Genomic DNA, 72,089 nt, shown 5'->3' on the forward strand with positions numbered 1-72,089 from the left:
ATATGATGTCTGTGTAGCACATGTATGCAGTACACATGGAGTCTAGAAGAGTGCATTGGATACCCTGGAAATGGAGTTAAAGGTAGTTTAATGTGGGAGTTGCTGGGAGCTGGGAGCTAGGAAAAGAGGAGCAGTAAGTTCTCAAAACCACTGAGGCATCTCTCCAGCCTCCAGGCTCTTTTTAGTGTGTAAACTGAAGATATGCATTCTTGGGACATGTCCTCTTGTCCCTCTGATTACCCCATTACAAAGGGGAACTGGGAAGCGTTTGAACAAATCCATGCTATTATCCCCTGCCTGTTGCTGCAGACCTAGCATAACCACATCAGGCGAGTTCTGTCTGTGTATGATATTAACAAAGACCTCTGAGCACTGTCTCACCCATGAGCAGCGACGCACAACTCCCGAGTGCTTCTGGGGTCTGACGTTGTACAAATGACAAGGCGTTCAGGATTCTGAGCATGGGAGCTGGGTCCAGGGGACTGAGATGCCGGTGTCTGAGTCACAACAGTGAGATGGAGGGGCTGGTGGCATGAAAGAGCACAGCGTTGCTGCTGTTCCGTGTCCTGCGCAAACACCTGCAAGCTAACCTGGGCAAACCTCACAAGCACACGAAGAGCCCCAGACTCAGCACTGGGTTTTCCTTCTTTGTTTAATTGGATTATGGAAATTTAGACAGTGGAAGCCACTCCTCGAAGTGAGGGCATGTTGATCTTTTTCTAAAGGAAGTACAATTCCAACTGGGTCTTAATATTTTGTAAAAATTGAGATATAGTCTGATGTAACCCAGGCTAGCCTGTTCACACACTGTGTAGTGGAGGGTAACCTTGAACTCCTGACCTTGGAGCACCACACTGCATTTATATGGTGCTGGGGATGGAACACTAGGCAGACATTCTAATAACTGAAGAGGCATAATTTAAAATAACATTTTCTTTTCATTTATCATCTTAGGCTATTTTCACGAGAAGGGAGGAATCGTTAGCAACGTTTTACAGACTGGGACACTGGGACCCAGGGACTTATTGAGTAGATGGCAGCTGTGTGTGTGTGTGTGTGTGTGTGTGTGTGTGTGTGTATTTGCAGTGAGTACAGGTATCTGAGGAGGTCATAAGAGAGCGTCAGATCCCCTGGAACTGGAGTGGGGAATGGTTGTGAGCTGCCTGCTGTGTGTCCCTTCACAAGGGCAGAATATGCTCTTAGCTGCTGAGTCACTTCTCCCACTTCTGATGATACCTGTGGAGGTCACAGGGGTCGCAGAGCCACTGGCACTGGCATTGCAGATTGTTGTGAGCTGCTTGACATGGGCGCTGAGCCCAGAACCTAGCTAGGTCTTCTGTACACGCAGTAAGCTCAGGAGCTCATGCTAGTGCCATGAGGGTCTTTATCCATGGAGCCATCTTCTTTGTCCTTGGTACATTTTCCCTGAGTTCCTACTCAGGTGGGTGGGGTGGGGGTGGTGGATGGACAAAGGTTCTCACAGTTATGGAGCTCAGAGTACCCTCGGATAGAAAGGGACAGTTCACATGTATCCTATGATCTGGCACCATCTGCAAACTAACCTCTAGGCAGAAGAAAGCCAGAGATAGGGCCATGCACTGGAGATGGACAGAGGGAATGAGGGAGGAACCCTGCAAGGTGACAAATGACTGACCCCAGGAACTTTGACACGCTTTGGACTCATTTCCCCCTCATCCCCAGTTTATGAGGTCAAGGGCATATTTATGACTAGCACACGCATGCTGACTGGGTGTGGTTGGGAAGCACAGGGCTGCCAGCTCAGGGACATTCAGTCACAGCAGATTCCCAGTTGAGCTTTATTAATTTCCCCTCAACAGAGTTAGTGAGGCCACAGATCTCCATGTGGGTGGAGCCCAAAGACACCTGAGGACACACCGACGACCTTCTCGGGCCTCCAAGTCAGAGGCAATCCACACCTGCGTCTTCATTATGGTTGCAATTGTGAGAGCCCCAGGAGCTCTTCCTGCAGTCCCACAGATTGCTCTCTGTGCCCACACAAGCAACATCATCCAGCCAGATTTTCCCAGTGCCTAAGACAGAGAAGCAGGGGAGAGAAGGGAAGAGTGTTAGATAGACGTTCAGGGTGGCAGGCCAGTGCCCAGGACCTCCCAGATGGCGTGAGAGGCTATGCGAGCTCTTACAACACCTCATATAATATCTCTGGTTCCTCTCTGACCTTAACCACACAGCGAAAGCCTCATGCAAATATTTACTACTTAATCCACACAATGTGCGCACACACATAGCCTTCCATCGGTTCCTCATTAGCTCTGCTTCTCCCTGCTGTATCTATAGCTCCGCAGGACCTAACAGCCTCAGCCAGCCCCCTTCCCTCAGATAGGATTGAAGACAGACCACTGGACTGCAGCCAGCTGCACTCTAAGCTGACTGACTATTCAAAGAGTTTTACAGCCCAGCTAGGTTCTACTGCAAGGCAAGGTAGAAACCAGGGAAATGGCTCCGTGGCCAAGAATGCCTGTTGTAAAATCATGAGAACCTGAGTTCGGATCTCCAGGGCCCACAGCAAAGCCTGGTTTATGGGTTCGATGAGAGACCGTTGTCTCAAGGGAGCAGGCAGAGAGTGGCCTTGGCAAGACCTGCAGGCAGGCAGGTGCTTGGGGGTGGGGTAAAGCAGAGGACACCCAAGGAAAGGAGCAAGGGGAGATGGCCTCGTGCCGTATGGTCCAGTCAGCATCTTTCCCAGGGCAGGAGCAGTGCGCAGATAAACCAATTCTCGTGTCCCATGGCAACTTCCCCAAACTGACGTTAGTAAACCTTGATTTTATTTTTCTTTCTTCTCATTCTTTGTCTTTTATTTTTCTTGAGATAGGGCCCAACTATGTAGCTCAGGATGGCCTCAATGCTCTGTCATACAGGTTTAGCCTCCCAAGAGCGGGAGTAACAGGTGCCTGCCACCATGCCTAACTAACTCCCCATGCATTCCTTCAAAGATCTTCACAGGGGCTGGGAAGATGGCTCTGTGGGCAAAGTGCTTTCCACTCTAGCGGGAAGCCTTGAGCTCAGTTCCAGAATCCATGTCAAAAAACAAAACCAGGATATGGCACTGTGTGCCTGTGCTGTCAGTGCTTATGGGGTGGAGACAGAGCCCTGGAGCTCACTGACTGGGCAGCACAATTAAGGCAGTAGTTCCAGGCCATGGAGATACCCTGTGTCATGGAAACTGAGAAACATCTGAGGTGGTCCTCCATCCTCCACACACATGTGCACACCCACGCATGCTCACCCACATGAACAGGCACGGACAGGTACGTGCACGCACACATGCACGCACGCACACATGCACACACACACACACACACACACACGCACACATGCACACATACAGAGAGGTGAGGGTATATCTTCATGGCTAAGACTTCTGGCAGCTACTGATTTGGGTTTCCAGATGTGGAACATCTGCCTTTTCCATGGTTCCATCTTCTCCCTCTGCTCTCAATAGCCACACTTGTCCCCACTCCATAAATAATGCTGGGCACATGGCATCCTGACTCTAAGACCAGATAGTCAGTGACCCACAGCAGTGACCCGGAGTCTTTTATAGCCTTTGCTGTCACTCCTGGCAATGTGACAGTGTCCTTCAGACAGATGGCTTATCTGGAAAGAAGTTAGTCCAGATCCCAGAGTGGTGGAGCTGTACTCTACCTATTGCTAAGCTGCAGGACTTGCCAGTTCCTTGAACCAGTGGCGTTCTTTAGCCACAGCCATGGCACATCACTGCACCATAGGCTGTCACTGAACCACTTGGGTTCATGTAGGAAGAACGTCCCTGTCTGTGGAGTCACTTACCACCTCCAAAGCTTCCAAGTCCTCTCCCCCTGGAGTAACCGAGCATGCGGCAGAAGACAGTGGCATCATCATCATCCCAACTATCATCACAAATCGTCCCCCAGACATTGTTATAATAAACCTCAGCTCGGCCTCTGTTGGTGCCACCCACGATCCGGACCACTTGGATGGGTTCACCTGGACAAGAACACATGTGTGTAAGGTGAGCCAAGTACTGGCCGGCATCGATGTGCATTTTTCTGCTGCTCTTAGAAGTTCTACAGCTAGGAGGACAATCAGGACCGAGTCACCAGAGCTTCTGAGAACCCCCACTTCAGCACCAATGCTTTCTTGCTCTCCTGCGTACTGCCCTCCTGCATTCTACCTTAGAGGGAATGAGGCATGGGGTGGGGCGGCAATGCCTCTGAGCAATTATGTCTTGCCATGTGTGGTGCAAAGGAAAGAAAACATGGTAAAGGGAACAGGAGGGAGTAGAGGGGGAGACGAGGTAGTGAGGACGACGGAGAAATAACAAGAAAGGGAAGGAAAGAAGGGAGTGAGGAATGATGGAGGTAAATATGGGGAGGAGGGGGAGATGGACGGGGAGGAGGGGGAGATGGAAGGGGAGGAGGGAGGGATAGAGAGGGAAGGAGGGAGAGATGGAAGAGGAGGAGGGGGAGATGGAAAGGGAGGAGGGGGAGATAAAAGGGGAGGAGGGAGAGATGGAAGGGGAGGAGGGGGAGATGGAAAGGGAGGAGGAGGAGATGGAAGGGGAGGAGGGGGAGATGGAAGGGGAGGAGGGGAGATGGAAAGGGAGGAGGGGGAGATGGAAAGGGAGAAGGGAGAGATGGAAGGGGAGGAGGGGGAGATGGAAAGGGAGGAGGGAGAGATGGAAGGGGAGGAGGGGGAGATGGAAAGGGAGGAGGGAGAGATGGAAGGGGAGGAGGGAGAGATGGAGAGGGAAGGAGGGAGAGATGGAAGGGGGAGGGAGCAGAAAGGAAAGGGGTATGAACAAGGAGTGGGAAAGGCAGAAAAGATGGAGTGGAACATCAGGGTGGGGTGCTGCCTGGGCTTCTGGCCACAGGCTGCCTCAGGCTAGATGTGAAGAATGTTCTAGGGAAATAAACCCCCCCCCCAACACTCAACGCTGAATTGACTCTAAAAGATAAGTAAAAGACAATACTAAAAGCATTCATTACCTTTTTGACCCTTTTCTCCCTTTTGTCCTTGCTGGCCAGAAGACCCTGTCATGAAAACAAAACCCATGCACTTTGATTTAAGATCTTCTTCACCCCCTTTTCCCACATCAGAACACAGAGAGGGGTCAGTTTCTCTTCTCCAGCTCTGCCTGTGACCTGGGATCTCCGGGGATAGCTATCTATGCACCAGCAGTTGGGTAAGAGGAAGCAGACCTCCAGTGTATGGAAAGGATGGGGGTTAGGTTAGTGAGAGAGGCTCTGTGACCACAAGGCTTATGGAAAGACCTATTTGGTTGTGGTGCTGCCTGAGGTGGTTGGAGCAGAGATGGGAAGATTATACATCCCAGGGAAACTGGATTATGCTTTTCCAATATAATTCTTAGTATGTGGCTTGGTAAGTCAGTAAAGAAGCCACCAGAAACCTGGGTTCTGAAGACCCACAACCCGTAAGTCCATGTCAGCACCTACCTTTCATCCCAGGGTCTCCCTTCAGACCAGGTCGTCCAGGTTCTCCTTTGGGGCCCGCCAGTCCAGGGCTTCCAGTGTCTCCCTTTCTGCCTACAAGTCCTGAGAAGAGATAGTTAGCCATATAGATGCCCCACTCTGTTCCCTAGGAGGACACAAGGGCCTTTCTGATTAGTGGATGAGTGACCATGGACTATCAGATCCCCCAGTAATGGGCCGTGTGAGCATGTGGACAAGGCTTTGATCCAGCTGGGGGCTGTTCTGGTTATCTGGTCTCCCACTTTAATGCCATTGAGAAGGAACAGGAGGATATGGCTGGTAGAGTCCTTAGAAGATGAGATAATTATGTTTTAGTCTTTCTGTGATAATTTCTTAGAATGTTCTAGATCCCCATGTCTGATTAGTAAATTAAGACTATAAAAGAATATGTAGCTCGCATGGAAGAATAAACACTCCAGAAGTCTGCCTGCATTCTGCTTAAGCACTTGCTTTGGCATAGGTATTGTTTGAGCACGCCCTACTAAGGTTCTTGTGTTGGAAGCCTCAGACATATGTTAAGATGATAAGGTCATGGTGGGTAGTTCAGGCCATGTGGGGGGCGCTATCTGCAGAAGAGAGCCTGGGGTCCTGTTTCTCTGGCTTCCTGTCTTTCTGAGTTCTTACTGATAGGTGGTTCAGATGGATCGATGGGACAGTGTTCCCATCTTGCTGGCTGGTTGAGTAAACTTCAGTCTGCTTAAAGATTCAGTTACAGCACTAGGGGAGGGGTGGCAGAAGCAGGAAGAGTTCTATGAGTTTGAGATCAACTTGCTCTACATAGCAAGTTTATAGTCTAGCCAGGGCTACATAGTGAGACTCTATCTCAAACAAATAAACAAACAAACAAATAAACAAAAAATAGCCAACCAACCAACCAAAACCAAAACAAACAAACAAGACTGGATTCAGTTCTTATCTTTGCTCATTGGAGTTTCTGGTATTTGGGGCTGTGCCTCAATTATGACACCATCTACCACATGGCTTTCACCAAGGCCAGCACCTTGCTCCTGATCTTACACTTAATTTGTTTCTTTATAAAGTAGACTGCTTTGGATGTAATGGGAATAGTGACTGTGAAGGAGGAGGAGGAGGAGGAGGAAGAGGAGGAGGAGGAGGAGGAGGAAGAGAAGAAGAAGAAGAAGAAGAAGAAGAAGAAGAAGAAGAAGAAGAAGAAGAAGAAGAAGAAGAAGAAGAAGAAGAAGAAGAAGAAGAAGAAGAAGATACCCTAATGAGAAATAGCAGTAGGGAAGAGGAGGAACTTGGGGAGTCAGGAAGGGCAAGACAGAACAAAGCAGAGATAGGGAAGCCTTAACCCATATGGGGAGATGGGGGTCCACCTAGTTTCTTTGGTGGTGGTAGCACGGTCTGACACCACTGAGTGTGCTGCCCACCCTCCTCGGGCTCTGACCCATTTTCCATTTTAGGATACCAAGTCCATGCCCTTTAACCCAGATCTTCTAGGGAATGAAAAGAGGCTTGGGTGATAAACCTCAGTCTCTGCCTCAACTCTGAGGGTAAGGTCACAGTGGTCAGAGTCAATGAGGCTTAGTTCCACATACACAGGCCTCCCAGTCATCATCCTGAGAAATTAAAATGAAGCCAGCCCTTTACCTGGGACTCCCGATTCTCCTTTTGTGCCTTTCTGTCCTTGAAATCCTAAGATGGAAACACAGGAAAGGGGGAGAGGATAATAAAACTTAGATATTAGACACTTTTAATCTTAGACAGCTCTACCTTTGTCTGATTAATGCAGACGGAAGGGTACACCAGCTCCCTGTGATTGCTTCAAACCTCATGATGAGCTGGAAGGGGAGACAGGCTGCAGACAGATGAAGATATGGGCGTGTTTCCGTGAAATGGTGACAACGTGCTGGGTGAAGGTCTGAGGTACACAGATTCCAGATGCCCTGGCCAGCCTTCCCTGTCTAGACACCAGTGACCCGATTTGACCTTGAATCCAGCCCATGCCCTCATTGTTTCATGAGAATTTCAGAAGATAGATCAGAAGTATTTTATAAAGGAACATTTTAGTTCCAAAGACTGTGCGGTGGCTACCCAGATCTTTGGGGGTTATCACCCGTAGTAGATGGGTCAATAATAATTTGTGTTCGTGTGTAAGAGTGTAAAGGACAGGGAACAACACTCGTGTCCTTCTATAGGCACTGTCCATATTGTCCTTTGAGACATGGTCTCTCACCGGGGCCTAGAACTCTCAAAGTAGCCTAGGCTGGCTGGACAATGACCTCCAGGGATCTGTTTCTACCTCCCAAGCTCCAGGATTACAGGAACACAACATCATGCCTTGCTAAGGTTTTAGTGTGGATTCTGGGGAATCAAACTAAGGTCCTTGTGACAAGGCCAGTGTCTATTAACTGGCTGTTTGTTGGATTATTTAATGTATCTCCAGGGTGTGTAAAGGTCCACATGGCAAAGGAGTCATACATTCAGAAATGGAAAAACAAGAAAGCAACTATTAAGCCGGGCCGTGGTGGCACACGCCTGTAACCCCAGCACTTGGGAGGCAGAGGCAGGCAGATTTCTGAGTTTGAGGCCAGCCTGGTCTACACAGTGAGTTCCAGGACAGCCAGGGCTACACAGAGAAACCCTGTCTCAAAAAAACCAACCCCCCCCCCAAAAAAAAGAAAGAAAGAAAGAAAGAAACAAAGAAACAAAGAAAGAAAGAAAGCAACTATTAGCTGTTATTCCATTTGAGGTAAATGAGGGGTCCTTGCTCCTGCACCTCTGTCTGAGAGAGAGAGAGAGAGAGAGAGAGAGAGAGAAGGACAAAGGACAACTTTCAAGAGTCAGTTCTGTTTCCATCTTGTGGAGCCTGCGTATAAAACACAGGATGCCCGGCCTGGCTGCAAACTAAATTACCCATGAACCATCTCACAGGCCCCTCCCCTTCTTTCTTTCATTCCTTTGTGAATACCAACATTTCATAGACGACCCACTATCTCCAGCACCCTCCAGGCATCACCGTGATCTGTTCCTTTAGCATTTTAAGGGTTCATACTGGTTTTTTTCAGATCGGTCGGACTCCCTCAGACAGTTCTGCAACATGAGGGAGTGCAAGCTTATTGTGGGCTACTGAGAAAGAGTAGATGATGAAAGAGCTATTCGTAGCCGCCTGTGCCTGGCAGGCTTCACGTGGGTAGCACGGGTCAGTCTTACCACAGAAGACCCCCCCCCCCACCATGAGATCACCGGAAACCATGGAGAGCCATCACCTCCTTGCCTTGGCCCGAGCAGATTTCCTTCCTGACCTTCCCACCACTCTCTTCTCAGAGTTTCCAGACCTCACACAGTGCCAGCTAGGGCAGCAGAGGGGCCTCTTGAAGACCCTTCTTGGGGTAAGGAATGAGAGAAGTGTTGGTCAGCAGCAATCCCTGACTGACCATGACGGAGGGATTCAGCTCCTCACTAACTCAGGCTGGCCATTGAGCCCCAGGTATCTTCAGTCTCCTCCTTCCCGGTGTTGAGATCGCAAATGGGTGCCACCAAGCCCAGCTTGTTTTCACATGAGTTTTGGCAATTAGACTCAGACCCGCAAATGCTTTACCCACATAGCTGTCTGGGCAACCTAGCCCTGCCTTCTTTCAACATCCACTCCCTTGAGGATTCCTGCTGGTTTCCTGCTTCAGAGAGGAAGCACACTGAAGACCCTCAAGAGACACGAGGGGATCTATCCATGGTCCTAAAGGAGTTAACAGTACAACCTAGCTGTTCCCCAGAGTTCTGCTCCCATGGTTCCCCTAAGCTGTCTTTGTCCCATAGGTATGCCCTGCTTTCTTCTTCCTGAAGTCTCGCTTAGCTTGGTCTGAATGACCTCTTAGGGCTCTCCAGGCTCCCCCTGAATGACGTCATTGTTTAATTTCAGAATGTCCTTCCTGTGGTTTGTGTGGAGCTAGGAGGTAGTTCACTGGATGACAACAATTCCTGTGCAAGCATCAATACATGAGTAGGAATCCACAGAGACCATGTAAAAGCCAGACATGGCTGTGCATGGCTGTGCATGGCTGTGCATGGCTGTGAATGGCTGTGCATGGCTGTGCATGGCTGTGCATGGCTGCAACCCTGTAGCAAATTCTTGCTCAATAATTAACTCTGTCTCAAAAAATAAGGCAGGAATTGATATGGGGAGTTACCTGACAAGCTCCTCTGGTGGCATCTGCACTCTCTCTCTCTCTCTCTCTCTCTCTCTCTCTCTCTCTCTCTCTCTCACACACACACACACACACACACACACACAATTGCTTACACAGAAACATCTCAGCAGAGATGCTAATTAAGTGGGCTTGGGGTGGGGACCCAGGAACACATGTTTCTAACAATTTACTGGTCTAGGGCCCCACTAAGGCAGCCCTAAGTAAGGGCAACTTTGATTTCTCTTGGATTGCAGCCTTTGTTACTCCATATAACAAATTCAGGAAAGGCATATCTTTGGGATCAGACAGTGGGATGAACTCTCCGACTCACTGTGCATTAGCAGCCAGTGGCATAGAATTTAGCCTCTCTGAGCCTTTCCAATGTGCTGCAATGTTCATGTACATATGAGCACATATGTGTGTGTGAGTGCCCACATGAGGCCGAAGTTGATGTCAAATGTTTTCCTTAATGATCTTCTCCTTATCAAGGCAGAGTCTCTGACCAAACCCAGAGCTCACAAGTTCAGGCTAGTGTGCCTAACCAACATGCGCTGGTGATGTCCTTCTCTGTCTCCTGAGGGCTGGAACTTCAGGTGGCCTCTATGCTTTTACACGGATTATGGGGATCTGAACTGTGTAACATGCACTTCACAGATGGAGACATTTCCCAGCCCCATCTCTGCTTCCTGACTGCTAGGCATGGAAGATAAAACTCAAGTAGGGGTTGATAGATCAAGAGTGTGATGGCAAAGGTCGGAGCATAGGGCTTAGCCCAGAGGCCTATTTAACAGCAAACAGACCTCTCCTTGCTTATGATTAACACATAATAATGGAACCCAGGCCAAGCCAGTGAAATGTCATTCCTCTGTGTTCACCTGAATCAGCCAGTTGTTCTATTGAGAGATTCATGGTTTTATTTACCAAATGGGAAACCCATGGGTTGAAAACCTGGATAGCTTTATCAAAACTGGATAATTGCCATAGAAGCTGTGGCTTGGGGATTCCCAGCCTCCTGACAGTGAGGATACAAGGGACGCTATCTTCAAACATGAGGATGACATTTGGATCCCATCTGCCACCCACCCTCTGGATATCCATTCCAGTAACTACCAAATCTAATCTGTATGGCCACTTGTTAGCCCACAGAATTCTGGGAAGTCCCTTCCATGAGAAGTTCACATAAGGCAGCAGATGTTGCACCAAGGTTGGTTGATGAATCACCAACCTAAATGGTGATTATCATACATCATGAATTGAATACATAATCCACCATGTTTACATAGGGAGCCACACTTAATGGGTGACCCATAGTATTCAACTGATGGTATTTACCACCTGGATGATTAACAAGATGTACACACACAGACACCACATAAGGATGCTCACCAGCTATATGAAGATCAGTGAGCCACAGGGTTGTGTGTATGGCAATCTGCCCATCACTACAGTGCCCAATGCAGTGGCCTGAACTTTCTAGACCCGGTAAACACATGTAGAAGCTTGGATTCAGGTATCAGACAGATTAGCTCAAGGTCTTATCAAGTGACCCACACTGACAAAAGGCCACGTGACACAGACAAATCTGGCATGTTGTTTATAACCCAGACCACAAAATAGAATGACTCTGTGTTAGTCTATAGGACAGGATAGAGTAACTCTGTTAGTCTATATGATAAAATAGAATGACTGTGTTAATCTATGTGACAGAATCTGGGAAAGAGCATCTTTGAGATCTGACTTTGAACAACCCCTCAGATACACCCTGTATGGAGAAGCTACACTAGTTTAGGCTTGTAAACTAGTTTCCATGAGCTCCCTGGGTTGGACCAATGCTCCCATAAGAGAATGAAAAGGAAGAGTTTTTTCCCTCTGTCCTAATCCTAGGTGCTGAGGTCACCATAGGTAAACCCAACCAGGTCAAAGTTCCAGCTTTCCTCTGTGATGCTCCAGGTTTGGTCATGGCATTCAAGGCTCTCTGGGAACCATGACAGTAGAGAACAACCCAGGAAACTTGTGCTCAGGGGGTTATAATGGAAGAAACGCCTTTCCTTCATCAGGAGCCTCCAGGGCCAGAAGGTAGAAGAATCTCTGCCTTGTGTGGGATGCCTGCCGGGAGGCAATCCTCCTTCCTGTTTACCCACAGAATCCTGCATCCCCGCCTCCCACGCCCCTACACACTCTCTTACCTGTATCCCCCTTGCTTCCTTTCACACCTGCAGGCCCTGGATTCCCAGAAATCCCCGGGGGTCCTAGAAGACAGACACTCCATGGGCATAAGGGTTGGAATGAACAGATGCTGGGATACCATTCCCAGGGCAGGGATAAAGGAGCTCACCTATTGGCCCAGGAGGACCAGTGTGTCCAGGCTCACCCTTGGCACCTGCAGGTCCTGGTGCACCTGAAGGGCCTGGAACACCCTGCACACCAGGTCTTCCTGAAAGGTAAGTGGTGATGGCGGGGTTAGGGGGTCAGTGGTACAAAGACAGGCTTTCCATCCTCCGTAACATACACCTCCTAACACCAGCCCTCCATCATCTTTAGGATTCATTTACTTCCCTATAAAGGAGAGAGAAACAATGCTATAGCTCTATCTCCTCCATCACAGCTGTGGAATTCAAGATGGTGGACAGATTGAGAATGTGAGGCTGGGACCACGCAGCTCTGCATCTTAGCAGCCCAGGAGGGAGACATGTAAAGATGGTTTTCATTAGAGTCTGCCCCCTTCTACTAATTGACCATTTGTTTAAAGGAACGGTCAGGTTCCTAAATTCCTGGTTTGCTCTGGTTTAACACCATGAAGAAATGAAACCTGGCATGCTAGTACAGTATTGAGATCCCAGCATTTTTTTAGCTGGGGGCAGGAGAATCAGATGTTTAAAATCATCTTTAGATAAATAGTGAGGTTTAGACTAGCCTGGGCTATATGAGAAAAGAAAAAAGAAGGAGGAGGAGGAAGCAGAGGAGGAGGAAGAGGAGGAGGAGGACGACGAGAAGAAGGAGAAGGAGAAGGAGAAGGAGAAGGAGAAGGAGAAGGAGAAGGAGAAGGAGAAGGAGAAGAAGAAGGGATGGAGGGATGGAGGGAAGGAGATAATTGGCAACCTTCCCCACTTGAGTCTTCCTGGGGACCACAGCCAATCTGCCCAGATGCCCACAGCTCCTACCTTGATCACCTTTGGCTCCAGGAGATCCAGCCAAACCTGCAATGGATGGAACTCTGAGGAATGTTGTCAACTCTTACTGGCTTACTCAGCTACCAGAGAGAAGGGCAATGCCTTTGGGTCTGTGGCCCAGCAGTGCAACCTCTTACCTGGTAGACCTGGTTTTCCAGCATCACCTTTGTTTCCCTGGGCTCCAGGGAACCCCATGACCCCCGTGTCTCCCTTCATGCCCATGTCCCCTTTGTTTCCTGTAACAAACAAACAAACAAACAAACAAACAAACAAACAAACAAACGAAGGTTGGACCAGGGAGGAGAGTAAAACCGCCCTGCTTAGGCATTCCTGTCTCACCCAAATTCCAAAATAGAATGCCCTGTGCCCTCCGGGGAAGATCTAGTCACAGTCCCCCAGGAAGGAACCCCTTCCCCAGAGACGGGACACAGACTCACGACAGATTGGCCAGATAACCAGATACCAGCAATGGTTGGGTTTTCAGGACTCCAGTCAAAACTCTTACCAAGAGAAGAGTCATAGTCTGGGGTCATGCAGTACTTTGGGGGCTCATTTTACTGTCTACGTTATGAGGATTATCTTTCATAGCCTCTCAGACTGAGATCTGAATATTCTAGAAAGCATCTCCTGGATGCCGAGAATAGCAAAGGTCATTGGGAGAAAGAACAATGCAGCAATTCCTGTGCCCGCCGGCGGTGCAGACACGGGCTTCCCTGGCACCCAAGATTTCAAAATTTCCACTTGTCATCAGCATTCTGAACTCATCCAGCCAGTCTTCTCCTGAGTCCTCTGTCTGTTCCTCCTCCTTTCCTTTAGTACGTGGTGCATATCAATTGAGGGCAACCTCCTTCCTGAAGGGCAGGCCAGCTGGGGAGGGGGCTGTACAGAGTAGCTTGCTTGGTATTAGCTACTCCGAGAGACACTAAGGTTGCACTGTAGACTGGGTCTGGACACTCAGCTCTGTTCCCAGTGGGACCAACATGGGGTGAAGGTCTTAAAGAGGACAGTTACCCCAAAACAACCTTTTCTGCTTTCTACTAGAAAGCTGGCAGAAATTTTACCAAAAGGAATGTAGGGCTTTACTCTCTAATATTGAACTGTGCTGTTTTTTTTTTTAATATGTATACCTGTGTATGCTCAAGTGTGTGAGTGGACATTTATGTGTGGCATTCATGGACATGAGTTTGCACGTCAGAAGACCTCAGGTGTTGTTCCTCAGTTGCAACCCTGTTTGATTTTTGAGGTGAGGAACTTGCTTTGGAACTCAACAGACAGGCTCGCCAGCTAGTCCCAGGTATCTGCCTGTCCCTGACTCCCTGGCACTGGGATGACAAGCAAGTGTGAGCACTCCTGGCCTGTCCACATAGGTTCTGGGATCAACCTTATGTTCTTGTACTCCAGTACATCACCAAGTCAGCCATCTCTTCAGCCTTCTATTCTGTTATTATTTTTTTTTTTTGACAAGGGCCTGTTAGAGGACTTAGGTACCATGCCAGGTTCCTTCCAGTGAATTCAGAATGGGAACATGATTGATTAGTGAATGACTCTGAAGAGGACAGCAAGAGCAGGAACCAGCCCGCCTGGGTCTGAGTGAGTTAGGCTTGTTCAGGGCTTGGGAGGGGAGCTAGCCAACTCGACTTTTAAAGAATGAATGCTTCCTGGGACCTGGGGGATGGCTCTGTAGAAAAAGTGCCTGCTGAACAAGCCTGAGGTACCGAGTTCAAATCCTAGTACTCATACAGAAAAGCCAGGCATGGTGACACATGCTTGTAATCCTAGATCACGAAAGGACAAAGCAAGAGGATCCCTGGGGTTTGCTGGTCAGCCAGGGAGTGAGAGGCCCTTTCTCAAGAAGCAAGCCGCAATGAGATTATATTGTATGAAAAAAACTACTTTAAATAAAAATAAACCAGCAATGCATGTGCAATCGTGTGCCTGCATACACACCATATACCACACACACATTTAAAAGGGGAGGCTACTTCCTGACAGGACACCAAGTGCTAACAGAAGACTAAACTCCATGACACAAAGACCCTAGCAGGGAGCAGGATCTCATTCTGGTTCCTTCACCTTATGAGTTCAAACCCTTCATGAAAACCGTTCATGAGGAAGGCTCCCACTACTCAGAAATGAAAATGGATAGGTGACAGAGAAGCCAAATATTTTGCACTTTTAAAAAAATCTTTGTATAATATGCCTATCATAGTGTAACTCACAAACATGAATGGTTATGTGTCAACTGAAATTAATTAATTCATTTTCAAAGGAACTGGAGTATAGTTGAGGCTTCTCTTATATAGCTGGGCCCTGGTTTCAGCCAGAATAAATAGACTTTCTGTTCCCTCGGGTTTCACCATGAATGCCAACACCCAACACAACCCTTACCTGGAAGGCCTAGGTCTCCTTTGTCTCCCTTGGTGCCATGTTCCCCCTTGGGGCCAGTGAGACCTTTGTCACCTTTGCTGCCCTTCTCTCCTGGAAGTCCTGGAATACCTGTGATGAGAACAGAGGTGGGTGCCATTGTCCTAGTGAGGGCGGGCTCCTGGAGATAGAAGCAGCGTGTGAGGGAAGGGATCTCCAAGGAAGAACTAGGGCACACGTTCATTAGCTCATCTCTTTGGTGGTCTTGGTGAGCTCTTTAAGGACTTGTGGGGAAATGGAGAGTAGGAAGGCATTCACCCTCAGGAGCCAGGGCAGGGCTATAGAGAGGACTCATGGGGACAGCTGCCCCATGGACACTGGCAATGCATTGTTAGTCCCAGGAAAGGAAGCCCAAGTTACCAGCTGCTCCTGGCGTCCCCGGTGCACCCGTGAATCCCTGGAGGCCTGTGAGATGAGAAGAAGGACTTAGTCACTGTGGCTGCTTTCTTTCATTAGCTGACATTCTGGGGACCCCGAGGTACCCTATCATAAGATCCCTCTGCCCTACACACGAATGCACAAGCAAGCATGTGCGGCGGCGTCCCAGCCAGGCCCTGATGGAAGCAACTTTTTCCAAAGGCTTGGGCCAGTGCATAGCCGTGGAAGAAGGCTCTAGGACAAGGCAAGTGGGTTTGAACCATGGCTGCCTCTCCAAGCATGGTAGATGACCTTGGAAAAGACACCTCAGTATCCCTTGCCACAATGCTCTCATCTGTAAAATGGGACTGGTGAAGGCTGGGTCCTCTAGTGTTCCCATACCCAGGACATAAATGGAGTTGGCAGACAATGGCTCCCTCCTGGGACACCAGGCCACCTAGAGGGACATGCAAGTTATAGCCTGAAGGGCAAGCCATTCTTAGTGGGAAGAGGACCTGGGCAGTAGTGAGCACGAGGAGAAATGGGGAGATCCCAGAGGGTGGGTGAGGAAGGGAAGAGAGGCTGCCAGGCAAGCTGTGGAGACCTGAGCTCCAGCCTCTCCTGGGGATGCCAGTTGCTCTGGGCTTATGGTCTCCATCACAGATTCTTCACCCTCCTGTTAGGTTTGTGGGTTCCAGAAGTATAAGCAGAGTATTGGGGGGTTAGTAAGATCTCCCAGCTTTCTCCTGCCCTCTGCAGGTGCCTGTTGGAGCCACAAGAGACCTCAGACTGTGCCTCTAGGAATGGGCAGAGCCTGACCTTCCAGGTGGCCTGGTTGGCTGCCGTCTCTGGCATCTGGGGAACCTACTTTAAACCTCTCACTCTCTGAGTTGCAAGAGGGGAGACTAGATCCTTTTTGAGTGGCCTGCCTGCTGTGGGAGTGTGAGGCTGTTTGTGCACAGGCCGTGTGAGTGCACACGCATGAGGACGAGCATGCTGAGTGTAAGTGTGAGCACTGGAGCATGTGCAGGAGCCTATGTGTGTGCATGAGTGTGTGAGCACCTGAGAGCGAGGCTGCATGTGGGCATAGACATGTGCTCACGCACATGCATGAATACCTGAGTGTGTATCTCCATGATTATGTATTGTGGGCATGTATGCATGCCAAAATGTGTGTTCATACATGTATACAAGTACATGAGTATATGATGTAAGTGTTCATGTGTGTACACACGTGTCCATATACCTGAGTGTGTATCTCCATGATTATGTATTGTGGGCATGTATGCATGGCAAATTGTGTGTTCATACATGTATACAAGTACATGAGTATATGATGTAAGTATTCATGTGTGTACACACGTGTCCATATACCTGAGTGTGTATCTCCATGATTATGTATTGTGGGCATGTATTCATGCCAAAATGTGTGTTCATACATGTATACAAGTACATGAGTATATGATGTAAGTGTTCATGTGTGTACACACGTGTCCATATATGCACATGAGTGTGTGGTTCTGTGTGTGATGTTAGTGTAAGTAAGGATGCGTGTTTGTGAAGGCACCAGTGTTCATATGTGTGCATGAGTGAATGTGGGGCTGTGTCTGTGCATGTGCGTGTGTGTGTGTGTGTGTGTGTGTGTGTGTGTGTGTGTGAGAGAGAGAGAGAGAGAGAGAGAGAGAGAGAGAGAGAGAGAGGAGAGAGAGAGAGAGAGAGGAGAGAGAGAGAGAGGGAGAGAACGCGCTGAAGCAGTGGGTGAGGGTATGAGTATCTATGCATGCTCCTCACCACACTATAATCTTCCTTTCTGATTTTAAAGCCTTTTGGAAGAAGCTCTGCCTTGACAAAGACAATGGGTTCCCGGGGATCCTAGTAACTGTCTTCCTAATGGAACCAGTTCCTAGAAGCAGCTTCCTCTGCTCACCAGACCTCTTGTGGCTGCTGGGAAGGGCAAGGCCGCTGGTTTATTTACTTCCCCTTTTATCTAGACCAGCTGGCTCTGCTCCTGTCTACTAAAAAGGTCTTAGGAGTCTGCATCATTCCATTGATGCAGACCGAACCATGGGGTACTGGGGGAGCCCTGTAAAGACTGACGGTCACTCTCTTAGGCTTTGGAGAGAGAGAGAGAGAGAGAGAGAGAGAGACAGAGAGAGACAGAGAGAGACAGAGAGAAACAGAGACAGAGAGACACAGACAGAGACACAGACAGACACACACACACACATACACACACACACACACAGAGAGAGAGAGAGAGAGAGAGAGAGAGAGAGAGAGAGAGAGAGAGAGAGAGAGAGAGAGAGATGGGAGGGCAATGTATAAAACGAACAACACCCCACAAAAGTCTCAGGATCATTTTATGTATAAAGAAATTGAGGCCAATGGAGGTGAGAGAGGCGAGATCACAAAGGACTGTGGGGCTGCACTCCCTGTGGGCTCACGGGTTTGCAGTCCTCAGCAGAGAAGGCTCAACTGCAATGTTCACACCCTATCACTTGTCCAGGCTGAGGCACCATTGAGCAATACTACCATTTGTGGACTCTCCCCTCACCTCTGAGCCCACCCCAGGTCTCATACAAGCTGCCTCCCCGTGCATAAGCTCACCCCACAGGGTTTGGACTCTAGTGTGGGCCCTTGTCCCTGAGAAAGCCCACTGTGTGTTCCTGTGACAGCTACTCACCTGCCTCTCCCTTGCTGCCTGGTGGGCCCTGGGGTCCTCGGACACCTGGTGATGTTAGGGTTAAAATGTAAGGTTAGGAGCCCATGGGAAGACAATAAGAGAACTTGCAGCTGGCTGACTGGGTGTGAGGCAGACAAGTTGAGCAGTTAAGAGGAAGGTCAGGACTGGGAACACCAAAGTCTGCGGCTCTCAGCAGGAACTGGGTCACCTTCCCCAAATCTTTCCTGAAAGTTCATACGCAAGGCACCATTGCCCTTTCCTCTAATGAACTTCTCAACTCTACATGTAAGTACACTTTTAAATGCATTTCTGCAGCTAATTGTAACAGAGTGCATTGTGGGTACACCTCCACCCCCAGCGCTGCGAGATGGCTCAGCAGTTAAGACGCTCTTGCCAAGGACCTGAGTTCAGTTCCTAGCATCCATGTGGGGCACACAGCATTGCCCTGACATCCATCCCCAGGCACTGTTATGTGTCGTCAGAAAAACAGAACTTAACAGACCAATGAAAGCTGTTTTCAAAAGTAAGGCTCTGCCTAGCTCAGGAACAGGATTTCCCTGAAGCATCCTGGGAGACAAAAAGAGAAATGACGGACAGGAGGTAAGTCCTGACAGGAGCTGGTGGCTGCTGGTGCCTGAACTGGACAGCGCTCGACTCTTGGGGGTGTATTTCATTTTTTTTCCCATGAAACATACTGTTGATGTGCTTGTGTGCAAGCATGTATATATCACATGTGCAGACTGCTGAGTCTTCTGGAGCTGGTTACGGGTGGTTGTGAGCCACTCTTCACGGATGGTGTGAGGCAACCCTGGGTGCTCCGTAAGAGCAGCCATCACTCTTAACTGCTGAGCCTTCCCTCCAGACCCCCTCTCTCCTTTCTTGCTTGGTAAAAAATAACCTTTGGCTCCTCCGCTCTGTCTGTGTCCCAGTGTGATTTCCTCTTCCTGTCATGACTGGGGTCAGAGGGAACCCAGAAGGAGACATCTCCCCAGTCACAAGAGAGGGAGGAAAAGATACAGAGAAAGAACACAGGGTCAGAAGACAGAGACCATACCCGGGCTTCCATCACGACCCGCAGCCCCCTTTTCTCCCTTCTCAGCAGGCGGCCCAGGCAGGCCGGGGATTCCAGGGGCACCCGCGGCCCCTTTTGGACCTGGACAATAAAGAAGAACAGACACAGCAACCAGTCAAGCAATACTAGGTGATATTACATTCACTTCGCCTCCAAGGGGAGGCTAGCCCATGAGCCTCCAAGGACAGGCGATCGTATGAAGGAAACAAATGATTCAAGGTGATACCCAGGAGCGTATGGTCTGGGAGACACATAAGAAGTGAAAAAGACTTGTATAGATGGTGTCTGAGGGGGACTCAGCCACAGAGATGTGGCTTCAGGTACCAGTTCAAGTTTGACCGTGTGGCGGTGTCCCCTGTCTGTGCCAGGAGGCCTGTGGCTCTGGGTAGACATGCTTGCTGCTGGAACAGCTGCCTATACCTGAGGCAAAGCCAGGACTTTTGAACTTTATGCCTTTTCCCTGCCCCAACTAGCCATCAGATGAGCCTTTGAGGGCCTTTTCCAGGCTAGGCAAACCATGAAGGAAGGGAACAAGATGGTAGCCTAGCGGATGGGAGTCTGGGCTCCTCAGCGCTGGCTCCCAGCAGCACTGCTTAGGTCTTGGAAACGGGAACCGCCGTTCCCAGAAATGAGCCACACTGTGGTAAGATTCTCCAAGGCTAATGAGCAGTTAAAGTGTGCGTGATTGTGGAGAGTTGGGATGTTGCAGTTCCAGAGCCAAACTATCCTGGATTATCTTTAGCCGCTTAAGAGCCATTTATTAGATGGGCAGTGGTAGCATGTGCCTGTAATCCCAGCACTTGGGAGACAGAGGCAGGCAGATTTCTGAGTTCGAGGCCAGCCTGGTCTACAGAGTGAGTTCCAGGACAGCCAGGGCTACACAGAGAAACCCTGTCTCGAAAAAAACAAAACAAAAACCTAACCAACCAACCAAACAAACAAAAATGAAAAAAAAAAGAGCCATTTATTACCCATCTCTGTGTTTTGTCTAACATTTGTGACCATTCGGTAAGAGCTGTCTGGAATGGACTAATCGAGCCCTTAGTGTCTGTCACTCCAGAGGTTAAGGGTGTCGTCAGATGGCATCTGAGGACGAATGCGACCGTTTTCTGGCTTTTCCTTAACCTACCTGCTTGATGCTCCCACTGACGTATTTGTAAAGTACCTTGATTTATGATTTTCTTTCATTCCGTTACTATCAAAATTTCAGGAAACCTAGCACATCGAAACAGGGTTTATAAGGTAACCTGAGCCTGTGGACTACAGCCATTTAATTTGGTTTCAGAATAAACAGGCTCTTATTCCCTTTGAGATGAGAGTTATGTCAACAGCACACAGCACCCTTGTCATTACAGCCCTCTGGGAGAGCCAATCCTAACACATGGGACGTGAGGCCTGTACCAACACCAAGCTGATCAAAGACACTTGACAGGAGTGCTTCCGGGGGACAAGGAATGTTCTGGAAGCCTGGGACACTTGGGCAAGATGGGAGCAAGAGACAGGAAATATGTATGTCCGCATTCTATCCTAGGAAGAGACGACGTTTGTAGGTTGGAGGGAGGAGGCTATTATCTGGCTCAGGGGAAGGCAGAGGCCCAGAGCCAGGTAGCCTCACGCTGGCAGGGGTAGAGAGGTGGTCCCATGAAGCATACGGACTGACCAGATAGATCATTGGAAGGTGAGATGAATTTAGAAAATAAGGAGCCTTCCAGCGAAGATTCTAGGGAAGGGCAGACTGGATCAGACCGGAAGTGAACCTACCTGGGGAGCCTCGTTCACCTTTAACTCGGAACAACTCTGTAAGGGAAGGAGAGAAGGTTGCAGACTGAGCCAGGGTGTAGAGTGAAGCTTGATTTTTGCCCCTGTGCCCCAAAGAGAGCTCACGGACTCTGCACCAGAACCCTGGGACCCCATGGGTCTTCTAGATTTGGAGGTTTGAACGATTACACCTGAATTTGCTCAGAAAAGTCAGCCTAGAGAGACAAGGAACAGGACCCCCTGGAAACTGAGGTAGTACAGAAATACTCAGATTGCTGGCCCACACCAGCCTTGCCCCAAACCATTTGTGTAGGCCAGAATGCCTGTTTTGCAGGCTGGGCCTGTAGCTCAATTGGTAGGGTGCTCATCCCGCATGCATGGAAACCCTGGGTTTCATCTTCAGCACCACAGAAACTGGGTGTGGTGGTACCTGGGTTTTGAGTGAGGTTGTCGACCTGCTGACGTAGCTGCTCCTGGCTGGTGTGGACCCGGCTGAGCTGGGCCTGCAGGGCCTGCAGCCCCTGTGCTCCTGGTACCAGGTGTGTTTTGGGATGTGCCCACTGCAGCAAGAAGTGTGGCTTGTGCTCCGCAGCTAGCGTTCCGTTGCCACAGCACATCTCTAGCATCTGGAACTGCTCCTGCAGATTGAGAACTGGAACCCATAGCACCATTTAGGGACCTCAGTGAAGCCTGAGACATTGGGGCGGGTTCCTGACAGTCTGTATAACATGTACACGTCTTCTATAGGACACAGGGTTCAAAGACAAATTCTGTGCATTGTGGGGGAAAGGAAACCTGATGAACTCTCCACAGCAGATCCCCGGGACCTGCTGGCCAGACAACCTAGCCATTGGGTGAAATCCAGGCCAGAAATAGACTGTCTCAAAATGGACAATGCATCTGAAATGGCTTTCATATGCATAACTCTCTCTCTCTCTCTCTCTCTCTCTCTCTCTCTCTCTCTCTCTCTCTCTCTCTCTCCACTCCTCCATTACCCAGGAGGGTCTAACCACTGTGCCCTAGCCAAGGGCAGCAGTACTCTCAAGAGTACTGCTCTTGTGCTCTAGTCAGCCTGAAGCTTACACCAGGGGAGCTTAGGTGGACACTGCAGGAGGAAACCACTCAGGACCAGGACCAGGACCACCTCACCTTGAATCACCAGCAGCACAGTGCCTGCCGTGAGCAGGATCAAGTGGATGGCCATGACTGTCGTGCAGAAGGTCCCCCAGTTCCTCTTCTTGGGCACCGGATCTGGAATACAAGAAGAGAGATGATGGCTTCAGAGGCACAGAGAAGGAGCCAGCCTGTGCCAGGCCACACGCCAGGGAGTAGGAGACTCCTTAGAAAGTAGGAAGGGCGTCCAGATCTTTCTTGCTCCTGTTTTTGTCAAAAGGCAAGAAGTTTCATGTTTAGTCTTTTATATGTATGGCTGAAGAGGAGGAGGAAGAGGAGATAGAAAGGAAGAAGAGGAGGAGATGGAGAGGAAGAGGAGATGGAGAGGAAGAAGAGGAGATGGAGAGGAGGAAGAGGAGATGGAGAGGAAGAAGAGGAGATGGAGAGGAGGAAGAGGAGATGGAGAGGAGGAAGAGGAGATGGAGAGGAAGAAGAGGAGATGGAGAGGAGGAAGAGGAGATGGAGAGGAAGAAGAGGAGGAGATGGAGAGGAAGAAGAGGAGTAGATGGAGAGGAAGAAGAGGAGATGGGGAGGAGGAAGAGGAGGAGATGGAGAGGAAGAAGAGGAGGAGATAGAGAGAAAGAAGAGGAGATGGAGAGGAGGAAGAGAAGATGGAGAGGAAGAAGAGGAGATGGAGAGGAGGAAGAGGAGATAGAGAGGAGGAAGAGGAGATGGAGAGGAGGAAGAGGAGATGGAGAGGAAGAAGAGGAGATGGAGAGGAGGAAGAGAAGATGGAGAGGAAGAAGAGGAGATGGAGAGGAGGAAGAGGAGATAGAGAGGAGGAAGAGGAGATGGAGAGGAGGAAGAGAAGATGGAGAGGAAGAAGAGGAGATGGAGAGGAGGAAGAGGAGATGGAGAGGAGGAAGAGGAAATAGAGAGGAGGAAGAGGAGATGGAGAGGAGGAAGAGGAGATGGAGAGGAGGAAGAGGAAATAGAGAGGAGGAAGAGGAGATGGAGAGGAAGAAGAGGAGGGGAGGAGAAGAAGAGGAGATGGAGAGGAGGAGATGGAGAGGAGGAAGAGGAGATGGAGAGGAGGAGATGGAGAGGAAGAAGAGGAGATGGAGAGGAGGAGATGGAGAAGACAAACAAGAGGAGGAAGGGTAGGAAAGCAGAAGAAGGAGAAGTGGAAGGAAGAGGAATGGAGGTGAGGGAAGGGAAGGGAAGAGAAGGGAAGAGGAGGGAAGGGAAAAGGAGGGGAAGGGGAAGGGAGGGAAGGGGGAAGAGAGGAAAGGGGGAAGGGAAGGGATAGGAAGGAAAAGGAAGGGAAAGGGAGAGAAGGGGAGGGGAAGGGAGGGTCGGGGAGGGAAGAGGAGGGAAGTTGATGAGCACCCAGGAGATGACACGTGAGGCTGACTGCTCCCATATCCACATATGTATCACTGGATGCATAGATCTTGCTCAGTCTTGAAAACCAGTGTGATGCCTGGTCTGTGTTGGAGTCACCAATGCTTACACAATGAATCATGGGAGCTACAGGTTGTATTTACATGGTCTGAGAGATGAAAGGGTTTGTTCCTGTTTCCTAAATGCTCTGTGAGGTTCAGAGATCTGAGTAACTTACTAGCACACAAGATGCAGGAGGGAAGTTTGTGTCTTTACTTCCTTGGTCTTTGGTCAGGTGAGAGTGTGTGTGTGTGTGTGTGTGTGTGTGTGTGTGTGTGTGCGCGCGCGCGCGCACATGCATGCAATGTATGATTGTCTCTCTGTGTGTGTTTATGTGTGTGAACATATGTGTGTATATATGTACATGAAGCTGTGTGTGCATGCAAGGCATGTTTGGCACAAGCTATTAAACAGAGAAACAAGAATGACAGGGGGTCGTGACCTCGCCCCAGCTCTATAAGGTCTGCTGGTGTGTGCTTTGTGAGCATTCAGGGGTGTGCCTTTGCTATCCTCCCTTCTGTGCGCACAGACACATACATATACAGTGGTTCCTTGCTGCTGGTGCCGGAACTCCAGAGCCACACAAAGGTATCAAAAATATAGAGATTATTGAGTTCCTTACACACTATGTGGTATTTGCATAGAAGCCACACACACTGTGTGAGAGGTGACATGCAATGGCATAGGAAGGAGGACCTATGCCAGAGTCCCAGGCCTCAGAGACCAGGGTGGGGACAATAAGAACAAACATGAAAAATGATATAAATGTTGTAAAAACGCCTTGGAGAAAAGATGAACACTGTGGGAATGGTTGTGGATGTTCGACTTGACCCAGAATGCTTTCGGAATTGGGTTTGGGACATAGCTTCGTGGGTAAAGTGCTTGCCTTGCAAGCATGGGGACCAGAGTTTGGATCCTCAGAACCCACATAAATGTTGGCTGGGTGTGGTTACCCTTATCTGCTATGTCAGAGCTGGGGAACAGCTGTATCAGTGAGCTCTCCGTTCTGTGAAGAGCCAGGCTTGTAAACAAAGTATAGAGTGGTGAAGGGAGACGTCAGTATAGTGTCCACACACACCTCATAATGCACCCACACACATGTGACTATGCATACATTTATGCACACACCCCACACAGGCCAGAAGGAATTCAGAGTTCCTATCTGACCCAAGACAGGTGTTGGGGAACTGGGGGCTTGTGCTTTGCAGGTATATCCCACTCACTGAACAGACAGAAGAGGGGCTGACCAAGCTCTTACGTTTACATTTGCTAGTTGAAGGTGGAAGAAATACAAAGGCAATGTCTCTTCTAAGTAGTTTGGCTCATGAGGAAGAACTTTCATAGTTAAGAGACTAAAAGGTTGCCTTGCTTAGGATTTCCAGTGCTGTGAAGAGACACAACATGACCAAAACAACTCTTATAAAGGTCATTATTTAATTGGGGCTGACTTACAGGTTCAGAGGTTCAGTCCAATATCATCAAGGCAAGAGCAGGGCAGTGTCCAGGGAGACGTGGGGCAGGAGGAACCAAAAGTTCTCCATCTTGATCCAAAGGCAGACAGGACAAGACTGGCCCCCACATGGTTAAGAGGAGGATCTGAAAGCCCACCCCATAGTGACACATTTCTTCCAACAAGGCCACACCGCCTAATAGTGCAATAGGGCAAAGCATGCACAAATGACCACATAGGCCCTCAGAGACTTCCCTGGGATAAAAGAGGGAGACTGGGCAGAAATTTTTGGAATATATTTCACACTGTGACAGCCTACTTTGTGGGTTCTGATGAAGTGAAGGACCCTGTCGTAAGGTGGTGCCCAATGGGCACATTCCTTAGTGCCCAAGGAATGACACTCCCAGAGGCTATCCTTTGATATCTTCATATACACGAGCACACACAGACACGCAGGCAGACACACACACACACACACACACACACTCATTCACACAGGAACACACATTGTACATGTAAGTAGAAGAAATTAAAGGCAGAGAACATTCAGAAACTAAAGAAAAAGTACCAAAAGCAGTTAGAAAGGACACACTATCTGCAAAGACATTCTACCTGAACGACCTCAGATTCTCTATTGGAAACCATGGAGATCAGGCACAAGTGGCACAGTGTGTTCTGTGTGCTGAAAGGAAAGAATTACCGACCACGAATTCTCTTGTGAATGGAAAGATCCTTCAGGAATGAGTGGGAAATACAGACATTCTCAGAAAAAGAGAGACCAAGAGAATTTGAAGGAACTTCTTCAAACAGGAAATGAGAATAGAAGACCTACAGTTTCAAAACAGAAAAAGAATAATGGAATGGTTAGAAGCACACATGTGTGCACACACCCACACCCACACCCACACCCATACCCCGGTTTCTAAAGTTTCACTTCATGGTTGAAAACAAATGTACTCTCTTCTTATATTGTACATAATTTATGGCAAGGAAATTCTTAAGATAATCGTATTTTTAAAGTGAAGAAGGACAAAAATTGAAATAAAATTTCTGTATTTGACCTGACATGGAGAAAACACTAATTCTAACAGACGGTGGCATATTGTGTAAGTGTGTTACAATGCTGGAAAAACTCCTAAAGAAGCTGCTGGGATTTCAATGGCTCACGTGTGTGGCATGGTCTCCAGCTGGTGATGCTGTGTGTGCATGCATACATGTATGCACACACAGGCATAAATAAAAATAATACATCAACATCCCATGGTAATATTTCAGTCCAAGGAAAAATAAAATACGCAGATATAAAACTAATGAAACAGATCTAGGATCTGTATACTGGAAATTACAAAATTCAACTTTAGGAAAATAAAGTGGAGAAGCGAAGAGCTATACTAGGTTCATAGACTAAACCTGTATGGAATAAAGATGTTAATCATTGATACATTCATTAGTAGGGGCAACATAACTCCTACCAATACTCTGACATAATTTTAAGTAGTAATAGACAGACAAGCTAATATTAAAATATATTTGGGTTAGGGTTAGGATTAGGGTTAGGGTCAGGGTCAGGGTTAGGGTTAGGGTTAGGGTTGGGGGGTTAGGGTTAGGATTAGGGTTAGGGAGGTTAGGGAGGTTAGGGTTAGGGTTAGGGAGGTTAGGTTTAGGGTTAGGGTTGGGGGGTTAGGGTTACAGTCAGGCTACAGAATAACTAAATCAAGCTGGAAAATATGCTTGAAACGTGAGAAACAACTATATACTATGCAGTACTTGAAACAAGTTGGAGTTGGGAGAGAGCTCATCATTGGACATGTCAGTTATTGTGGAGCTGTCCTTGCATGCCTAGAATGAAGCCTGCTTTGCGACTTCATGTAATCCTCTTTATATATTGCTTGATATGTTTTGCAAATATTTTTCCAAAGACTTTGGTGTCAAAGGTCATGAAATAGATTGGTTTTAAATTTGTGATCTATATGACCTTATTAAATGTGGGGAGCAGGAAATAAAAAGTACCAGATTCAGCGAAAAGTTTCTCAGTGCTCAGTGACCAAGACACAATCTACAGGGTTTCACTGACATCTTGGTCACATGACAGAGCACTTTTCCCCGAGCGTGCCCTCACGTCACACAGTGCCTCTGAGGATCACCTGTAGCACCTGCAGTGAACTTGTGTGTTGTGGTCCACTGTGTGCATGTGAAATGTTCTGCTCTTTCATAACGGTTTGATGGTGGGAAACAAAGACAGCGTGTCAGCACTCAACTGTCTATCTTCAGATGCTGCAGAAATGAAAACGTATATTCACATTATGACTTCATAAATATCTATAACAGTATAGTAGCCCCAAAGATGAAATGGTCCTAATGTCCCTGAGAAAAATGAACACTTCCGACTCTGGTGCATTCGTACTGTAGAGCACTACCCATTAATAAGAACCAACGTCTGGGATCCCTGTCTGAATGGCTCTTGGGGAATTACACTAGGTGATAAAATTGAAAGCCCTGGTTGGAGAAATGACTCAGGGGATAAAGCACTCATCGTAAAATTGTGAGGATCCGAGTTAGAACCCCCAGAAACCATCTCATATTGGCTGCAGAAGCACACAGCTGTGACCCCAAGCTTTTGGCAGGGGTGAGGGGAGAATGCAGAAGAATCCTGAGACACTGGAGGTCAGCAGCACAATGACAGGCCTTGTCTCAATCAAGGCAGAAGTTGAGACCTGACACCTGAGGTTGTCCTTGTCCTTTGACACCTGCTTGCATGTCATAGCATGTGCGCATGCATGTATACCACGCACTACTGCACACACATGGCATACAATTATATAGAGAGAAAAGAGAAAAAATAAAAGCGAATTTTTAATTACATTGTGTGTGTGTTTGTGTGTGTGTGTGTGTGTGTGTGTGTGTGTGTGAGACATACATGTGAAGGTCAGAATATAGCTTGTGGGACAGGGTAGAGCTTAGATGTGGGAGGTCTAGGCAGGCTGCAGACTCACAAGAGGTGCGGAGGTAGAGAGGAGAGTGAGAGGATGCAAAGAATAGTTGAAGATTCAGGAAAGGCGGCAGCAGCCACACCCACACGCCCGGGATGTGGAAGAGCTCTGTCTTGGGCTCCAAGGTTCCACTAACCCTAGTTCATGGCAAAGGACCTGGCTTGATGTTTCTCTGTAGCAGGAACTCCTAGCGGATGACTCTCTTCAGAGATCTCAGCCATCTGGGGGCAGTTGTTCACCATGCTCAACACGTCCATGTGTGTGCTATAGATATGTTCAATGTTTATTCCTAGTCATGCCTCACAGAATTTGGGACAGGCTGGAGATACAGCTCGGCTGGCGACATGCCTGTCACACAAGTACAAGGAACTAAGTATGACATCCAGAAGCCATGAAAAGGCCAGGTGTGGTGGCATTTGCTTGTAATCCCAGTGCCAGGGATACAGACAGGTAGGTCTTGGTTCACCGGCCAGCTTTAAGCAAGTTTCAGGCCCTAAATCAAAGAAAGGGGTGAATGGACACCTTCAGCTGTCTTCTAATCTCTATATACGTATACTCACATGCCTGTACACCTACACATACACATGCACACAGACACACACACACTCACAAAGCCGGGAAAAGGAAAAGGGTACACTGAATGCAGAACAGATGATCATTAAAAAGGCAACTCAGTACTAGAAAGACAGGAGGGTTCGTGTGAGGCTGTGGGAACACAGTGTGGCCAGGATAGTGAGAGGAAAATGCATATATTTAAAAGTCAAACTACATGATACAACTATGAGAATGGGAAGAGAGCTAGAGAGAGGGGGAGAACAGACAAACACAGAGCTGAGGAAGGAATATTTTACTTTTTTTTTTTTTTACTTTTTTATTGAAAAGGGAAGTAAAAACACTTTATGATAAAATTAAAGATCTATGTGGAAAAATTTCAGATAAACATGTTAAAATTGACAATTTTCATGGAAAATTAAAGAGTAAAGTGGTAGGCATGTAAAACATTGCTAAATTAATTGAAATATGGAATAGGAACATTTTATGATAGAATTGAAGATTTACATGGAAAATATTTCTGATAAAATTGTAGAAAAATGTAGAAAAGCATGTCAAAATTGAAGATATCATGGAAAATTTTATATAGATATAATAATGGCAGGCATAAAAGTATTCCTAAGTTGTTTGAATGTGGAATTATAAACATTTTCTGATAAACTTGAAGATTTACATGGAAAATATTTCTGTTAAACTTGAAGAAATATATAGAAAAACATGTTAAAATTAAAGATTATCATGGAAATTATACAGATAATTATCGGCCTTTTGGCTAAGATCAAGTGTAGTATCTGTTCTTATCAGGAAGGAATATTTTAAAAGTTTGTGAAGCTCACATCTGATCGCTTCTGGAATATATAATCAAAGCCCCCCCATGGCATTCCTGAATAGCTAAAAAATTAATAAAACCTGTTGAGGTGACACAGGCTTATAAACCTGGTGTTCAGGAGGTCAAAGTGTCAGAGTCATGGCTATGAAGGCCCTGAAAGGAAAATGTTAGTATTTTATCAATAAGGAGACGGCACCATTTTAAATTTCAAGACAGGCAGCAATAGAAAAATAATAAGTGAGGAAACAGAGTGTACTTCTGTTGGTAAAGTGCCTGCCTAACAAGCGTGAAGCCCTGAGTTCAATTCCCAGCACCACACACACTGGGCGGTGGTGCGTGTCTGTAATACCAGTTCTCGGGAGGAGGAGGCAGGAAGGTGGGAAGTTCAAGGCCATCCTTGGGGGTTCAAAGTCAATTCAGATGGTAGGAGATCCTATGTAACAAGGAGGAGGGGGGAGAAGGAAGAGGGGGAGAAGTAGGGGAAGGAGGAGGATGGGAGAGAAGGTGAAGGAGGAGGGGGAGAGGGAGGAGGCGGAAAGGGAGGAGTGAATAAAATATAACACAACCAATGATTTTCAGTGGTTTATGTTTGTTTGAAAATTGCAGGTTAAAATTTGATGACAGTGGGGTTTTTGTTTGTTTATTTGTTTGCTTTCAGAAGGAAATAAAAGTAACTTGCATTCCTGAGCTTCAGGTCATTTCTGTTATCACAGGAAACCTCGAGGGTCTTCATGCTCGCCAAACCTCTCGGCAATTACTGCTCATAATGGTGCTTTTCTAGAAGGTTCCACATATTCCCTGACTGCATGTCGGAAAGTGTTCCACCCGCCTTGGTCTCTTGGAGCTTTAAGGTTTGGTCTTGGCTTAGGGCTCAAGCATTGGTGTATGGAGCACAGCTGCAATCCGAGCCAGAAGTCCCCCATCTCCAGCTTTGACTTGACTCCAGTCCTGACATTTTCTGTTTTCCTGTGGTGAGTGTGTGCCTGCGTACATGCTTATGTGTATGCATGGTGTGTGTGTGTCTGTCTGTCTGTCTGTCTGTCTGTCTGTCTGTCTGTGGGGAGGGGCTGCACTTGACACATAGAGAGGCCAGGAAACAAGCTCTGATGACAGCTGCAGTCTAGCTAGCCTGCAAGCTTCCAGGCATTTGCTTCGTTCCATTTCCCAACACCCCACAGGAACACTGGGTTTATAGATGGGGGGTGGGGAGGGGAGCACTACTGTGCCTAGCTGTGTGTGAGTGCTGGGAATTGAACTCAGGCCCCCACGCTTGCGCAGCAAGCTTTCCACCAGACTCCTGTGCTGTGGTGTGTGTGTGTGTGTGTGTGTGATGTCCTTGATCTGTGTGTGTTCCTGTTGGTAGGACACATGCGTGCATACGTATGCAGATGTAAGTGGAGGCAGGCATTGACACCAAGTATCTTCCTCAATTGATCTCGGTCTTATTTTATTTTATTTATTTTTATTTATTTTTATTTTTTTTATTCGATATATTTTTATTTACATTTCCAATGGTTTCCCCTTTTCTAGCCCCCCACTCCCCGAAAGTCGGTCTTATTTTCTGACAGAAGATCTCTCACTGAACACAAAAGTCACCCGTTAACCAGATCAGCTCTCCACAGCCCTCGTTTTGCTACAGCTAGCTGCTGCCTTGGTCATCTCTTGTTGCTGAACACCCTGGCTCTCACCCACTCTCCACCTGTCTCTACCTACCAGAGTGAGCAACCTCCGCTACAGACCAGAGCACTCAACCTCCATGCAACCCTCCAGCCTCCCCACTAACCGCAAGATGGGGTTCAAATCCTCCTTCCCACCCTCTGTCCCACTGTGTGTTCTTCCCAGTTGTGAGCTTCTTAGATTTCCTAGGACACCCTAGTGTGTGTGACCTAGACATGTGCTACCCCTCCCCTCCATCCACTGCCTCATTTCTGTTCCTAGCTCAACCCCTTCCATACTATCAACCTTAGAAGGGACATAGCCTCTGTCCTCAGGCCCCACCCCAGGTTACATCCGTGATGTCCTGTGAAATTTTCAGCCTCAGCCAGTGATACCTTGTTTAGAAAGGTCAGTTGAGGCAGGGTTTACCCTCCCTGCCCCTGAGTATGTTTTTCTGGAGACCAACACTCCTACTTATCAAGTGTTTCTCTGCACCCAGTGTGGTGTCTGGAAGATAGTAGGTACTGAATATGTTCAGTCAATTGAATTTTCTAGAACGGTGTATCTTTAAAAATCCAGGGGGTAAGGGTATAAAATTGATCAATGAACTGCTTGCTTAGCAAGCATGAGGAGCTGAGTTTGAATTCCAGAATTCATGTGAAAAAGCCAGGCATGGAGGTAGCAGACATGTCTTCTGGATCCCGGTACCCACATCGGGTGGCTCACAACTCCCCTTAACTCTAGCTGATTTCTGCGAAAGATGACTCCCATAGATTGTTCTAGAATGGGAAATCAGAGCTCTCCAGTGGCAAACAAGTCCACCCTGACTTTAAATACTACAAATTCCTGGAGATGCAAAAGATACATCAGCTATACAACACTAAGAGACTAAGTAAGACTCAGTTTTAGAAGGCCAGAGAAGTAGCTCAGTGGGTGAAAGCGCTTACCACCAAGCCTGACCAGTGGGGAATTCGATCCCAGAATTTCACAGGGTAGAAGGAGAGGACGGACTCCTAAAGCTGTTCTGCCTTCTACTCATGCACCGACACACACACACACACACACACACACACACACACACACTTGTAGAAGCTAGACCATATCTTAGCTGACAGAAGATGAAAAATGCACTCTCAGGTCAACATAGGCTATTGCAGAAGCCCCCTTGCAGGGTATTAAAGGGCTTCTCTCCAAATATAGAGACAGCTTCTGTTTCAAAGTTGTGGACTTTCTTTTTGAAACAGAACTGTACAGAGCCTAGGTGAGCCCCAAAGTTGGCAAATAGTCAAAGATGTCTTGCAACTCCTCATCCTTTCCCAGAGCTGAGATCACAGGCATGTATCACCTGGGGTTGAACAGGGCTTCCTGCATGCTCCGTAAGCCCTCTACTGTGTGAGCTGGCTCTCAGGCCCTCAGGGGTTTCTTCATAATGTTTGCTTTGTATTTTCATCCCAACACACACCACATCGCATCCTCATAAGATGTTCATTAACGAAGGGACATTCCTTAACAAGCACTGGCATTAGACAACAGAAAGTATTTAAATATAATGTCTAAAAGGACTGGACTTTAAGCAAAAATTGACTCCACGTCAAGAACTCAGCATCTGTGGTCAGTTTTCCAGGAAGTCCAGACGGACAGAGTCTAGCTAGTGAGAGTCCGGTGGGAAACGCACCAGGGCAAGCCTGTCCCTCCTCTGCTTTTGTCCCTTGCTTCCCGCCAACAGACTAAGTTTCTGTGCAATGGCATTAGGAGGGAGTCAGACTTTACCGTTGATTTCGAAGGTCTCCATCACAGGGAACATGGCTCGGTCAAAATCAGCTCCGTCTTCTGTGCTGCCCAGGAAGTCTTCCTCCTTGAGGGTTTCTTTACTTCCCATTGCTAAGTTTTATAGGTGGCCAAAGCCCTGGAGCCAGCAGAAACGCTCCCCAGGAGGAAGCTGGGCTCCCATTTAACTGCGGCGGCAAGCTGGAGACTCACACGACTTCCCTTTGGCAATGATTCTTCAGTTCGCACAGTGTTTCCTGACTATGGGGACCAGTCTGTTCCGTAGTCCAGAGTTGATTATTGCTTAAAAACCAGGCTGTTCACACGTGGAGCTGTTGTGTGGGGAAGCTGCCTGTTAAGGGGAATTGAAGAAGTTTGGGAAAGACCCTCTGTGTCCCCAGGCCCCTAGGTGACACGAAATGGGCCTTGGTCTTCCTTTTTGATGCCTTCCCAATCCCTCCATCCATCCAGATCCAGCTAGCTATCCCAGGACTTCACCAGCCCACATGAAAATCTTCCTCTGACCCACTTCAGGCTGAGTTCATCTGTAGACTTAGTGGGGCCCTGAATCAGCATCTGGGACATGGCCTGGAAGCCCAGCTCCCACCCACACAGACCAAGTCCTGACCTATGGCTTAATAAGGTCCCATTGTGATACTAAAGTTTAGGAGGTGAGCTTGGAAGAGTAATGTGCTTGTTGGACATGGCTTCAAATATCCAGACCTTACTGAAAAACAAAATGACAGCAATGAAAACCAGGTGTGGTTGCAACGTCTATCACTGAAGAAATGGTGGGAGAGGGACAGGTGTACCTGAAGCTCCTTGGTCATCGGTCTAGCCAATCAGTGTGCCCCAGGTGCAATGAGAGAGAGAGAGAGAGAGAGAGAGAGAGAGAGAGAGAGAGAGAGAGAGAGAGAGACAGAGACAGAGACAGAGACAGAGACAGAGAGACAGGTACAGAGAGACAAAGTCAGAGAGAGACAGGGAGAGACAGAGACAGAGAGTGACAGAAACAGAGAGTGACAGAGAGAGAGAGCCACCAAGATAGAGACAGAGACAGAGTCAGAGAGAGCAAGATTAAGAGGGAGAGAGGGAGAAACAGAGAGAGAGAGAGAGAGACAAGGAGAGAGAGAGAGGAGAGAGAGAGAGAGAGAGAGAGAGAGAGAGAGAGAGAGAGAGAGAGAGAGGTCTTATCTTAAACAGTATGATGGAAGGCCAGAGAGATGGCTCAGTAGGTAAAGACCCTCGTAATCAAACCTGGCAATTTGAACTTGATTTCAATGATCCACATGGTAAGAGAGAAAACTGGCTCCCACAATTATCCTCTAGCCTCCACATACATGTATACATACCATCACACAATCACACATATGTGCACACACATTTACAGCACACACAACTAAAATTAAAACACTTTCACAATCATTCTGGAGGTGCCTTTTTGCAGCATACCTAAGCTTTCCAAACAACACTAGTGTGTGTGTGTGTGTACATGTATGTGTGTGTACATCCATGTGCGTGTACATGTGTGTGCATGTGTACCTGTGGACTCTGAGTGTCCATGTATGCATTTATCTCTCTTACTCACTCACTCACTCACTCACTTTGTGTGTGTGTGTGTGTGTGTGTGTGTGTGTGCATGTTAGGCACGTGAGACCTAAGCTTATTCCTATTGTCCCTGTTGAACCTGTGGCAGGTCATGAGGATTAACATGCGGATAGAGGGGAGCAATGTTTGCTGCAACTCATATCTGGTCCTCATGGCTGCTGTGGGATGGTAGAATTCAAGCTGTGTTTACCTCCTCTTTCACACTTGCATAACAAGGGAGACACTGATAACTCTTGTATTACTGAGTATGATCACATGAGCTCAGAGCTGGGCAGTAAGGTCCGTCTCTGGCTATCAGGAACAGTTGATCTGCTGAAAACGTTGGCGACTTTGCTCAGAGTATCTTGTTCTTCACTACTTTGAAAGTATCAGGACCTAAGTTCAATCCCCAGGCCCCATATAAAAAGGCTGGTTGTTGTGGAGTGTTCTCAAATCCTTTCCTCCCCAACTTGCTTCTTGGTCATGATGTTTGTGCAGGAATAGAAACCCTAAGACAAATTGGTACCAGCATAGTGGGGTATTCCTGTGACAACTTGTCCATGTTTTGGGCTGTGGAAGAACTTTGGAACTTTGGGCTAGATGGTCCATTCAGTGTTGAGACTTCTGTGGGATCTTGTGTAGGAGCTTGGAGGACAATGTTGAGAACAGTGCAGAAGATGGAGGCCTGGCTTGTGAAGTTTCAGAGGGAAGATTAAAGACTGTTATTAGGGCCATGTTTTGATTATGAAGATTCTGTGGTTTTGGTTAGGTGGGGCTGAAGAATCAGCTGTGATTAACAAGATACCAATACCACTAAAGCAAACCTTTGTGTTACTGAGACTATTGATGCTGGTTAGCTGGAGCTAAGAAATTAGCAGTGATTAAGAAGAAATTAGCCTCACTGAAGTGAAATCTTGTGGGAAGTGTTTTCTGAGAGCACAGAGGCTGTGTTCCAGAGATAGCCAAGGTTGTACCTCGTGCTGTAGCAGGACTTGGTATTGTGTAAGAGTCACCCAGATGGCACTGGTTTTAAAGGAATGAAGGGGTCATGAAGAGCAGCTGAAGTTCTTGCACTGTGAGAGGCCATGGAAGGCCATTGGTGAAGGTGCAACCTCAGTTTCAATTGATGGCCCAGGACTTGAAGGGGTCATGCATAGGAGCAGAGGCTTGTCACCATGAAGAGAGCCTATGAGAGGCTATTGGTGAAGCCTAATTACAGCTAAAGACAGCAGTGTTTTGGAGATGCCGGTACCATGAGATGATCACCAAGAACAGCAGCAACAGTGGAGTTCAGGCAGCTGGAGCCTAGAAGACAAGCTGTGTGCTACAAAGGGCAGAGCTGGAGAAGTGACCCAAGCCCTTGGAGGAGCCGGGAAGATCGCGAGTTGGATCCCAGACATTGAACCATTGGAGTTTGACTTTTGATTGTGACTGTGCCCTGATATTTTTCCCTCTTGAAGGAAGAAGGTATTTTAGTAGAGCCCACAGTTAAGAGACTTTGAATTTTTAAAAGACTTTGAATTTTAAAAGATATTGGATATTTTAAAGGGATTGAACTTTTAATATGTAAAGACTGGGACTTTTAACATTATTTAGATCTTGGAGATGAATAAGAAAGTAAGGGTTGAGGCTTAATAGTGATGCGTTTGTGTGTCAAGTTGACAAGGGGTCAATTGTACTGACTGGTTTTGTGTGTCAACTTGACGCAGGCTGGAGTTATAACAGAGAAAGTAGTTTGAGGTGAGGAAATGCCTCCATGAGATCCAGCTGTGGGGCATTTTCTCAATTAGTGATAAATGGGGAGGGCCCCTTGTGGGTGGTGCCATCCCTGGGCTGGTATCTTGGCTTCTATAAGAGAGCAGGCTGAGCAAGCTAGGGGAAGCAAGCCAGTAAGAAACATCCTTCCATGGCCTTTGCACCAGCTCCTACTTCCCGACTTGCTTGAGTTCCAGTTCTGACTTCCTTTGGTGATGAACAGCTGTGTGGAAGTGTAAGCTCAATAAACCCTTTCCTCCCCAACTTGCTTCTTGGTCATGATGTTTGTGCAGGAATAGAAACCCTGACTAAGACAGTAATGTAGCTGCAATTCCAAGTCTGGCAATTAGAGACCAGGATCCCTGGGGCTTGTGGGCTGGCTAGCCTAACCTACTTGGTGAGTCCCAAGTTTAGTGAGAGATCCTGACTGAAAAACAATGGAGAGGGCTGACGAGACGGCTTAGCAGGTAAAAGATGCTTGCGGCCAAGCTTGATAACCCACATTCATTTTCCAGGACACACATGGTAGAGAGAACTGACTCCTGAAAGCTGTCTCCTGTTCTGCCACACCACATACCACACACACACACACACACACACACACACACACACACACACACACACGCACACATGCATATAATTCACACAAGATAATCTAAATTCAGTGCACAACTCTCTCATGAACTTGCTGTGCAATTGCAAACAATCTGCTTAACGTCTCTGATCCCAGCACTAAGCTGCAGCTCCTTGAATACTTTAGCTAGGATTCATTATCCAGACAGGACGTGCCACCCACAGCATATAAGCTGCCTGGTGTACAAGTACCAAGAGCTGGTGTCAGGTTGCAAACCCAGAACATGGCTTCTGTAGCTGCTGTAAGCCACTGCTCTATCTGAGGTTCCCAGGGAGGAGTTTTGAGGAACTAGAGATGCCAGTTCTCTGAGCCTTCAGCCCTGGTCCCCAAGGAGCAGGAGGTTGAGATCTAGTGAGCAGAATCCCAGAGTGATCACATAAGGAGGGGAGGTGCGGTATCCCACTGGAGTCCTGCTAGAACTCCTTAGTTGATGGGAATCACTGTGAAACTCACATATGTGTCTTTAGACTGACTGTGTGTGTGTGTGTGTGTGTGTGTGTGTGTGTGTGTGTGCCTGTGTAAGCCAGATCTGTAAGACCTTGGATGTTGTTCCCCAGGTACCATCCACCTCCTTAGAGACAGGATCTCCTCTGGCCTACTAATCATCAGTGGGCCAGGACTGCTGACCAGCGAGCCTCAGAGAGACATCTGTCTCCACCTCCTCAGCACTGGGATTAAGTACATGCCACCATGCCTGATTTTTCATAGTGGGTTTTGCAGATTGAACTCATGTTCTACAAGGCAAATGCTTTGTCAACTCAACCATCTCCCCTACCCCGAGATGAATACCACTCTTACAAAGATTTAGTTGATCATTTGGGTATCTTTATGCCTGTCTCTTGTGAGTGAAGGTGGGCGCATGTGTACACGTGACTGAAGGCCGGAAGAATACACTGGGTGTCCTTCGAAATCACTTGTCTGACTAATACTTTAGGTGAGGTCTCTCCCTGAACCTGGGGCTCATTTGGACTCTAGGAACACTTGGTGACCCTGCTGGCTCCACCCCCTGCACTCCTGCAGGCATGTACCTAGCTTGGTACTCAGATCCTGAGCCCCAAGTCCATGTCCTCATCGCTGTGCAAGCAAGCGCTCTGAACCACTGACCCATGGCTCCAGTCCAGATAATATTTTAATGCAATATCTAAAACGCCCAACAGTGTGCATACCACCAGCAAATTACCAACATTTAAATAATGGCAGCCTACCCCAGTACTGAGCAATTCAGCTCCTGTGGGTCCTAGTCCCAACCCATTATAGCATCTTCATTACATGAGACTCCAAAAGTTGCCCTGTGTGCCTACAGCCTGGGGCAAGGACCAGTGGGGCTGATGAGTGCGTGGCACATCTGTAAAAGAAGCACTCTGCAGAGACCCATGGAGCATGGCTCTAAGGAGCACTTCATGTCTTGTCAGATGAAGCCTTCACAATCCTTTAACTCTCCCATTAGGCACAAAGCACACCATTCCAGGGGTAGGGTATGGTCTCTTCCCAAGCTCCATTCAAACCCTTTTATGTCCAGGAACGCAGATCTGACTGTTCTTTTCCCACATGAAGTGGTCCATTTCTATCTGGGGACTGACTTGTTCAAGATATCCAGGGTTGGGCTTCACTTTCCAGGCATAGTGTGTCTGATTGGATTGGAGTGTTGAGAGGCATGCCAAGGAGCCCTGGTGGAGGTATGTCCAGTTTTCTCATGTCCTCAGAGGAGATGGCTTAGGGCTCATGCTGCTTCAGTATGATGGAAGGAATGAGGATGAGGGGACCCCAGGCAGGTGTGATGCCATCTTGGAGTACTCTGTAGAGCTCAACATCCCATCACTTAGTGGGTCCCACATTTGTTAACTGGTGAGCTACCTGCCCGCATGTTCAACAGGAAGAGCTCTGGGGTGACCTTATTCTAGCTTGAGAGTGGAGCACTGGTGTGGTGCTGAAGTGACTAAGATAACGCCATCTTGTGTTATGATTCCATGTTGTGTCTGCCTAGACACTTCTCTCCTTCCTGACAGTCACAATTGCCTTGGCAACACATTTGGAATTTCCATGACCCTGACTATAGTCCTGATGTCATAATAAAGTCATAAAGTCCACAGTCAAAATAAGTTATATTTATACAAACTAACCATAATGGAAAAAGTATGAGTCAGAATTAATTGCTGGGGCTGGAGAGATGGCTCAGCAGTTAAGAGCACTGGCTACTCTCCCAGAGGTCCTGAGTTCAATCCCCAGCACCCATATGGTGGCTCACAAACATCTGTAATGGGATCTGATGCCCTCTCCTGGTGTCCATGAAGACAGCATTTCACAGTATGAGAGTTAGACCTTGAAAGTTAATTCAAACAGAAGATAAAAGAAAGATGCTGGAATCATTGTTGCTATGCTAGTACAAACAGAAGTTTGTCTTGAGCCACTAAGATGAGAAATGATGGGGGGGTCCTTGGCGTCCCAGGACATCCTGCCTGTTGTCTCAGGTTACAGCTTAGGGAAGTAAAGGTCCTGCATACACAGGGGTAGCAGGGTCGGGACCACAAGTTTGCTTTGAGACCAGAAGAAAGGACAGAGAGTGACTCCCCAGTTCTATCACTCCCAGGTCTCTGCCAAGAGCACTCTAAGTCAACAATCACAGGGATCCTCAAACATCAATGTTCACTGCAGTACCATTCACAACAGCTAAGTTACAGGACTAACCTGAGTGTCCAACAACAGAAGGATGGGTGAAGAAAATGTGGCTTGCTTATACAGTGGAGTTTTCATAGCCAAAAAGTGGAGCCATGCCTTTGGCGGGAAAATGGATGAGACTAGAGGCAATTATATTAAGTGAAATAAGCCAGCCTCCGAAAGTCCAACATATGATGATCTTTTCTCTTGTGTGGCTCCCAGATTTTATAGAGATAGATGAAATTCTATATATATGTATACATGACATGAACAGAGACTATGGTTGCTGACAAGGGAGATAAAGAGGCTAAAAGGAGGGGGGGAGGTCTGAGAAAGGGAAGAGGAGGGACACTGGAGGAATATGCTCAACACTCAATCAAACTGGTCTCCAACCAGGCCTACACAGGGCAAGGCCAGTGTGATGGTTCTATTAACCTGACATGACCTGCAGTCACCAAGGAAGAGATGGGGAATCATCTAGATCTGGTTGGCCTTTGGGCAAGTCTGCAGGTGATCATTTAGAGAGTTGATGTGAATGACTCAGTCCACTGTGGGTGGCACCATTCTCTAGGCAGGGATCCTAGGCTGCGTAAATGCAGAGAGGGGGCTGATCACAGGCCAACATGTTCAGTATCTCCCTGTTCTTGACTGTGGATGTGATGTGACTGGGTGCTTCAAAATCCTGACTTCTCTACAACGATGCACCGTAACCTGAAAGTGCAAGTCAAACTCTGTCTCCCTTAGGTCGCATTTTGTCAGAGCATTTTATCACAGCAAAAGAAATGAAGCTAGAATTGCCAGGAAGGCAGCTGCCTCCTCTCTGATTTCTGGGACACAAGTTCTCCTGAGCCTGTACACCACACACCCTGCATTCCTGGAACCTCAAGGTCTTCATGGGTGACCAAACTTTCCATTGCACCACTCAGAAAAGGGAGTGTCAGAAACACATGCTTCTCTGTGAGAGAGCAAAATGAGGTTTAGGGAACTGTAGCAAACGTGGAGTGGGAAACAGTAACCATCAGTCCCATGCTTATAGGGTCTTAGAACCCCTCCCCCCTCTCTATGCATCTCCGTGTGTGTGTGTGTGTGTGTGTGTGTGTGTGTGTGTATGTGTGTGTGTGTGCAGCTCTCCCTCCCTCTCTCTATCTCTCCTTCTATGAGTCTGTGTGTACTTATCTCTCACTGTCTCTTTCTGTGTGTGTGCATGTGTCCATCTCTCTGTCTGTCTCTGTGTCTCTGCATGTGTGCATGCACACGTGTGTGCATCTCTGTGTGTGTCCATGGGTGCATCTCTTTCTGTCTGTCTCTGCCTATGTGTGTGTGCACACGCAAGTGTGTGCATCTCTTCCTACCTCCTCCTCTTCCCTCCTCTTCCTCTCTCTCTCCCTCCCTCCCTCCGTCTCTCTCTCTCCCTCTCCCCATGCCCCTTCTGTGTGTGTGTGCACACTCTTGTATGTGTGTGTGCTAGAGGGAGCCAGATGACAACTTTGGGCTGTTCCTCCCGTATCTATGAAGTAGCCTCTCTCAGTGACCTGGAGCTCATCAAGCAGACAGAGCTGGCAGAACAACAGCCCAACAAGCCTGTCATATCTGTTTATATACACGCTTGTGTGGTACATGTGTATGTGCATATGTGTAGGGGCCAGAGGCCAACACTATGTGCTTTCTGCTCTTGCTGTTTACCTTAGCTTCTGAGGCAGGATCTCTCATTAGACCTAGAACTCACCAACTCCCTGCCTACCCTGGGCAGCCAGTGAGCAGTGGATATCTGCCTGTCCCCCTCCCCCACAGTACTAAGTGGGGAGCATGCAGACATGCTGACAGGGAGGACTACATCAAGTGAGTACTTTTATGTGAGTGCTGGGAACCCAAACTCAGGTCCTCAAGCATGCACAGCAGGCTCTTCAGTAGTTGAACCATCTTACCAGTCCCTGGCTTTTAAAAAAAGCAGACATAAGTTCTGGGGAATCAAATAGAAGTCCCCATGCTTACAAGGCAAGCGATCTCCCAGTTGAGCCATCTCCCCAACATCTGCCTTGCCATTTTCAATAACCATCTTTTCCAGATGTTCCCCTGTCCATTCCAAGGACACTCTGCTACATACACACTGACTGTTCCTCTACTCCTCTGATGTCTTAACTCCAACAACCCCTGGTCTTAGGACCTTTGACCTCTGACCTCTGATTCTGCCATTCTCATGTGGCCCACTGCCCACTGCCCCCTTCACGTTCTGTCTCCGCTCATCCGCTTGTATTCTGATGGTGCTTGTAATCAGCCTCCTGCTCACAGCCTCCTCTGCCTTATCCCTTTGCCTTCATTGCTCTTGACAAAACACATGACCCTGGTTAGGCCTGGTCCTCCCACAATTGGATGTAAATGGGGGGAAAATGAGACTAATGTGATTACACAGATGGTCCGACGGTCTCGTTTAATTACAGGACATGAACTGCAAAGGAGCCTTAAGCCTTTCTGGTAATTGTAGAACAGTTTCTTATTCTGCTCACTCTCCCAAGCAACTCTTTCAGACCCGACTTCATTAAACTCCTCTTCTTCACTCTTACCAGAAAATGCTACCCTCCTCCTTATGTGTCCGGGGGCGGGGGTGGGGTAGGGGGGAAATACACACACATGTGTATTGTTGGGACTGAAGAACAAGCTGAGGTGTTATTCTTGTGGCCACACACGTCTTTTGAGGCAGGTTCCTTCATTGGTTTGGAAGCTAGACTGGCTGGCCACTGAACTCTGGGGAGCCTTACGCCGCCTCTTCCCCAGCACACACCATACACATGGCTTCTTAAAATGTGGATTCTGGCCTGGAACTAAGCTAGCCCTCTTCCTTGCAAGGTCAGCACTCTACTGACGGAGGCAACTCCCCAGCCTCAGCCTCCACACCCTCCTCTTTGCTGGTCTTTCCTCTCGGTTGCACGCCATGTTCTCTGCTTCACTCAGAAAACCCCAGGCACTGGGGAAAGAACTCTAGACTCTCCTCATCAGTGTCTGGTCCAAGGATCCTGCCAGCAATACTAAAATTTCCTGAGACTCTCCATGCTCCCATCAGGACCTCATGTGCTCTTTGCACCTGCCGGCATCACCTCCTCAGTGGTGTGGGCTGTTCCTCCCTCTGCCTGGGTTTACAGTCTCACCTGGAGCACTCCCAGCAGCAGAACACAAACCTGGTGTTTATGCCACCCTAGTGCAGAAGCTCCTGGTCTACCACCCTGTAAGCTAACACCCGTGTCTTGCCCTTCTTTCTGTTAAACTTCCTCAAAAGCCGTCTATCCCACTATGGTCAACTCCTCTGCTCCCGTTCTATAGGCTATCAACTGCAGCGGGGTAGTCTCCCCTTGTCAATCAACTGAAACTACCTCTGCTAAAACAGCAATGGACTCTTTAGGTAGCATTTGTGATTGACCCTTATCAGAAGCACGGTGTGCAGTTATTTCTTCCATGGAATAATCTAGTTACTCCCAAAGACAGAACTTCTGCTGGCTGCTCTTGGGTTAACTTAACACACAAACCAAAGTTAACTGAAAGGAGAGAACCTCAGTTTAGAAGTTGTCTTCCTAAGATCCAATCGAAAGGCATTTTCTTAACCAGTGATTGATGTGGGGAGGGCCCAGCCCATTGTGAGTGATGCCATCCCTGGGCTGGTTGTACTGGGCTCTCTAAGAAAACAAACTGGTGCTTGAGGGACCCCTTTTCCTTCCACTGGGTTGCCTTGTCCAGCCTTAATACAAGGGGAGGGGCCTAGTCTTGTTGTAACTTAATATGCCATGTTTAGTTGATATCCCTGGGAGGCCTGCCTTTTCAAAAGGGAACTGGAGGAGGAGTGGATGGCGGTGGTAGAGGGAAGGGACTGGGAGGAGAGGAGGGAGGGAAGACTGCAATTGGGATATAATATATGAGAGAGCTGGGCAGTGGTGGTGCACACTTTTAATCCCAGCACTTGGGAGGCAGAGGCAGGCGAATTTCTGAGTTTGAGGCCAGCCTGGTCTACAGAGTGAGTTCCAGGATAGCCAGGGCTACACAGAGAAACCCTGTGTCGGAAAAAAAAAAAAAAATATATATATATATATATATATATATATGAGAGAAAATGAATTAAAGAAAGAAAGGGAGAAAGAAAGAAAGCAGGCAGGCTATGGGGAAACACGCCAGTAAGCAGCACCCCTCCATGGCCTCTGCATCAGTTCCAGATTCCTTCCCCGTTTGGGCTCCTGTCCTGACTTCCCTCCGTGATGAACAGGCATGTGTCTTCATGACTGGTCTGTATGGTGCTGGGGATGGATCCCAGGACTCTGACTACCTGAGATCTGCGGACTTTCTTGGGGAAGTGAAAGCGATCCTGGAGTTAGGGGCTTCTAGGCAGACTCTTGGTAGGTTGCTCAACATCTACAGCCACTGTGGCTGTAAGAAGCCCGAGTAGCAGTCCGGGCTCTAACATAGATGGTAGAGTGTTGGGAGGTGAGCTTGTGCACAGTAACCTGGTCGCAGGTTGAGCACCGACCTTGAACACTGGCGACCTGGTAGGGGACATGGGACAGAAGGAGTTTGGTCACGCCCCCTGGGCCCCTGGCTCCTGTCATAGTTGCAGCCCCCCTGCCCTTCCCCCTGCCCACAGGAGAGGTGTGTGGCCATCAGTCATGCCCCAAACCCCTGGTATTCTGGCTGGGCTCCACCCCCACAGTTACCTGGCTACAGCCAGGTATGCCCCACTCTACAGTCACCTGGCAATTGCCAGGTAGCCTGGCCTACTATAAAATGGGATGCTTGACCCCTCCTCCCTCTCTTGCCCTCTTCTCTTCTCTTCTCTTCTCTTCTCTTCTCTTCTCTTCTCTTCTCTTCTCTTCTCTTCTCTTCTCTTCTCTTCTCTTCTCTTCTCTTCTCTCCTCTCCTCTCCTCTCCTCTCCTCTCCTCTCCTCTCCTCTCCTCTCCTCTCCTCTCCTCTCCTCTCCTCTCCTCTCCTCTCCTCTCCTCTCCTCTCCTCTCCTCTCCTCTCCTTGGGTCTTTCTTTGCCCATTCCCTTCCCCCCTCTCTCCACATGACATGGCCAGCTTCTACTTCCCTACATTTTTCTCTTTCCCTCTACTTTTCTGCAATAAAGCTGTAAAACCATGGGCTGCCTCTCCTTCCAACGAAACCCGCCGTGCTGGAGCAATGGAACAGGCCCACAGTAGAGTGTAATGGAGTCTACCTCTAATATAAGGTAGAGTGAGACTCAGGACATCTGATGTTGTCCTCTGTCTTCTGCATGCACAGGGAAGGAAAGGCACACCCACTCACATTTACACATATGGCATTTGTACAAGGAGTGTCAGGATAAGGGTTAAAGAGAGGTCTCAGGCAGGAAAGTGCTTGCCTTGCAGTCTCAAGGACCTGAATTGGACCCCTGAAACTCACATTAAAAAACAACCAAATAAAAACCAACAGCTGTATGGGTGTAGTGGCACATGCCCAGGCATGCTTCTGTGTACACAGACACACACTGACAGACAGACACACACAGACACCCACACCCCCCCACACACACCACATATATGTACTCATGCATATAAGAAACATAAATTTTAAAAATGTATGTATGAAGCAAAACTTGACAGAACTGCAGGGAAAAATGGGTCTGGTCCTTCAGCACAGCACTTTGAATGACAGGTCAGTCAGACACATGGCAAGTGTCCTAGTTGCATTTATGTTGCTGTGATAAAAATCCCCTGACAAAACAACACAACAGACAACCTAAGGGAGAAAAGACTTATTTAAGTTTACAGCCCCATGTTATAGTCCATCATTGTGAAGAAGCGGTCACATCACATCCACCATGACAGCAGAGGGGAGCGATATATGCATGTTCACTTGCTTCTGCGTAGCTCCATTTCTCCATTCAGCTCAGGACCCTAGGCCTAGGGATTGGCACCTCCCGTGCTGGGCTGGATCTTCCCACAGACACACTCACAGGCCAGCCCAGTGAACACAGTTCCTCACTGAGCCTCTTCTTAGGTGGTCTTAGGTTGTATCACTTTGACATTAAAGCCAGCCAGTACAGCAAGTAAAGAAATTAAGACCTTGAACAACACAATAAACCAACTAAATCTATCAGATACACACAGAAGCGCAACACAGTGACAGAATGCACATTCTAGTCAAGGGCATAAAGGACATTCCTGAGAGATGTCACATTAGGCCACAAACTTGGTCTCAATTGATTTTACAAGTTAGATAAACCAAGTATCTTCAATTACAAGATGAAATTAGAAAGCAATTAACTAAAGAAAAACTAGAAAATTTCTAAGAATGTTGAAATTAAATGACACACTCTTCCAAAGTTATCTTGAAGAAACATACAAGAAATACTAGAAAACATTAAGAGATGAATGAAGACAGAAATATAACACACCAAAGCTGACATACACTTACAATTGGTTAGACTTTCACTATGACATATCTATTTTGCTACAAAATTATATATGTATATGTATGTGTAGGTATAGGTGTAGGTGTAGATGTAGATGCATATGATGTATATGTACATGTATATGTATGTATGTATGTGGAGAAGGCAGATGACTATAATTATATTTGCGTGTCTGTATTGTGTATGTCTATGTGTGTGTTGATGGATGGATGGATGGATACTACTGGTGTAGATGGCTCAGCTGCTGCCTAAGCATGGAGACCTGAGTTCAGGTGGCTATGATCTATGTAAAAAGCTAAACAAGGCAGCACATGTCTATAATCCTAGTGCTGGGGGCCTGGGGGTGGGGAGAGAAATCTGAGGATCGTTGGAGCTTTCTGGCTAGTCAGTCTAGCTGGATTAGTGAGCTCCAGGTTCACTGAGGGAGCCTGTCTCAATAACCAAGGTAGAAAGGGATTGAAGAAGATAGCTGACATTACTCACACACACACACACACACACATACATACACATACACACACATACATACACACACATACACACACATACATACACACACACATACACACACATACACACACATACACACACATACATACACACACATACACACACATACATACACACACACATACACACACACACATACACACACATATACACACACATACACACACACATACACACACATACACACACACATACACACATACACACACATACACACACATACATACACACACATACACACACACATACACACACATACACACACACATACACACACATACACACACATACACACACATACATACACACACATACACACACATACACACACATACACACACATACACACACATACACACATACATACATACACACATACATACACACACACATACACACATACACACACATACACACATACACACACATACACACACATACACACACACATACACACACATACATACACACACATACACACACACATACACACACACACACATACACACACATACACACACATACACACACATACACACACACACACACACAAACCACACACCACAAGTGACATTGACCAATATGGCCTCTGACCATTCCTTGCTGAGTAGGGTCTTTAACCCTAGTTAATATGGAGAGTGAGCCTCTTGTCTTCCTCTTTTCTCTGCCCTTAATCTTCCTGGAGACTGGGTTCAGGGGGAGACTCCCTTGTGGGAAGAGTTCATTCACTAGCTGTTTAGTGTCATATGACTTTGGGGATGAATGGAGTGATCTCAGCATCAGAAAATGGAAGTGCGTGCTTGTGAAAGCGGACCTGGGGCTTCAAGTGTTGCCCAGGGGTTGCTTCCCCTTTCATTTCTGTACACTGCTAGCAGGCAGCCCCCGGCACTGTGAAGGCTGAGGTGGTGTGGGCAGAAGTCTTCTGTGTAGAAAAGCCCGCTGAAGGCTCATGGACACTCTGTGTGCTGGCTAGTTCCATGTGTGCGCTTGGCATAAGCTAGAACCACCTGAGAGGACTCTTGGTTTTAGAATTATCTAGGTCAGGTTGGCCTGTGAGGGACTTTCATGGTTGAGTTAATTGGGGTGAAAAAATGAATTCTGAAAATGGATGGCACCATTTTATGGCCTAGGCCCTGTACTGTGGAAAATTTAGTGTGTGTGTGTGTGTGTGTATGTGTGTTCTGTGTGTTAGGGCTTAAGGAGGCCAGAAGAGGATGTTGGATCCCTTGAGGTTGGAAGTTACACTTGTGAACTGCCCAAAGTTGGTGCTGGGATATAAACTCAAATCCTCTTACAGAGCAGCAAGCTCTCTCGGCCACTGAGGCATCTCTGCAGTCCCTGCTGGATGGCATTAGAGAGAGCTGGCTGGCATCAAGCAGGCAGGAAGCCGGGAGCATCCATTTCTCTCTGCACTGGAACTTGGATGTGATGGGCCCAGCCGCTTGAGTCCCTGCCTTGCCTTGCCCACCATGATGCTCTGTATCTTAGAGTCAAAGGCCACACAGGCCCTCTTCTCTCCTGACTTGTTTGTGGGCAGGGCCCTTTATCACAGCAAGAGAAATGAAGCCTGGGAACCTAGAAAGCACTGGGGACCCAGAGGAAGGACAGCAGCTGCACGTCATGTGACCGATCTTTAATGTAGCTGTGTGCTCGGTGATATGGTAAAGAGAAGCCTGAGGTCAAACTGTCCTCATGTTGGCTGAAGCAGAGGCCTGAGTGGCTCTGGGAGGTGTGGGAATGAGTCCAGCTGAAGTGAAGAGATCAGTACTCACTGGGCAGTTGACCTGAGCTGAACTCAGAGATGGATGTAGAGGCGTTTGGGCTTCCAAAACAGACTGAAGATGGCTGTGTCCTTGCCTAGGACTGCTACAACCAGCTGACAGGTCTGAGAGCAGCCCAGAATCCATTCTCCCTTCTAAAAGCTGCCTTATTCCCTTCATCACGATGATCTCCTCTTGACTGTGGATATAGCTCAGTGGGTAGAGTGCTTGTCTAGCATGTGAATAGTCCTCAGGCCAATCCACAGCACTGCACAGACTGCATGTGTTGGGGCATGCCTGTACTCCCAGTAGCAAGGCTAGTCCTGGGTTACATGAAACTCTGTTTCAGGAAAAGAAGGGGGAGAGAGGAAGAGAAGGAGGGAGTGAAGGAGTACAAAGGAAAGGAAAGGAAGGAAGGAAGGAAGGAAGGGAGGGAGGAAGGAAGGAAGGAAGGAAGGAAGGAAGGAAGGAAGGAAGGAAGGAAGGAAGGAAGGAAGAGAAAGAACACTCAGCCCATCTTCCTTACTGTCAATCACTCTGACACTCCTGCAGGGAACCAGAACAAGCCCAGTGAGCAGACTGCACTAATGGCGGGACTCCTTGTGGGCCACTCGATGGATGCAGGTGTGAATTCCCAGTCTGAAGTCTCCAGTCTCCTCCCCAGCAGCTTGTTCTGATCAGATCATTCCTGCCACAGGACCTTGAGATGCCTAGCTTCCTGCCCTGTGCTGTGTGTGACCTGTTTCCTTCCTTCCCAAGCTCAGTTCTTTCTGTTATGTGGAAGTCTCCAAATGATTGCAGTAGTTTCCTCTTGTCAAGTTGACTAGCTATTCTTTTCTATAGTGCATGCACCTAACTAAGGAACAAAGTGCCCTCTCTGCGGGAGGGCTTCTGGGACTTGGGCCAGCTCTCTTCCTGCTCAGCTCTTAGGTCTATTTAGGTCCATGTGCCTGTGACTCTCCCTTGGTTTTGACTGAGGACTAACAGCCTCTCATCAATAGAGGCTCACCAGGAACAAGTGTGCTTGACTCACTCCCCCATCTTAGTAATTACCCAATTCAAAGCCAAAACTTATTGATCCTTTGTTAACAGTTGCCTGGCTTCTGAAAGAATAAATGTGTGCATTTTTTTGCATGTTCATGTGTCTTTAGGTACATGTGTGTCTACGTCTGGAAGTCTGAGGACAATCTCAGGTATCATTTCTTAGATACCATTCATGCTGTTTTTGAAGACAGCATCTCCCACTGGCTTGGAATCTCCCACATGGGCTCGGCAGACTGGCCAGAGAGCCCCAGGGAGCTGCTTGTCTTTACTCCCTCAGCACCAGGCTTGCAAGCGCGGGCTCTGGGGAACTGGACTCAGGTCCTCAATGCTTGCAAGCAAGCACATTATCAATGGAACCATCTCCTTAGAATTTTTATTTTGTTAAATAGCAGAATAGTGAACAAAACCAACGCAAAACCTTTTAATAAAATGGCAATATCAGCAACAGATACCAAAGGGAGATGGATAAAGGATCACCTCTTAAAGAACCCGCAAGCAAGCTTCAGAGACAGCCCCCCCTCTCTCTTGGCAGATGTGTCAAGTCAAGAACACTCCAAATGTCCACAGTGAGGTGTTTTTCTGCTTGTTTACATGAAGAGTGGACTTTGGGTAAGGTGACTGACGTGGATTTAAGCCCCATTCCTGGGGCTGGAAAGATGGCTCAGTGGTTAAGAGCGCTGCATACTCTTCCAGATGTGCTGAGTTCAATTCCCAGCAACCACATGGTGGCTCACAACCATCTGTAATGGGATCTGGCATACAGGAGTGTATACACACACACACACACACACACACACACACACACACGCAGACATACACCCTCACACTCACATGTGCATGCACACATATGCATACCTCCCCCACACACACATATACATCCCTCACAAGTACACAGGATCTGGGCATATACACACATGCATACATAAATACACAAGTGCATACACATATGTACATGCTCACATGCACACATAGATACACACACAACTGCATATACACATTTGCATACACTCATTTTCATAGACACATTTGCATACACACACATAGATATATACATACAAATATACACAGATATACAGACCCATACACAAATGCATATTCTACCACATATGAGTGCATATCCTCATGCAGATACACACACACAAATAATAAATACATATATACATACATATATACAGACATAAATTTTTTTTAACGAAAGAAAATGTGACCCCTTGAAGACTCTAAGAACTGCATGCTTTCCCTGGAATGTCTCAGTCAGTAAAGCACTTGCTGTGTGAAGGAGGACCTCAGTTTGAACCCCAAAACCAGTGTCTTTTTAAAACCCGAGAGTAGGTGAATGTTGCATTCCCAAGACTGGGGAGCTGGGGATAGGAGCACCCTGAGCTTGCTACCCAGACATTTTGGCTCAGTGAGAGATGCTATCTCAGCATGCAAGGTGGATGGCACCCAGGAAATGATGGCTGTGTTGTCCTCTGATCTCCACAGGCACATGCACACATTTGCAGATGCACCCTTTGTACACATACACCAATGTACATGCAGGAATCACACACTTTCACAGAGAACCTGGACTAACAACTCATTACATTAACACAGAGGAGCAATATGACGTCTGATAGTCATGGTGACGGTGTTCCTGTTTACTCCCCTGCCCTAGCAGGGAAATCAAATACATATTGATAGGCATTTACAGCCATTCAAAGCCAGCCTGTATCCTTAGCTCCCCACTTTAAACATTTTTTGAGTGGGAAATATATTGTAAGGACCCATGAGAGGTAGGGAGGTAGCTTAGTCGGTAAAGGGCTTCTCTTGTAAGCATAAGTCCTGAGTACAAACCCCAGAACACACATTAAAAATGCTGGGTGTAGTGTGTGTCCCTATAATGCCACCTCTGGGGATGCAGATGGCAGGTTACTCGGGGCTGGGAATCAGCTAGTCTAGTCTAATTGGCAAATTCAGGCCAGTGACAGCCACTGCTTCAAGGAAACAAGATGAACACCATCTGAAGAATGACTCCCGTGGCTGTTCGATGCTTCTACACATATGCATGCATATACGCATCTGCATACACATAAAAACATAAACACATACCTCTCTCTCTCTTATACACACACACATACACAAACACATACACATGCATACACACACATACACACATACACACATATACACACATATACACACACATACACACATATACACACAAACACACACATATACACATACAGACATAAACACACACATGTACACACATACACACATATACACACATAAACACACATGTATACACATACACACATATACACATGCACATACATACACACATATAAACACACATACACACATACACACACATACTTAAACACACACAAACACACACACATACACAAAAACACATATACACACATACACACGCACATACACACACATACACAAACACACACATACACACAAACACACAATACATACAAACACACACATACAAAGGCACACACACATACACAAACACACACACATACACACATACTTACACACACATATACACATACTTACATACACACACATGCACGCACACACACATAGAGCCCGATCCCTTCTGTCATTTGGTCCTGACTCTATTCTCTCTTGCATGCAGCTGTACACTTCAAACTAACAGTTCTGGGAACTGCACTGAAGATGGATGGCACAACCATCTAAACCCCACATGCAGAGAGTTCGGTTGTTAGTCTACAAAGTTCCCAGGCTGCATTATCTCTCTTGCTCCATTTTGGATGGCAGAATGGAGTTAGTCGATTATGGTTGTGCAAACTAGTTACAAATAAGTAGGGAAGCAAAAGTCCTGATGCAGAGTTTCCAAGAGCTGGGTGGAGGGGGCCAAAGCCATTGCACTTCTGGGTCTTCCACTCTGAAGCAAGATTGTAAAGAATCAGTCGCCCAGCACAAGGAACGGGGCAGCTACAGGTCAGTGCCCTTCTGGGTCAGGCAGGATTAAATACTGACTCAGAGGCTTCAATGCAATCCTCTGTCATATGATGCTGTTGGTTTGCAGAAGAAACATCTGTAGCAACTGAAGCAAGGGCTCCTTTGGTGGGCTCTCCACTCAAGCGTGAAGACCTGAGTTCAATCCCTAGCATCCGTGTAAGAAGTGGTGACACACATGTATAATGCCAGGGCTAGGGAGTGGAGATAGGCAGATCCCTGAATTCGCTAGCCTGCCAGTGACAGACCATCTCAGAAAAGTAGGTAGCACAAGTAAAGCCTCCTACTTCCATGTCTGATGACCTGAGTTCTATTCCAGAACCTGTTGGGCAGAAAGAGGTAACCAATGTATGCACTGTGGCAAACACAACCCGCCTGCCCACATTCAAAACTCAATAAGTAAATAAGTAATAAAAAAATGTTTAAGTGTGGTTTTTTGTTGTGTTAGGTTTTTTGAGACAGGGCTTCTCTGAGTAGCCCTGGCTTTCCTGAAACTCAGTCTGTAGACCAGGCTGACCTCAAACTCATGGAGATCTGCTTGCCTCTGCCTGCTGGGATTAAAGTTGTGTACCACCACTGCCAGGCTCAGATGAGAGATTTGTAATTGATGGAACCAGTAAGATGGCTCAGTGAGTAAAGGTGGATATAGTTCCTGTGGAACATCACCAGAGGTTGACCTCTGGCCGTCCCGTGCATGTGCACACACCTGCACACACTCAAAAGTGCACTAGCTGCTATTCTTGATTAGGGATTCTAGAATGGAACCTATCGAGGTCTTGTGATGGAAGGTGAAGCTGTGGCTGTCCCCTTTTCCTGCCCTGTTATCTTTGTTAGGGTTTCCATTGCTGTGAAGACACAACGACCAAGGCAACTCTTACAAAAGAAAACATTTAATTGGGGCTGCCTTACATGTTCAGAGGTTCAGTCCTTTATCACCAGGGCAGGAAGAATGGCAGTGTTCAGGCAGTCACGGCTTTGGAGGAGCTGAGAGTTCTACATCTTGTTCAAAAGTCATCCAGGAGAAGACTGGCTCCCATGTGGCTAAGAGGAGGGTCTCAAAGCCCACACCCACAGTGGCATACTTCCTCCAACAAGGCCACGCCTACTCCAACAAGGCCACGCCTACTCCAACAAGTCCACACCTCCTTATAGTGCCACTTCCTGGGCCAAGCACATTCAAACCATCACATCTCCCAACAGTTAATAAATCTGTAGTTAGCACTAAGGTTGTCCTGATCACACATCTGTGGGCACAGCTCAGCCCAATGTGAGTGTTCACTGTGACTGCCTTTCTTCTCTTGTACAATTTTTTCTGTAATACTTGGCTTGGTTTTTTCCCCCATCACTTTTGTTCCTAAGAATCCCTCCTTAAGTTTGACAGGATGTTCTGCCAAATGTTTTTAAATAACAAATATTTGCTTTCAATTAATCTGATATGCTGAAAACTCCAAGATTTTTGCTTTCGCTTAGAGAATTCTCTCCTAAAGTATTTTTTAAATTTGAATTAATTTATTATTATTGTGTTTGTGTACATGATGCATGTGAGGGGTATATGTGTTAATGTGTGCTTATAGTGGCTAGGGTACAATCTTATAGTGTCAGTTCTATACTTTATGTGGGTTCTAGGATCAAATTTAGGTCACTGGTTTTGGTAGTATTCACCTTTATCTACTCTGCCATGTTGTTAGCCCTTCTCTGTTGTTGGAAAATACATATATGTGTAGAATGTATTATGATTTTATTCACCCCCATTACCCTCTCTTATCCCTCTCCAACCTTGTTGACTTCTGTCTTTTCAGTGAACACTTCCTACCATGTGTGTGTGAGCACACACACACACACACACACACACACACTTGCAGGTCTTTGGCAGAGAGCTGTACATTCATGATTACATCAGCCATGTCTTGTCCAGAAGACAGCATTTCACAACACCCCTCTCCACTCTCTGGCTCTTACCAGAGTATTTCTTTATACACGATCGAGACAGTACTCTTAAGAGATAGTTTAAAACACATATTATTTACTTGAGTCTGAATTTGGGTCATCAGTCTTGACAATTACCTTTACTCACGGAGTCACCTCTGGCTTAAATGTTCTTTTGAGTGTGTGTGTGTGTGTGTGTGTGTGTGTGTGTGGAGTGTGTGTTGCCTAAATTAGGTCTATGAAGATTTTCTCCCATATTTGCTCTTTAAAAAAAAACAACTCTTTTCTAAGTATTAAAAAAGGGGAGTATACTAAAGATAAATTATATGGTTGTTTCAGATACAAAAAACAAAACAACAAAAAAACCCAAACCACACCCCCCCCAAAAAAAGACCCCTCAGCATCTAATTGAAGCGTAACACATGTGCTAAGGAAGGAAAATTCTTTGCCTTAAGAAAAGGCATTTCTCAAAATCTGAATTAAATATAGAAAACAATAAAGATGGGGTGTTTTCCCCAGCATTAGACTCAAGGCAAGAGCATTGAGTCTTTTCCCACTAGTCTTACCATGCCTACCTGAGGGCCTGGTGATGTAATGAGGTAATAAAGTCAAATATATGCAAAAACCTGCCCAGGATAGGGCTCTATAGAGCCAGAGTAAACAGCTGTGATTGTTGCACAGATTCACCAATGCCTCTGTGATGATTAGCTTTCACTGGATCTTGAGACAGCCTAGGATGCCTTGGAAGATGGTCTCAGTGAGAAACTGTCCTCATTAGGTTGGTCTGTGGGCACGCCTGGGGGTTCATGTCTTGATGGTCTTCATTGGTGTGGGATGCTCACCATTAAGGGGAGAGGCACATTCTGGTAGCATCTCAGATAGAGAGATGTGGAAAAAGGAAAACTTTGCTCTTTTGCTTTATCAGACTTCACTCTTGTTGGCAAGTTCATCATCTCTGTTGCTGCAACAGCCAATTCCGCTGTATTAGAACCAGTTTCCCACAAAACTGAATAGCAGTGGCTCTCCAGGAATCTCCCAAGCTTTCATTGTCAGCCTGGGATTGCTGGGACCTCCACGCTTGTGGAGCCAGTACCTAGCAGAGTCTCAGTCTCTCCAGTATGAATCAGCCGTTGTTGGATGACCCAGACTATCATGATTGTGTAGGACAGTGTAATAAATGCTCTTTTAACCTTCCATTCGATTGGTTTTGATCCTCTGGAGAGCTGTGTATCTGGAGTATTCATAGCAGCTGGCCTGGTGTGAGGGAGGCTTCCCTAAGTGCTTGGCTCGAACTCTTTTGCTCACAGCAGCCAGGGTAGGGCCTCAGGAAAGGACTTAAAATCTGTCAGTTAGGGGTCACATTGCTCAGACTCCCCGCATCTTAGCATATTGAAAGGAAAATCAAACATTACCTTAGTTGGAGTTTCTATTGCTGTGAAGAGACACCAAGATCATGGCAACTCTTATAAAAAATAATAATAATAATTGGGGCTGGCTTACAGTTTCTGAGGTTTAGTCCATTATCATCAGACCAGAAGCATGGCAGCGCACAGGCAGACATGGTGGTGTTGGAGACAGAGCTGAGGTTCTCCACCTGCACCCGCAGGCAGCAGGAAGTGACTATGAACCACTAGACCTGGTTTGAGCTTCTGAGATCTCAAAGCCCTTTAGAGAGAAGCTTCCTTCAACAAGGCCACACCCACTCCAACAAGGCCACACCCACTCCAACAAAGCCACACCCACTCCAACAAGGCCACACCTCCTAATAGTGCCGCTCCCTATGAGACCAGAAATTGGGTCATCCATTTTTATTCAAACCAGCACACCAATGGTGTTCACAAACTGTAGCCTGTTGTTCAAAAGGCATTGCTATCTCACAATGTTTATTCCTGTTCCTGCATCCCAGAGAACACCCATCTTCTGATGACTGAATTGAAACGAGCGTGGTCCTGAGGCTCAGCTGCTGCCTGGTCTGTGCCAGTGGTCTAGTTCATAAATCAGTGGGGTTAACAAGACACCATCTCTGCTTTTAGGAATATACATAAATACGACACTGCCTCAATCCCAGACAGAAGGAAGGATTTTTGCTCTTCACGGTACCCAAAATTGAGCCACATGACTATTTCTGAGTGTGTAGCTGAGTCCAGAGGTAGATGAGGGATATCACAGTTTCTTCAGGTGTGAGCCTCAGGCCTTGCCACTGTGAAGGGAAGTGAGGTCTCCAGTGCACTTGGGCTGCACAGGCTAAGGGATACCGTGGAAGTACAAATGAAGGCTACTTCCACAAAGACAGGAAGGTGTGGGTGTTGAAGATCTGGATTTGAAGGCAGGGAAGGGGACAGCTTAATGGTGACTAATATCCAAAGTGATCATTTCCAAAGAAACTACTACTACCAACATATAATTCCACATCTAAAAGCTAACAATAGATAAAAGAACTGAAATATAATAAAAAAGTATTAAGAAAGTACAGGAAGGAGGTTGATAAAATTAAAATGCAACCATGGTTTCTTAATGTAGACAACTACCAATATGAAAGGTAGTAAACAGAATATAAGAAACTATCTCGGTAATATTGTGAAGAAAGAGATACATGCGACAGAGATATTAAGCCTCAGGTAGGCAGTGGTGGTGCATGGCTTTAATCCCTGCATGCAGAGGCAGAGGCAGGCAGATCTCTGAGTTTGAGGCCACCCTGGTCTACAGATTGAGTTCCAGGCCAGCCAGGGCTACACAGAGAAACCCTGTCTCGAAAAGTGAAAGGAAGAGAGCAAGAGAGAGAAGGCGAGAGAGCAAGCAAGAAGGAGAGAGATAGTGAGAGAGCAAGAGAAAGAGAGACAGAGAGAGAGAAAGGAAGGAAGGAAGGAAGGAAGGAAGGAAGGAAGGAAGGAAGGAAGGAAGGAAGGGAGGGAGGGAGGGAGGGAAGGAGGGAGAAAGGAAGGAAAGAAAGAAAGAAAGAAAGAAAGAAGGAAAGAAAGAAAGAAAGAAAGAGAGAAAGAAAAAGAGAAAGAAGAAAGGAAGGCAAGGAAAGGAAGCAAGGGGAAGAAGAGAGAAGGGAAAGAAAGGGAAGATGGAAAGAAAATGTATTTTGGGGTTGGGGACTGCTCAGCAGTTAAGAGCACTGCTGCTACAGGGAACTGGAGTTCTGATCTCAGTACCATGAGCTAGGCTCAACTCCAGCTTCAGGGGATCCTACACCCTCTTCCCACCGTGGGCACTGCGCTCATGTGCCATGTGCTCATACACACACACACACACACACACACACACACACACACACACACACAGAGAGAGAGAGAGAGAGAAAGAGAGAGAGATACACACACAGACACACACACACACACACACACACACACACACACACATAAAAACTAAAATAAATAGTTTTAAAAATTCCAAATTCAAATAAAGCATGTTTGGGGATCCAGCTGTGGCTCCACATCCTCTACTTCCTCCTTCCCAGGGTGTCCAGGTGCTGCTGTTCACCTGGCTGGAGTGGGTGGGGTCTGCAGGGTCCTGGTCCTGCCAGAGAGGTGGGGCAGCGCTTCTCTGGGGATCTATGTTCCAGGCCTTGTCCAATGCTCTTCAGTGAAGCCGCTGTCTTAGATGGTCTTAGCTTGTGCTCATACGCTCTGTTCAGGGTGGGTGAAGGGCCCAGCCTAACATTACAAACTCCATTTTGTATTTAGACTCCATTTTTTGTTAAGCTTGTCCGCAGGCTGAACTCAGTTACTGGAAACACCACACCCTAGCAACTTTAGCTAACTTTCCTAGAAGCAGCTGCTCCACCCTTAGTAACAGTCTGTCAGTTCAGAAGAGGAAAGTGCCTAATGTTCCAGATGTTTTGAAATACTCAAAACAACTCAAATTAACCAATCATGTAACTGATGAATCGGACAGCTCCCTGCCTGCTGTAACTGTGACAAAAAGGCAAGGCTTCACCAGGCTGGGACATTCCATATCCGTCCACTGGTTGCAGAGGTTAGAAGGTCTGAGCTCAATCTTGAATAAGCCTCTTTGCTTGTGCATACGGATTGGATTCCTAGTGGTCTCTAGCGATCTGTGGGGACCTCAAATATACTTTATTTGGGGCAAACCAGGGTTATAGATGGACCTTGAAGAATGGGAAGGAGTTTTCAGGGTAAATGAAAATCATCTCTCAGGTACTTGCTGGGTGGATTCTTATTGGGGTGGGGGTGGGGTTGAACTTGTAGGTTTGCCAAGGACTATTAACCTTCCCCAGGTAGAGGGTGTGGCAGGTCAGGACCCAGAGATAAGGTCAGAGAAAAGGAATCCCTGCTGGAAAAGGGAGTCCTCCATTTTGTACTGAGTTTAGAGTAGCTATCTGGTCATGGTAGATTGAGACCTTAAATAGAAGTGTTTCTCCACAATGTGAATTAATGATTTACGTGAAAAGAAACAGCGTTATAATGCTGTCAACTGTTCCCACATGAAGTTTCGCATCTAATGTAAGTGCATTAAAAATACTAACAAAAATGTTTTGCACATGGTGTGTGTGTGTGTGTGTGTGTTTAGACCTAATGACTTGAGAATGTCACCCTCAAAAACACCATTTACCTTTAGGCAAAAGGAAGTAGATTTCAGAAAAGATAAACCCTTTAATAAATTACATTGGGCTGATTGGTCAGCAACCCGCTACAATAGATAAAGGAATAAATAAAATAGCACACAACTCAGCTGTAAAAGAGATCACCTGACTATGGGAATATGAAAGAACTTCCCAGCCAGGGACTGTTTTACTGCATCAGAGTTCCAGCTAGCCAGATAGGGAGATGGGGAGTTTCGTTTTAAAGAGATAAAGTAGGAATAATTTTTAAACAAAGCAATGGTTTTCATCTTGACATTTTCAAACAGGTGTGTCATTGTACATGGTCTCAGTCCACCCTGCCACCCCATTGTTCTCCTCCAGGGTCCTTGCCTCCCTTTTCCTGGTTCCCTTTCCCCCAAATCATTGCCCCTCCTGCTCTCATGCCACAAGTATTCCATCTCCATTAAGAAAATAAAACATTCTTGCAAATGACATTTCCATAATATGTAAAGAGCAAAACTAAAAATAGGAAAATGGACAAAAATGCTTTTTCAGGGTAAAAGAAAAATGAGTCATAAAAGATAAGACTTCCACTTTTGAAAAAGGAACAAAGAGATGGCCCAAACATCTGAGTAAACGCAGCGTCAGACAGTCACTCTCGTGACTGAAGCGATGGGGTGTGTCTCTAAACCTCCTTTGATGAGCAGTTTGGCCATATGGCTAAGAACACATTTATGCTATAGGTTTTTTGATGTTGGTACAAGGACTCTCATGAAGCATTGATCACAACAACAAGCCTGGACACACTATGACCCTCCATCCTCTTAGAGGTCACGAGCAAGCATGATCTGTTTCCCAGTAGCTCCCAGTCACAGCATCATGGTGTGCTGGAAATATCCCCACTGGGCCTTCCATTTTGGTAATTTTTTTCTGTCATGCCTTCACCTTTTTCCTCTGTCCCAGCTCAGTTCAAGACCCTGGCCTGCGGAGAAAAGTGACCTTGTCGCAGGCAGGGTCAAGGCTGGTGTAGTCAGGAACAGAGAAGTGATTTTCCAGTGTAGATTTTCCATCTCAGCTTGGTTCAAAATGAAACCACGGTCTGGGAAACTCCTCACTTGCATAAATAAAAACCTGCAGACTCATGGTTGGGCTTTCATATTTCAAGAGCCAAACTTTAGAAAGAACGGGGTGGGGGGGGGGGTAGGGGAAGTAGGAGTGGCCTCTTGTGGGGCCACAGGACAATATCTAGGAGCCTCTTCTACGTTGGGTTTTCCAACCTCTTGGTTCTTCAGTAGCCAGCAGGAACTATCCGCATGCAGTGTGTGTGTGTGTGTGTGTGTGTGTGTGTGTGAGAGAGAGAGAGAGAGAGAGAGAGAGAGAGAGAGAGAGAGAGAGAGAGAGAAGAGGGAGGGAGAGAGCATTGCAATGCCTCCTGGTCTCTGGGGGCTTCTAGTCTGGTAAGGAGGCAGACAACCATGCAGAGATGCAGAGCGACCAGACAGCCCAGACAGTCTCTCTAGGGCTCAGAGCAAAGCTAGGTCCATCCATGTCCTATGGCCTTTCCTTCCAGTCGTAGTGATTTGGTCAAAGGAGATCTTCAAATTAAGATAGCTAAGGTAAGAGTGTTTGAGTTGGGGTTCAGAGTAGCAGGGTCAGCGTGGGGGATAAGAGTGGGGAGATCAGAATGGGGGTTAAGGATGGGGCAGTCAGAGGGAGGTGGTTTCATCATGATGATAAAAACAGTAGCTCTCCTCTCTGGGGATCTCCCTTGTGGGTTTCAGAGCGTTAGTGAATGTTGGTGGGGACTGTCCCTGGGGTTTGTGGGCCCTCTGTGAGCCAGGCACATCAGCAGGAGAAAAGTATGCAAACCTACCTTATAGAGGAACGGGCTCAAAGAGAAAGCAGAAGCTACCGAGGCTTCAGAACTGCTAAGAGGCACAGCTGCTGCTCAGTCTACAAGGCCCATCCTGATGTCACGGGCCACAGAAGGCTGAGGGCACGCTTGGTGGGACAACCAGGCCTTTCATCGTCCTCTTGAGGCAGGAGAGGAAAACGGGAAGTCACGGGAAAGACAGGGGAAGGAAAGGGCTACCCTGAGCTTCACTTGTTCCTTCCTGCTGAGGAAGTCAGGAGACTTTGGACACCACTGATAACGTCCAAATTGCCCACGGAGACAGCACATGTTGTCCTAAAGACCTCACCATCAAAAATAATAACTGGTGTTCATTTGTGACTCAAATGGCCCAGTAATGCTGAGTGGTCTCTTGCCCCTACGTCTAAAGATACCCTTCAGAAAACCATCTTACAACAAGAAAATTCTTTAACTCCCCACCTCGGTGTAAGCTACACCTTCTGAGTAATGTTAAAAATGGGAAAAGGTGCTTCTTATCAGATTTTAGACCCTTCACTCGAGAGTCCCCCAAACCCCCAAACTCAGGAGTGAGAAATAGCTCAGCGCTACTCACCTTTGAAAGCCCGAACCTACGTTCTCCGGCTCTCTTCTGTCCCAGGACACCCTTCTTTCTATTTTTAAGTACATTTTAGTTAAAATAGAATTAAATCACTCCCCTGTCCCTTTATATTCAATAAACAGCAACTCAGGCTCGTGAGATGGCTCAGTGGGTGAAAGTTATTATGCGTAGCCTGACAACCCAAGTTCCATGCCTGGAACTCAACAGGGACCGTGGGGAACCGATTCCTAAAAGTTGTCCTCTGACCACTACATGTGCCGCTGGCATACCTGTGCCTGCACTCCCATACACACTATAAACCAACAACGCCAGCTCTGCTTCTCACCAGCTTGTCCGTGAGTTCTTTTCCTCACAAAAGCAGGACCCTAAGAGAAAAGGGACTCTTCCAGTACTAGTGACAGAGTTGCTGCTTTTCTGTCCCCGTCTCTGCTAATACCTTCCCAGGCCCTTCCCATGTTTAAGAACATCGTGACAAGATGCCTGTTCCATGCCCCTGCACATGGTCACATTCACCAAGGCGCCATCTCCACCTTCCTGCCTTGGTATAGAGAGGAAGGCCAGGAAGGCAGCAACACCAGAAGCTGGGTATGGATGCTGTCGGCCCAGAGCCTGCATTGTTCTCGATGGCGCACTCAGTTCCTCATCTTTTTCCAGTTTTGAATCCTTGACACCATCTGTGGGTCTGCACAAACATGTGACTATGTTGTGGAACAAGGGAAAAGACCCAGGGAGAAAAAGACCAGAGTGAAGCAAAGTGGCGACAGGAACTTGGTGACAACTCATGGTGGGTGTGACATGTTGGCACAAACCTCACTGTGTGTGCCACAGATGGACCTACAGGTAACCTATGTAGCTGGCTGATGCAGGCCAGGTCAGTGGCCCATCTCTGACCTTAGTTCAGGTAAGGACATAGAACCAGAGGTGTGTGTGTGTGTGTGTGTCTGTCTGTCTGTCTGTCTGTCTGCCTGTCTGTCTGTCTAACTATATGGTTACACCTGTACGCATGAATGCAGGTGTCAGAAGAGGGTGACCAGTGTCCTGTCTACGACTCTTTACCAGTTCCCTTGAGGCAGGCTCTCTGCCTTTTTAGCTAGACTGGAAGGCAGAAGGCCCTAGGGATCCTTCAGTGAGATGGTTATTCTTGGTTATTGGCTTGACTACATCTGGAATTTACTGAAACCCAAGCAGCTGGGTGGACCTGTGAGGGATTTTTTTCCTAGTGAAATCATTTCCAATAGGAACACCCACTTTTTTTTTTAAATTATTTCTATTATTATATTTATTTGTTATATTTATTTATTATATGAGTACACTGTAGCTGTACTTCAGGTGAGCCACCAATGTGGTTGCTGGGATTTGAACTCAGGACCTTCAGAAGAGCAGACAGTGCTCCTAAGCGCTGAGCCATCTTTCCAGCCCCAGGAACACCCACTTTTAATCGGAATCTTTTGATGTGAGAAGATCCACCTTTAATCTGGGCCCTACCTGCTATACAAAAGACGCAGAAGAAGGAGGCTCTGTCTTTGTCTGCTTGACTTTACTCTCAGTCAGATGCACTCTTTCAGCACCTGGATTCTGGCATATAATAAAGACAGCTGAGATATCCAGCCTCGTGAGATGGATGACTACTGGATTCTCAGAGCTTCTGTTGGTAGATTGCTGTTCTTGAACTAGCTGGACCACAGCCTATAAGCCACTTTAATACACACACACACACACACACACACACACACACACACACACGCACACACACACACGCACACACGCGCGCACACACGCACACGCACACGCATGCACATGCACACACACGCACACGCGCGCGCACACACACACGCACACGCACACGCGCATGCGCATGCGCGCGCACACACACACACACACGCGCACGCACACGCGCATGCGCATGCGCGCGCACACACACACACACACACGCGCGCACGCGCACGCGCACGCGCATGTGCACGTGCACGCGCACAAACACACACACATATACACGCACGCGCACACACTTATTTCTGTTCCCTGTGACTTGGTTCCCCGGGATCTGAAGTCGCAGGCATGCACAGGACGCCTTGGCTGTACTGTGTATACTGAAATCCAGAGTCCAGTCTTCATGACTGTGGAGCACGCACTCTTAACCAGTTAAGGCATCAACTCCAGAGGCACAGTTCTTGCTGAGAGGCAGGATCTCTGGTTCTGACAAAAGCGTTCTGTCTTAGGTCACATGGGGCAAACAAAAGCCATTTCCCCTTAGAGAACATCCTTCTAGAGCACAGCAAAATGGCCTTTTCTCATGATCCAGGTCTAGGTAGAAACCTCGGGCCACACATCATGGCCAAATCAAGGGCTGGACTTTGGTTGGGTGTGGTAGAGGACATCTGCCATAATCCCAGAGCTCAGGAGGCAGAGGTGGGAAGATTCAGAGTTCTAAGCTAGCCTGAGCTACCCAGCAAGGCCCTGTCTCAAAACAGTAATAAAAAAAATAAATGAAAAAGTAGGAACCCAACTTTGAATTCTGGTTGAGGGTCATGAGTTTGAGAACAGCCCTGGTTATATAGTAAGATTCTGTCTCAACATCCCCCTTCTAAAAATTTAAAAACAAACTAACAAACAAACAGCCTTTTGTTCTAGCATGTGGGAATCTGAGGCAGGAAGCATTTTAGATTTATCTGAGCAAGACTCTGTCCAACACCCAAACAACCCTGCTTTGTCTTTCTGGAGATCTACAATGCTTTCTACTTTTCTTGGTAGTTTGAATACATTCTATACTCACTCCGAATACATGTTCTGGAAGTTTGGTCCTCTGTGGGGCAATGTTGAAGTGGTGAACTGTTTAAAAGGTGGGACCTGGTGGAAGACAGGTGGGTGGTGGCCTCTTCCCTTATGGATAGATTAATACCGGTTTTGTGGGAAGAGGTTGGGTCTGACAGGAGTGAGCTGGCTCTCAGAAAGCAAGCTACTGGGAATCGGGGCCTGGCTCTCCTTCATCTCTGCTGCTCATGACTGCCTTCCTCACCCCTTCTTTGACATATGGCGAAGCAGCTGAAGCAGCCATAGTGGCTGCTGGGATAGTGGCACCATGCTGTCTTGATGTCCTGGCCACCAGACTCCTGAGCCAAATGAAACTCTTTTAGTTGTATGTGACATTGCATCAGGCAGTTTGCCGTAGCAAAGCAAGATGGAACAAAACAGCAGCTATAGAATGACTCACAGTGAATCAAACTCTTTGAGCTCTGTAGACATGGCCCCAGGCAAGAGGTTTCTGGAAGCTCCAGACATTACACATTGGCTGAACACAACATCTCATCTGAACTTTCCTTACTCCAGCAGGTGTTCCAGGCTTGTAGGTATGTCCAATCTACTTCCGCTGTGTGGCTGTGTAAGATAAACATGTTTATATGCATATGTACGTATGTGCACAGTGCCTATGTGCATGCTCATGGGGACCAGAGATCAATGTTGGGTGTCCTTGATCATTCTCTGTCTTATTTATTGAGACAAGGGCTCTAGTGAGCCTTGAGCTGGTAGGTTTGGCTATCCTAGTTGAACATTGAACTCCAGGTCTCTGCTTGTCTCTGACTCCACAGCCCTGAGGTTATAGGCGCATGCCACCTCGCTTGGCTTCTACACGGATCCTGGAGATGGGAACTTAAGTCTTGATGATACGCAGCGAACTCTTCACTGATTGAGCTACCTCCCCAGGCTCTGTAGTCAACCTTTTGAGATTGTGATGAATGACATCTACAAAGTTCACAAATAAGAACTGCACAGTTGAATTGCAAAAGAAAAAAAGAAAGAAAGAAAGAAAAGAAAAGAAAAGAAAAAAAGAAAAAGAAGAAAGAAAAGCAAAATACTGGATATTGATATTGTTTCAAATGAGGTACTAGGCTGCCTTCCCAGGTACTCTGTGCTACCTGCGATTGCACATGCTTGTACCTAGAAGCGAAGATGTTACTGAATTACCAAAAAAGGCCCCTATCTTTGTAGGAGCTGCAGTCTTTCCTGGGCAGGACTTGCTAATGCTGGCTGTTTTCTTACTGAGCCTGTGTGGGCTCAGCCTGTGCACTGTGTCACAACCAGGGGCTCTTTTGCTCTGCCACAGTGGCTTGGAAAGCCACAGGAAAAGACAAAGTCAGAGCTGTTCATTTGTCACTGGGGGCCACTGCACTCCAGGACATGGGCAACAACGATTTAACTTAGGTAGTATGACATCTTGGCTTTCTTTGTGTTGCTGAAGGGTTCACCAACCTGCTCTGACATCACCACACTCCACAGTGTTGGTGGAGTGCAGGGCTGGGGAAGAGGAGAGCTCGGAAAGAAAACACTTATCAGACCATGGGGCAAATCTCCTCTCTTCAGTTTTAATTCAGCAGCAAGGCTCTGATGGGGGAAGCCCCGGGATGTGTTTGGAAGAAGGTTGTGGCTCTGGTCTGCACTGCACTAACGCCATCCTCCTAGGCATTTAATTACATTCAGAAAAAGAAACTGGGGGGGGGGGCGGGAGAGAGAGAGAGAGAGAGAGAGAGAGAGAGAGAGAGAGACAGAGAGAGAGACAGACAGACAGAGACAGACAAAGACAAAGACAGAGAGACAGAGAGAGACAGAGAAACAGAGAGACAGAGAGACAGAGAAAGACAGAGAGACAGGCAGAGACAGAGACAGAGACAGAGAGACAGACAGAGACAGAGAGACAGACAGACAGAGACAGAGAGACAGAGAGAGACAGAGAGAGACAGACAGACAGACAGAGACAAACAGACAGACAGACAGACAGACAGAGAGGAGGTGCATTCCTTCAATGTCCTCTAGACCACCCAAGCATGATGCTCCATTCTCCTAGCAGTGAGGAGATGTGTTGTGGTACACAATGCTCCAGCACCTTGGTGGGCCACTTCTCCTACTCAAGAGAGTCTGCAACAGGGAGACAAAAGCCAGAATTGCTTCCCCTCTGGTCACCCCCTTTGCATCCGAGAACCCAGCCCTTCCAGGTGAAGTTCACTGGAGCGACCCACCTAGGAACTTAGAAGTTTATGTGTGTGTGCTCACCTGTATGCCTGCATCTGGAGGTCAGCATCAAGGGACTTCAACCACTCTCCAGCTTACGTATTTATTTAGAGACAAGGTCACTTGTTAAAACGAACTCACAGAATCAGTGAGCTGTCTCACCACTGAGCCCCAGGATCATCTGCCTCCACTCTACAGTACTGGGGTTACAATGGCATAGTACTGTGTTTGCCTTTAAAAAAAAAAAGGAATTCGGGGGGGGGGGGGGAATCCGCCATGTTTGTAAGGTATCCTCCACCAGTCATCCCTGTGTTTAAGACAGGGTCTCATGTATCCCAAGCTGGCCTTGAACTGGATATGTATCTGAATATGACCAATCCCCTCCCCCTTCTTCCACCCCCCAGTTACAAGCATGGTTTAATGAAGCACTGGTTTGAACTTGGGGTCTTGAGCATTCAAGGCAAGTGCTCTACCAACTTAGGGACACCATTAGTCCCTACCTAGGAGTTTATCTAGTATCCTTGGTCGATTCCTTTCCCCTCTAGAAGTATGGGAAAGTCCTTGAAAATATCAGACAGGTTAAAGCCCCCCACCCCCACCCCAGGCTGGAATGCTCTGGGCATAGCCTGAGGCTCCCCACTCCTCCGGGAACTTCCCTGGGGTTCAGGGAAGAGTCTAGGTTGCCTGTTCGGGTTTATTCCTCATGGTCTCACCTGCTGTTTGTCATTCAGCTCGAGCCTGAGGCAGGCTGAGTGGATTGGCACGAAAGCAGGCCATTTGTATTCTGAGCAGAGTTTAAATGAACTGCGCAGAAGTCAAATCTCGAATTGTGCTTGTTTACCTTCAGCAGGGCTGAAGACTTAGGCTTGGGTCCATCCAAATTCCTAATGGGCCGACTGCCCCAATTACAGATGATGCTGCAGGAGTCTGGACACCTCAGGAGGGTGGGGCTCTGCGTCCTTCAGCTTGGGGAGGTGCGGGACACGGGGTGTTGGGCCAGGGAATGACATTCACAGATCATCTGCCTTCTCCTGCAGCAAGAACTTCAGAAGACAGTGGCATTCAAAGGGAATAAGACTTTACTGTGGGTGGCACTGGGAGGGACCATCCATGGTCCTGTCGGTGACACAAGATATACTAGTATTTAGAGGGGGGTTGGTTTTTGAGACAGAGTCTCATACAGTGGAGGCCAGCTTTGAACTCTGTATATAGCTGAAAATGACCTTGACCCTCCTATCTTCCTGCTTCAACCCGCCCCCTCCCGACTGTGCAGTTTAGGGGAGCACACCACCGTGCTCATTTTAGAGATCCTGGGGTCTAACCCAAGACCTCCCTCTCGCATGCTCCAACACTCGCATCTCTGCCTATAGTATCTCACTCAATGTTTGACGCATAAGCTTGCTGGGTGAGAAATATGGAAGGAAGAATCACATTTATGTTTGCCTCCCTGCAAAGCCAGATGGCCAGTTCTGAAGCAGGTCAATGTCCTAAGAACCTTGCCATAGCCCGAGCAAAGCAGAAGTGCTGTAGCTAGCACAGGCTAGCATAGCTACCACAGGAGAGCAATGCTTAACCTCCAGGGGGACTGTGGGAAAGAGATCTGAATCAGCCATCTTTGCAGGTGTGAGAACTTCCATCTCTAAACTCTAGTGCTGCTCCGGGCAGTCCCCAGGGTTCTAACTCCAAGGTCCCCCATCTAGACATCAGCAGGAAGGACGCGTTGGCCTCTGGGCTCACTTAGCAGCCCAGCACCCACAGGATGTCGATGTCCGAGCCCAGCTATCCCTGGGCCTTTCCAGTGAAGCTCTGGTTTGAGGACAGAGGTGTATCCAAGCCAAGTGCACTTCGGGAATTCCAAGAATCACCCTGAGCAACTCCTGAGGTTTGGAAAGGTAATCAGTGGGGTCACCTGCCAGTTCCTTCTCATCCTCTCTCCTCCAGGGAAGTGACAGACACGCACACAAACCTGTATATGCACAATATGCACAAATGCATAGCTGTGTTACCTATCAACACAGATATACACATATACAAATAGCTACTCCCATAAGAAGTTGTTCTTTCTCTGTGTCAAGAATATTTCCTGGGGCTATAGGTGGAACTCAGCTCAGCAGAGTTCTTGCCTAACAGCATTGGGGGGAGGGGGGAATCAGAAGTTCAAGGTCATCCTTGACTGTATCCTGTGATCCAGGGCAGCCTGAGAAATGTGAAACTGTCTCAAAAACAAGCCTAACTGTTTCAGGAAAGTTATTTAGGTTCAGAAATCCCCTGGCCTGAACCCCTGTCATTCAAGAGGTCAGAATTGTCACATGGGTCAGCTTCTAAGCTTATCAAGGCCAAAATTCTCTCTGGTGGGAGTCCAGAGAGCTAATTAATAAAAAGGGTGGGTGGGGGGGGATGTTTTCCCTGAGTCCAGATTCTGCATGTTCCTGATGTGACCGTGCTGAGTTTCCCTTAATAAGTTCCAATCTGGGTCTGTCATCCTTGTCTTAAATGTAGTTATAATTTCAGCTGTCAGTTTATTTCCCAAAGTGAAAATAGCAAACAGGGCTTTAATGAATCAATCACCCAGCGCAACTGCGCAAACAGGAGGCTGAGAGGCGATGGCTGGCGTGCTGGGAAGCCAGAGTCTTGTTTCCTGAGACCCTCTCGCCAATGGCTCTGGATGCTTGGGATGCAGGGCTACAGCAGGATACATCAGGGTATCCATCCACACCCCGGGAACAAATGAACCTCTGAGGTGGCCAGGGATGCTTCAGTCAGCACAGTGCTGCTGTGCAGGTGTGAGGACCTGAGTCTGGACCTCCCAACATCTACATAAATAATGAACAGGTTAGCAAGCCTGTGTGATTTCAGTGCTAGGGAGACAGATTCCACACCATAGACTTGTTGTTCAGTCAGCCTAGCCAGAGTGGTGAACTACAGGTTAATGAGAGATACTGTCTCCATGAGAGGGGGGGGCAGAGAGAGAGAAGGAAAGAGAGAGAGAGGGGGGGGAGGAGAGAGAGAGGGGGGAGAGGAGAGAGAGGGAGAAACAGAGGGAGAGGGAGAGACAGAGAGAGGGAGAGAGACAGAGAGAGAGACAGAGAGGGAGAGAGAGGGAGAGAGAGGGAGAGGGAGAGAGAGAAAGAAGGAGAGAAAGGGGGGATAGAGAGAGGGAGAGAGAGAGAGGGAGAGAGAGACACAGAGAGAGAGAGAGACAGAGAGAGAGAGAAAGAGACAGGGAGAGAGAGAGAGAGGGAGGGAGGGAGAGGGAGAGAGAGAGAGAGTGGGGAGAGAGAGAGAGATTGAGGAAGATACCCCCCTGTATTGACCTCTGGCTTCATATGTGTGTGCAGACACACAGACACACACACACACACACACACACACACACACACACACACACACACACACACAAAATGCTTCTGGCCTAAAGCATCCTCACATTCTCCTTGCCTAGCACCATACTTAGTAACCAGGAGTGTGCCAGCAGCCTTGGGATCTTCCTACAGTGCTGAGGCTTGCTACATCTGTCATCTCGTAGTGGAGGGGGGAGGGGAGAAGACTGATGTGCGAGCCCCAGGCTTCCCAGTCACCGAACATGGCTAGGTGACTTTGCAGCTGTCTGTGTCTCCTTTCTGGGATACAGAATTAGGTGAGCACGTCCTTCAGGAAGGCAGAGACAGAATGAAGGGTTCTATCCGTTTTATGAGTCAATGTTGACTCACCTTAGCAGACACGCGATGCCTTTTCATTCAAGGAAATCCACTGGTGGAGGAGGCCTGGGTATTTCATGGTAATGTCAAGAGGGCAGATGAGAAGGAAGGCATTCTCTCCCCAACTCCTCTAGTGGAAGGAGGAAGGGGAGGCTCACAGGACCCTGAGTGGGGAGTCCATCTAGCTGCAAGTGATCTTGGTGGATGCTCAAGTCTGCAGGAAATAGAAGTTGGCTGAAAGAAGGACTCCATGATTGCCGTAAGGTTGCCATCTAAGATGGTGCAGAACTTGGAAGGGAAGCAGATGTCTGGGGGCAACTCGCATTCCTGTGAGTAACCTTTCCCCCAGGCTCTGTAAGCAAACCCAATAAACTCCCTGTCTCACCAGCTGGACTTGAGTGGAATCACTTACTTCGGTCTGTGGTTAGTACTCTATCTGGGTTGAACAGACATTTGCTCCCATCTCCCTGGGAAAAGTTCATGCAGTAGGAGAGAGTTGAAGTGTTAGATGGAGAAATACCTACGTCCTTGAAGCTGTCTCTGGGGCTCAGAAACATCCAAGCTTGGAGTCGCTTTCTGTCTTCAGGCCTCTTGCTTCAGCGGATAATAGACGGCTCTGAATGGGAAGGCAGAGTCTGGTGGATCTCCTTCCTACAGCTGATGCTGGTTTCTCGCATTGTTCAGGGGAGCTGGCGTCAGGCATACCAACACACAGCTCATGTTCGCAGGTATACTTCTTACTCAGGTCAGGAGCTCCTAGGGCTGGTAAGGGGTCTGCCCATCCCAGACATGAAGCTCTGGCTACCCAAATCCCAGTGGTCCTGGAAGCTTCTGTCTTGAACTAGCACCAATTGCTTGACCACTTCATTGATTGAAGCAAACCACACCGTGCGCGTGCGTGCATGTGCGTGTACATGCGTGCACATGCGTGTGTGTGTGTGTGTGTGTGTGTGTGTGTGTGTGTGCATGTGAACACTTGCACATGCTCGATGCACATGTGTGCATGTAGAGGCTAGAGGACATGTTGCTGATGCTCAAATATTGTTCACCTTTTTTGGGACTGGAACTCTCACTGGCCCGCAACTTGCCAAGTATGTTAACCTTAATGGCCAGTGTGTCTCAGAGATCTTCCTGTCTCTGCCTCTTTAGTTCGGGAATTTTAGGCTCACACCACCATTGCCAAGCCTCTCTTCCTTGAGTTCTAGGGATCTAACTCATGTCTTCCTGCTCGTATGGCGACTTTACTGACTGCTCCTGGCAACTATGGTCTCGCTATGTGCCCAGACAGAAACGGCTGGGACAGTTCTGTGAATGGTATCAAAGTCTAGCAAACTGACTTAAAATCCACTGAGTGTGGCTGCATGGCCTGGTGCCAGCTGTGTCACCTCCTCGAAGCTTGTTTTCCTGGCCTACAGATGCTTGTGACGCCTCCTTTCTCTACGATGGTAAGAGTAACATACGTACAGATGCACATTTAAAGCCCAATGCAGAGCAGGGGCATGGGAAGCTGAGGGACATCTATGTGTCCCCAGCAAAGATGCTGGCTGGCTAGGGAACTCTGCCTCAGCACCCTACCCCTGGGTAGTGATGACACAGGCAGCCTCCCATTCCCACAACAAAAGAGGGGCCATGCTATGTTGGGATTGCAGACGTGAAGGTGGGTAAGGAGTGAGCCTGGAACTATTTTTCCACAACAAAACTCAGCAGTTTACGTCATCCCAGTGTGGGTGACTGACATCCCAGGTCAAGGCACAGGCAAGGAGACTCTTTCATCTGAGGCCCATCTGACTTGTAAGGAGCTCCTCTCTCCTAGGTCCCCTGATAGCTTCTCTGTGCCTGATTATCCCTGATGTCTCTGTGTGAATTCAAATCCTCTGCCTCTAGGATACAGGTTGATTGAAGGAGGCAATGCCCTAAAGGACACAGTTGAGCTGAATGACCTCTTTAAAGATTCTCCCTATAGATTCAATCCCATTCTTGTGTGTGTGTGTGTGTGTGTGTGTGTGTGTGTGTGTGTGTGTGCTACAATATATAACACTTGTATTACATATTGTAGGTACCTTTTGCCTACATGGGCAGCAATCACAGAAATGAAGAATTTTTGCTAATGAGAAGATATTTATGGGACAGCCTGAGGTCTGAGGACCATTCTCAACCCTTGCCTTCCTGAAGAGTGAGGTTAG

At 47.5% G+C, this 72,089-nt stretch overlaps 1 protein-coding gene and 1 pseudogene across 1 annotated transcript; one reads left to right on the top strand and one right to left on the bottom strand.

Annotated features, from left to right (window-relative positions):
• Positions 1–1,803: 1,803 nt before the first annotated feature.
• Positions 1,804–33,130, bottom strand: Marco (macrophage receptor with collagenous structure). The gene is made up of 17 exons (XM_052200775.1): positions 32,926–33,130; positions 22,272–22,373; positions 21,553–21,774; positions 21,126–21,161; positions 19,347–19,445; positions 18,293–18,337; positions 15,613–15,657; positions 15,217–15,324; positions 12,966–13,064; positions 12,820–12,855; positions 11,994–12,092; positions 11,845–11,907; positions 7,122–7,166; positions 5,475–5,573; positions 5,007–5,051; positions 3,829–4,005; positions 1,804–2,051 (listed from the first exon to the last, which is right to left on the bottom strand). The coding sequence occupies exons 1-17, from the start codon at positions 33,032–33,034 to the stop codon at positions 1,921–1,923; spliced, it is 1,560 nt and encodes a 519-aa protein (XP_052056735.1). The 5' UTR covers positions 33,035–33,130; the 3' UTR covers positions 1,804–1,920.
• Positions 29,424–29,518, top strand: LOC127697980 (uncharacterized; annotated as a pseudogene).
• Positions 33,131–72,089: the final 38,959 nt, after the last annotated feature.

This window comes from Apodemus sylvaticus, chromosome 12, assembly GCF_947179515.1.
Source record: "Apodemus sylvaticus chromosome 12, mApoSyl1.1, whole genome shotgun sequence".
In the NCBI taxonomy this organism is placed as follows: Eukaryota; Metazoa; Chordata; class Mammalia; order Rodentia; family Muridae; genus Apodemus; species Apodemus sylvaticus.

What these genes read in the sequence shown, in the direction of transcription:
- Marco (XM_052200775.1), bottom strand. Translation starts at nt 33,034, where the DNA reads ATGGGAAGTAAAGAAACCCTCAAGGAGGAAGACTTCCTGGGCAGCACA. An exon ending in CAACCTCACTCAAAACCCAG is followed by an intron (nt 21,162 to 21,552) that starts GTACCACCACAC and finishes CTTCCCTTACAG; the next exon opens with AGTTGTTCCGAGTTAAAGGT. An exon ending in AGGAGAATCGGGAGTCCCAG is followed by an intron (nt 5,574 to 7,121) that starts GTAAAGGGCTGG and finishes ATCTCTTCTCAG; the next exon opens with GACTTGTAGGCAGAAAGGGA.